The 62,268-nt window shown below is 38.9% G+C and overlaps 1 protein-coding gene across 3 annotated transcripts; it reads right to left on the bottom strand.

Moving 5' to 3' along the window:
- Positions 1-50,122: 50,122 nt before the first annotated feature.
- On the bottom strand, positions 50,123-61,602 carry dnajc24 (DnaJ (Hsp40) homolog, subfamily C, member 24). Of its 3 annotated transcripts, none has more exons than XM_040133339.1 (6): positions 61,500-61,595; positions 61,018-61,131; positions 60,169-60,272; positions 59,430-59,565; positions 54,684-54,752; positions 50,123-50,857 (listed from the first exon to the last, which is right to left on the bottom strand). In XM_040133339.1, exons 3-6 carry the CDS (start codon positions 60,268-60,270, stop codon positions 50,637-50,639), a joined length of 528 nt encoding a protein of 175 aa, XP_039989273.1. In that variant the 5' UTR covers positions 60,271-60,272; positions 61,018-61,131; positions 61,500-61,595; the 3' UTR covers positions 50,123-50,636. The 3 variants fall into 3 exon arrangements, 2 of the variants coding, with proteins under 2 accessions (XP_039989273.1, XP_039989272.1); XR_005707970.1 differs by lacking the exon at positions 61,018-61,131 and adding an exon at positions 54,204-54,519 and having other exon boundaries at positions 50,815-50,857; positions 61,500-61,602; XM_040133338.1 differs by lacking the exon at positions 61,018-61,131 and having other exon boundaries at positions 61,500-61,602.
- Positions 61,603-62,268: the final 666 nt, after the last annotated feature.

The following is a 62,268-nucleotide window of genomic DNA, read 5'->3' as shown; positions in this document are numbered from 1 at the left end:
TGATTTTAAACTGAAAAACTCTGTCTGTTTTTTTTTTTTGTTTTTTTGGGGGGAAGGGTGTCCAGAGATTCAACAGTAAACCAACTATTGAAAGACCGAAAACAGAACAAACACCTTGCTAGTTTATAAAATGTGAACATTAGCTTGTGTCTGGGATGTATATCTGTTTCTAATTTCAAAGTGTAAAGTATTTGTCTTCTCCAGTGGTCTGGGAGGGTTTCCATAATAAAGTTATTTCAATTATATTCCATGTTACATTCTATATTATTGTATGAATTTATTTATGGCAAGTTTTTTATTTGTTGGACCATCCCTGCTGCACTTGAATATATATATATATATATATATATATATATATATTGTAAAGTCACGTAAGAAAAGCCCTGATCTGAATTGACATCTAGTCTCCATCCCTCCAGTAGAGACTTGGGGAATCTATGACAAGAAGTCCACAGAACACACCAAAAACCTTAGCACAAGGTCGGTTGCAGCTTGACGTGTACACCAACATGAAAGCTGGAGGTGTTCAGTGGGTGCTACGTATCCAGTGCATTTCTGTGGTGGCACAACGACCAGCGCATGCAGCGTTCCCTCCATTCAGTATTTTCCTGACCTTAAAATTCGCTTTGCCCATCTATGTGGTACTTTGGTGATCAGTGCAGAGCGCATGGTGCAAAAGTGGAAAGAGAGGAATAAGGAGGTGGGAGTTTCAATAAATGAGGCACCGCAAAGTGAATTGTTGGTATTTTGCTTGGAATTGTTTCAAGAATGTGTGCTGGGAATATATCGCTAAGACTCACATCTGTTTCTGATTCAAAGTCAATTGGTGGTTCTTTCAACAAGAGCAAACCAAGTACTCAGAGCAAGTATGCATTTATAACAGAATAAGGCATAAGATTTAAATAATTTGTTTAAACTAAACACTCTCCGACCGGTAGATGTGTTTAAATCAGTACTTAAAATGAACATTTATAGTGGTTAAAGTGGAACTTCAGCAAATTGGTTTGCATTTATCTATAAAGGAATATGAATTATTCTTACAGTATCTGTTGCCCACAGCTGCTTTATAATGTATGAAAAGTTTCTCCTTCAGTTAATTAAATCCACGCAGCAGGACACATATGTTGGTAAATTTGAGCACAGTGCCATTATGCACAACATCCACTGTTCCCTTTTACCTTCATTAAATGACCTGAAAATAACACCAGGGTGCTACAGAACAATCACACGCACCTCTACACACATCTAAGGGGCTGTTATAACTTGGTGGTCTGCCTGTTTATGCAGAAGACATCATAACATTGGAACGGCCTTCATGATAGCGGACTGGAACAATTTCCCCAAGGATTGAGGAACGATCAAATAAGGGAAGTGGGATGTACCCCAAGAATATTTTAAAAAGTCTTACAAACAGGTGTTGCACAATGGTCAGTGCTGTTGTCTTACGGCACGAAGCTCCTGGGTTCTTACCTACTGGCCAACTGGGTGTTTATGTGCAAAGTTTGCATGTTTAAACCATCTCTCTCTTTTGCTCTTCAGGGATTTGGAAATTATTAAATTAATACTCTGCCAACATCAAAATTTGAAAGCATAATCAAGAGCTATAAACCAAATCACACATCCTTTTGTGCAAATGGCCTAAAGGTGTCACCATAACTACAAGTTACAGTCACCTTATGGATTCTAGATATGGCTAGGCTAAGCCTTTTGATAATTCATATTTAAAAAACAAAGTAAATCGTCTTTTTCTGCCACAAATAATTATCTAATCAGCCAATCATTTGGCAGCAGTGCAATGCATAAAATCCTGCAGATACAGCTCAGGAGCTTCAGTTAACATTCACATCAAACTTAGTATATTGTGCTTGGTGAGAGTATATCCTAGTAAAAAAAGGGGGAAAGCTATAAGTTTTAAAAACTATAACATGTTTTAATTGTAAACTGATGGTTTTACAACACCTGATTTTTGGGGGTGCAACAGCACCTGTGTCTTCCTGTGTCCATGGAACCAATGAAGTTAACTAATTAACCTTTACATACAAGAAATGGTAGTTACATGGAACTTCAGATGGATGACAAATTAAAGGAAAAGCCAGAATAAATGTAGAGAAACAAATGCGAATGCTTCAAAACATGGCTCACTTAAAATGATGTGAATCTTACGCTATGGCCTTTTGCAGACAACATATCTCAATCCCATTAAACACCTTTGGGAAATTTTGGAGCAACGTGTTAACCACAAAACACACAAGTCAAATCGTATCGTGTGGTGATATTTGACACCTGTCAAATACCAAACACACCATGCAGATGTACAGGAGTAGTCAAGGTGTGGTGGCTGGGATGTGCTAAGGAGTGAATTTGATAAAATTGCTGCTTTTCTGGAGAATCAGTGCACATCAACACCGGGAAGTTGTGTGTCGCCCTTAAGAGCCATCATGAAAAACACCCAACAAGGCAATAACTTTTGAAAGAATGCTGCTCATCACTCCAGTTCCAGTTCAAGTTCCACGAACTAGCAGAATCTGTGACAAGAGGCACCGAAGCAGTTCTGAAGCAATTACATTTCTATACAACTAATTTGCAACATGCCTGCTATGGCCATTGGGAGTGCTGGGAGAATTTCCAGCGGCCTGATTGTCTCGGAGTGTCAGGCCAATGTTAAAATGTAAAATGAAATGGGTGGATCAAAGTGGAAACAACACAGGGCAGCTACAGTCACTCAGAACTGTAGACTGTCTGACCCCAACGCCAGCTGTTAATCTGATGGTATGATCTCTGCCTGTCATCACACGTGATGGGCCGCACACATGTACACATCGACACATCATACATCCATACACATTAGTGAATGGAGTGTGTGTGGAGAAAAACATGGACAGCGCAGGGGAAAGATTTAATGACAGAATGAGAGTAAAGATGCTAGCATGCTAGCAGAACTGCCCCAGCATGGCACATTATCATAACTACCCCTCCCGAGTTTATTCTATGTTTTCAGAAACTAATAAGTGGCATAAACACTTACTCATGCCATGCAGGAACCAGGAAATATGTATGCATGGAAATAATGTAGAAAATACAGACCTCCGTCGTCTTTTCTTTCAGGTGGAAGCACCTCCCGAGCGACCAGAGCTTCATGATGATCAACACAAGTCCAGGCAGAGCTGTGAGGAAAAGCCAAGAGCAACACAAACAGAGAAGGAGTGCACAAAAATTGTATATATAAATATCTGTTCCTTTGGCTTTGATTATGGAAGCGCAATTGGTTAAATCTTAAAACTAAAGACACTTTGCTGCCTTTTAACAGGTTTTGTGTGTAGTAATAGAACTAAAAGATATGTTGGGAGTGTGTTAACATCTCTGGCAAGTTGCAAAATGCTGATACTGAAGGTATCATCAGCATGTTTACTGACAACTTATTTTCTTTGTTTTCAGCCATATATCCGATCTTGCAATTCAATATGTGCTGCTAGTGACAACATTATCATTATTCAACCTTTTTAGGGTTATGTTTAGGCACTGCCAGCCCTTGGGGTTAAGGAAAGATTTTGTCTGCAGTGACTTCCCCTTACCAAAGTGCTTCTCGTACCTAAACCTAAATACAGACAGGAGTCAGGATGCAAACCCTGGACTCCAGAGTCTGCGCTGTGCAGACGACGCCATCCACCCTGACCACCTCCCTGCAACCCCTGCAACATTTATCTGGTCGATAAATGTGGCGCTTCATTCACTCAAAAAAGTTCATGAGTCGATAAGAATATTGGGAAGCTAGGTTTGGTCTCTCTGAGGCTAGCGACAGACGCTGGCAATGAACTTGCAACTGCTGTTCAGAATACCGAGAATATTGCAATATTAGCATGCACAAACAACTACACACACACACACTACCCTCAAAGGTTCACACAAATTTCATACACTGCAAATTCAGAACTGAGGCATTGTTGAAAAGAAAAAAAAACTATTCATTGGCTCTCTCCCTCTGTTTCATTCATTCATTCAGCCCGTCATTTCTTTCTGTATCCCATCGGCCAGCGGGTGGCTGCAAAATGAGAATGGGGTCAATCTCTCCTCATTTACCTAACAAAAGACTGGAAAAAAGAGAGAGAGAAAGAAGAGCTGATGGCTGTCACAGAGAGAAAGAGAGAGGGGATCCAAGACAGATGACCTGCAGCTTCACTCTGAAAAGTTTCATTCCATTACATCTCACACAATCCACATCATGTCAGCACCTATCAATTACTGTCTGCATCAAACAGCATTATAGGAACTCTAATCATCATTTGGAGAGTGATCAATGATGGCTTCCTACCTCCATCACTGATGATGATGATGACAAGATCATTAGGTTATTCTGGTTATAACGAGACTATGATTGTACTAGTGTGGGTGTGTGTGTGTGTGTGTGTGTGTGTGTGTGTAAGGTGATGCACCACACCCTGCAGTTTTTATAAGGCTTTTTGGCACAGTAATCAGCTTCTCTCACTACATGCACACTTCTATACATTCAGCTCGAATTGGAGTTGTATTCAATATAATAAATGAGATGGAAATTCCAGTTAAATTTGGGCCAAACCCAAAGGATGTGGGTAGAAATTATATTCAAGGCAATTTAACTTTCATTGCAACCTCTTACCTGACAAATTATGTTCATATTAATTAACAAAACGTGTTTTGCTTCAATTAACATTTTTCATCATTAAGACCCCCACCCTCACTGCTCACAGTGGTTTTGCATTTTTTTTTACAGGTGAACAATAACTGTAAATCGCTGCTGTGAATTTAAAACTGCACTCCAACTTCAGTATTTTGTTCATATTTTGTTTGGGTATAAAGAGAGGCGGGCGAACTCCTTTTGAAAGCTTCCTGCCGCAACGGATCTTCACTCACACTACTCTTCACAGATATTATACAAAATACTATAGAGCACACTACAAAATATTGTAGGAAACCATCAAAGGTAGTATATGGTACAGGTAACCTGCGTATGCAATGTGCAGCTGTAGGCTATTATGTGGGGAAAAAAAAATATATAAATATAGTAAATGTAAATATCACTCAAAACCTCAAGTCAATATGCCGTGTCCATTGTCAATTTGCAAGCGCCCATTATTCCCGACACACGAAACTTGTCGCACATGCTCGTTCAATCTTTTCATGGGTGTTTCTGATTCCTGGAATGTAACGTAAACATCTCCATTTTTGCTTAAAATTCATTGATCACTGTCACTGTCACTGTCAAACTGTGAACTGGCAAGCAAAGTTAGCCAAATGGAAAACTGTTAGCATTTCTGCTAACGCTAACTGACTTGTGGCTTTGTTAAGGTAGGATGATGCATATCGCCAGTCATCTGTAACTATCTGTTCAACAGTTTTGAAACTAAAGCAACCTGCGATGTGATGCTGTGCTGGATTGAAGCTTCATCTCCGCTGTGCTTGTGATGTATGTAAATATATATTTTGTGCTTTATTTTCATTGATAAAATGGAAGTAAAAGGAGTATTAGCCTGTTCGCCTAACTGTTGACCACCCCTTGTGCATCTTGTGAGGAAAAGTATAGATGAAGGAAACGCGCTGGACCCTCCTGCTGAAGACTTTTTCTATGTCCATCTGTCCTGGTGTGGAGGATGATAACATTACAATTGTGCCCATCGACACACATGAAAAAATCTATTAGGAGAAATATGTTACTGGATCGGTCAAAGTAACTTTCAGTGTGACAAACAACAGTATATTGACCGTTTATTGTTTCTCTACAAGTGGCATTCATTTTTAAACTATTTATTATTTTTGCCAGTCGTTGGAGCATTTTGTAAATATGCAAATACTCAATATTTTTTATGAAAGCAGTTGGTGTTTTGTGTAAGTGCATTATCACACAGATCCATGGTTAAATCTTAAAGTTCAGTTAAAATTATATTCTGTTCATGTTAAAATTAAAATACTGGAGAGAGCTGCTGTCTCTGAGTTTACTTGGCAGTGCAGAGAGAGTAACTAATCATTATGTAATGAGTGATTAATAAGTCGTTACTAGTTTGTGCCGATCAGCGGCTGATTCAGAGTTAATCAGCAACGACTTATGAAGAAAGTGGTCATTACTCTGCTTCACAAATAAAATATGAACTACCCATTACCTAACGATTAATTTATATAGTGTATCCCAGTCTTTTCTTGGAGTTACTCATCATTATCTACTATGTGGTCTTCAGTGCAGAGTTACTCAGGAACTGCTCATTAATGATTCATTCATTTTCCGGTTGTTCCTGTTTCTTTCCTCACTTGTTCCTCAGTAACCAGTCACATTTGCGTGTATCTCATCGAAAAGTGTTACCCAACAAACCATTTGACTTTAAAATGGGAGACTGCTGTTTGTTTCCTGTTTCAAACCAGCAGAGGAAATTTTTTTAAAGCATGACCACAGTCAGGCCATAACCTTAACCAAGTGTTTATTACTTTAACCATGAAAATGAAGCTCCCCTAAACCACAATTTTCCCCTAACCTTAACAATGGCGTTATTTAAACCAAAACTGTGATTTCCTTCAACCTGACCAAGTCCTTTTTGTGCCTACATCCAACCAAAACTTGACCATAGTGTTGTCACATCATACTGTAAAACAGATTTATTTTTCAGCAGTAATATGTAATGATTTTGGAAGGCACAGACAATGATGTTGTCCTGCTGACAAGGGCATCAGGTCAAAAAACAAATCTGTGTCTCTTTAGAGGGCATAGGTGATGTATCTGGTCATGTAATTTAGAGGACTTGCTGGGAAAAATAATCCCATAATTAAAGAAAATTAGAAAGAAACCATCAAAATTAAAATTCACAACTGTCACTCAAGAACAGTTCAAGGACTCCAGTAATAATCATTATTATTATTATTATTATTAACATTAAATAATAATAATGTGTTATTATTATTATTATTATTATTATTATTATTATTATTATTATTAACAATAATAACAATAAGAAGAAGAAAAAGAAGAATGGATTAATGCCAGTAATATTCAAAGTTAGCAAGGAAAATGTAATGATTTAAAGCAGTTAAAACAATAACTTTTAAATGTATATTTATGTATGAAGACGATATTGAATTAATTTACACTCCCTGATAAGTTTATTAGGAACACCTGCACATTCATGCTGCCAATCTCCTGTTCTACTACATCCTAAAGGTGTTCTATTGGATTCAGATCCGGGAGGCCACTGAAGTTCACTGAAGTCATTGTCATGTTCATGAAACCAGCTTGAGACAACTTATGCTTTGTGATATGGAGCATTAAGTAGCCATTAGAAGAAGGTAAATTGTAGCCATAAAAGGGATGCACATGGTCAGCAACAATACTCAGACAGGCTTTAGCATTGAGACGTCGATTGATTGGTTTTTAAGGAGCCAAAATGTGCCAAAAAAACATTCCCCACCATTACACCACCACCACCAGCCTGGACTGTTGACACAAGGCAGGTTGGGTCCATGGATTCATGATGTTGATGCCATACCCTGACCCTAACATCTGCTGCCTCAGCAGAAATCTAGATTCATCAGACCAGGTTACATTTTTCCAGTCTTAAACTGTCCAGTTTTGGTGAGCCTGTGCCCACTGCAGCCTCAGATTTGTGTTCTTGGCTGACAGGAGTGGAACCTGATGTTGTTTTCTGCTGTTGTAGTCCATCCGCCTCAAGGTTTGACATGTTGTTCATCCTGAGATGCTTTTCTTCCCACCACAGTTGTGCACTGGTCTCTGTCTCTGTCTGGTGTTGTGTTTTTGTGGAGCTTAGTGGACAGCCCCTTTTTAGTGCACTTTACAACCATCTTTTCATTTGTTGCAAAATCCTTTGTAACTGTAAACTAAGTGGGTTTCATTGTCATAGACCCGTAGCTATCAATGAAATGTGCTCTTTTTCTCTTTCTCAGGTAGGTTTAGCTGTTGCTTCAGCCATTACCATTTGTTCAGACTGAAACAGCACTGGCAGGTCTGATCCATGAATTTGTTTCAGATGCTAAAACGCTAAAGGGTTTATAATGCTATGAGACACAATTTCGGAAAGTTATCATGGTGACTATTATTTCATCCTCCGTCACAATGATCATAAGATTAACAGTAGAATTATCCCATTCCCATTACAGGTCAGGTTTAACTTTTTTGCCGGAGCTCTCTGTGTCAGGAGTGTGCAAGCTGTTGCATGAATGAGAGGGCTGCATGCAGTGCTAATGTTGGTCTGGCATTGTCTTAGGCTATGCTTGTTCTACCTGATAAGAGAGAGTTAAAGAGCAGACCATTAGCTTCTTTGAAATTCTGACATGATACATGTTGGAAGATTCTATACCTCATGTTTTACGTTCAATGCCGATGCCCGGAAGCAGTGTGCTCTTTATGTAGCAAGGAAAAAAGTAAGTGTGTGGAGGTCAGAGTGGTGGAAGGGCAAGTACTGTAGCATGGACTTTAATGCAGGAGGCTGGAGTTTGCATCCTGTCGCAGCCCAAAATTATTGTTTGCTTTTTTGTCAACTGTAAACAGAATCTTTCCCTAATCTTCACCATCCTAAAGTTTTCCTAAGAAAACTTCTTAAGCAGTGACATGTCTGGCAATTAGTGTTAATCATGGTACTTAAATTTGATTAAGTTTGAGTCTTAGTCTTTTGATGAAAATGTGTAGGAGTTTTAGTCGAATTTTAGTCATCTGATTTTTGTTAGTTTTAGTCTAGTTTTAGTCACCAAAAACTTAAGACGTTTTAGTCAACTTTTTGTCAGTTATATTTTGGCTAATTTTTGTCTTCTAAGCATTTTGAGGTTAAAGCTGTTGCTCTCTTTATTGAATACAGTTACCATCAATCAGTGTCCGTATGTCAGAAATCTAATTCTAATTTCCAGACTCTGGCTGTTGAACGGAACCAGTCTCTCTCAGTCCTGTTCACCTAGCATTACTGCAGCTATGCTCTCTCTACTGCAGAGCAGCTGATCATTCAGTAGCTGATCCACTCACTTGGTCTCTAAAATACTGCTCATTATCTGAGTTTACTTTGACAGGAGAAGCTAAAGCGTCAGACAACGTTAGTGCTATTTCTTTAGCGAACATTTAGAGCAAGATTTAGAGGGTTGACCATCAACATTGAATTCTGGAACTAACTCATTCCCTTTTCATGGTAACATTAAAGATAGCTAACAGGAAGTAATGTTCATTTTACATCTACGTTCACAGAACCTGATAATGTTACCTTAGTTTATCTTTATATAAACTTTGGCATGCTTGTTTTCGTACTTTGTCTCAGCTGTTTTGTTACCACTTCTTGTCTAATTCTTAGTAAGTTGTAGATAAAATTAGTCCATAAATATATTTCTTCCAAGGCCAACTAATGTCAGATAATGTTGCTGACAGAGACAGAACGTTACAGAATGCAAGATGCTTCTTATTAATGGTAGCGCAACAGGTCAAGCAGCGAAGCCAACGTCTGGACAAGAGTAACTGTTTTACTAATCAGGGGCCACAGTGTGTGATTCTACAGGTCATTAAATAAGACTTTGCATTAAAAAAGCATTGGTTCATTTGTCCATTTGTTTGTCTTTCACATTCAAATTTAGTTTTTTTTCATTGACAAAAAAATACATGGACAGATTCAGGAGGGGAGAGAGAAAGACTATATGAAACTATCACTGCCTCTAATTCCAGATATTACAAGGCAAAAAAGCTCACTATACTTGGTCTGTGTCACAACTAATTTGTTTCATAATTCATTTGTGATTGCGTGGAAAAATTGCCAACGGAGGCTGTCTGATGAAAAGATTGAGGCATCTTAACTGAATGCACTGTCAGGAGTTTCTCTTCAGCAGCTGGTTGTTGGCAGTCGTTGATCTGACCCCAAATCCACGCACAGTAATCCCGCACAAAACAACACATGAAAGTGGCCTATGACCCATGATACAAAAATACTCGGTACATGCCCCAGTCAATCATGTTGCAGGCATTACTGACAGCAGATAAAGCCAGTCGTACTGACCAGGACAGAGCTGCACGCATACATTTAAAGTAACTGATGACGAGATATTAGATTTTAATTAGACTTTATTAATTTCTTTTGTTATTTATTGTAGCAATAGAAATTCTAATGGTTATTAATCCGTTTTTTGAGACCTCCCCCCATAGTTTGAATTCTTTTTGCCTCTAAGGGAGTTCAGGTCTCTTTTGGTGGAGCTAAGCCTGCCTCTGCCCTCCCCCCAGTAATTTGAATGCTGGTAAGGGCGTGGAAATTGTATGATCCACTTTAGGGGTCTGTGATATCATATTAAACGTCACTTTGGGCCATGAACACGAAAAAGTATTTTAATATTTATGACTGAAGTTACGAAGAATGTAAACGGTTTGAACACTTCAAACTGTCTTCCTAAACTCCCCCTTAATTTGTAGCACAGTTAGACCATTATCAATGTATATTCTGACCTTGACATTAGTTTAAGCAGCATTTACATGACAACTGAATTGAAAAAAAGTCAGTAAGACTTCCACTACTTCTCTAACACAGACATAAAATACCAAACCATTTATTCTTAACTATGAAAGACGATCTGTTTTGTTAAATCTCTATATAAGAACAGTTTTATCCTGTTAAGCCTCATTGGAACTTCAACCGCTGCAAACCGATGTCCAGTGAACGAAATAAATGTGTCTGTGTTGTTTCCAAGTCCTCAGGCAGGAAGAACAGAAAGAGAAACAGAGGGAGGAATGAAAGAAGAGGGAAGAACAGAACATTGTTAGTAGATGAATGAAAGAGCAGACATCCATCCATTCAGTCAGACAGTCAGTCAGAGAGACAACAGCTCGCTGTCACAGTCCTCTCCCACAGCTGCTGATATCTTCATACAAATAATCATCATTTACATTCTAATTAAAAATCATCATTATGTTGATCATTTACATCCTAATGAAATACATTTGCATGGTAATCACAGCAGGATGGTATTGTGACAGGGAAGCATTCTGCCTTTTTACAGACAAATAAAGAGACGGACGGACAGAGTAGACAGACTGATAGATAAAGGCAAACTGAAATGAAACCACTCAGAGCAGATGGGAATCACTTCAATGTCTGATTCACTTTGACATCTTTATTTCAACCGGTAGGGGATTTTTTTTTTTTTTTTTCCCCACAGAGACCCCTGTACACACAGGTCTTAATAAATAAACTCTTATTGTGATGAGCGCTGCTGTCCTGCAGCCTCTGAAAACAACTAAATAAAAAACCCAGAGCTTGTGTCCACAATGGAAGCTTGTCAACTGTCAATAGAGAATTATTTAATCAATGGAGGAATCCTATCAAAGCAATTATTCACTTATTCAATCCCCCTCCACTTAGTTCTTCACAGTGAAATAAATAAAACCATTTCACTCAGCTGATACTGTTCAAAGCTGAGTAGTCTCACAATTCCACAATAACATTTACTGAATACGGATAATGGATTGTTCATCACACAATCCATTATCCATTAAGTGGCTGATATCACATACATATTATGCACATGTAAAACATGTGGAATCTAATATTTTCAGATCAGTTTCAGGTGATATGCAGACATCAGTTAAACAGGAATCAGATATCTGGTGACGCCACTTGCCTCGCATATCAGAGGGAGGGGAAAGTGCTTGCAGGGCCCCATCCATAGGTTACTGGGACTCCTAGAGCTGTTTCCTGGCCCTGCAAGGCTTCTGCCTTAACCTCAACTCCCTTCTAGCTTTTTTATTATCTCTGTCCTATTTAAACTCACTGAAGATATGGATCTATATGACTTGTGCAAGGGCTTATTTCTGTAGGTCATCGCATACGGCAAATGTGAGTTATAAACAAAGTGTAAGCACAGGAATCAGCTCTGGTTCACTTTAAAGGTCCAAACTACACATTCACATATTCAACCACGTTTCATGCAAATTAGGTTAATATACCCTCATACCAATACTAACATAAATGCTCATGTCCACTGTGACTATCAACGCATGCATTCCGGTTTTTCCAGTCTCATTCACAGTTTAAATGCCTAAATGACGTATTTGAAAAGTGGAGCATCTTCAAGCCTTCAGTCCTTCAGCAGATACATTTTAATATTGTTCACTGCCGCTCATTTATGATCAATTTGGTAACAGATATACTCCATGGCTATACTTTTCATATTCACACTCTTTCTCATTTTAAACACTGTAAGCAGCATGCCGTCTCATCTTTATTTTGTAACTGTATTTCCTGAATAATGTATACTAGCAGAAAGAAAACCATAACATTCGTTCGGGCTGTGTTCAAATCACTCCAAATATTAGTATAGAGTGCACTATAATTACTGTTAGTGTGAATTTTACTATATATAGAGACCTTTAAAAAAATCAAAAAAGGCCACAAACATGTTGGCACTGAAGGTTTTGCAGATGCATTTAATATAAACATTTCAGTTACATTGATAAAGAAATGTAACCCGGGGGTGTATTGTTTCCTTGTTAGTGCAGTGTTGGGAAAGTTACAGTATTTTACTTATCAACATGATTCATAGGAGAGGGGGCGACGCTCATCAGGCGCCTACAGCACACACAAGTTGCCAACAATGTGTGGGTTTACATAGAAAATAATATGGACAGCTGTTTTGACATTCGTTTTTTGCCATCAGTTAAAATTTAAAATTTTTAACAACCATGTGTCTTCGCAGAAACTCTAGATTATCCACGGAACACACTGGACAGTATTTCAAATAAAACTGTTGACTGTGTTGAAAGTGTGACCAAAACAAAAATCCAAACTCAATGTCTACTTACTAGATTTTTTAACCAGAATTTTTGGTAAATTTACGAACTTAAACTCGCTGTACACTGGCTTTCTCAAATGAATCTGACATCATCGGCTGTATATATCAGAAATTAATTATGGCTGGAGGAAAATCAAATGTTCCTTCTAATAAATAGTCAGAAACACCTACTGAAATGTTGGACTGCCTGATGAAGTGATAACCAAATGGCCATTCAGTGTGAATATTGAGCAGAGTTTGGTGTTTCACACTAGCTCCTGAGCGGTGCCTTGTAAAAGTCTTTGCTCTCGGTATTAGAAGCTTTTCTTGAGGACAAAAAAGGGTCAGGCTGCTCTGCACATCAAATGTGGAGGTCAAACTGATCCACGTATCAAATAGAGAGGCTGTCCCAGGCCACACATCACACAGCGAGGCTGCACTGGGCCACACACTGGACACATTTAATCCGAGCCTGGCCCTCCTATTGGGAAAGAGAGCTCAGACAGACAACACACAGCCGAGCAGACTTACATCACCTCTGGCAGCTCGAGTGCTCCTTCTCTTCATGGCTTTTCTCCTTTTCTTACCTTCTACTGTGGACAATCTCCTTACGCCACAATAGCATGGAGGATCCCTTTAGACCACAATGCTGTGCTGCTGCAGCATTGACAATCCCGTCCAGCTACAAAGCATGACATTCTCTGCTGCTCAGCTTCAATTAGCTGTGCTCTGATACATCTCAATACAGCTTCAATACGGCTTCAGTACAATTTAAATATGGCTCAAAACATCTCAATTCAACCTCAGTGCTTCTCAATGCAGCTTCAATACTCCATGCCTACGTCTTAATACGGCTCAGTACATCTCAATACAGCTGCAGCAGATCTAAATACAGCAGGTCTATGAGACCATTCAGCAGCTCAGATTCACTACCTGAAGCCCTCAGCGTTCTGGGCTCAGTTTGTTGCTGCTGTGGATGAATGAGTGACAGAATTGAGAGAATTCCAGTTGGGATGCTCAGTCAAGAGTTCAGCTTGACTCATATCGACGGGAGCTTAACGCTGACTTAACAAACTGAATGGTTGTCAGCGCTGCTAACTGAAGTATGTTGGCCGGCTCTGGATGTTCCAAGAATGACTAACATTGCCTTGGATCAACATTTACCCCAAATAACGTGTGCCAGTGTTTACTGTCCTCTCCTGAGCTCTGAATAGAAGAATAAACACTTGGACAAAGATTGTAACAACTAGGTAACACTCATTTAAAGGAAGAGTGTTTATTTTAAACCTTGTTACTATGCATTTGATAGAATAGCTCTACATGCCACACTTGTCACAACTCTGGATTATGGAAAAGGCTCACCAAATCAGCAAAAATTAAACAACAGCTGAACACTGCCAGTAAAACAGCTCCACTTCAGCCCATTATTGTGTTACTTCAGAGTCTTTAAAAAACTAGGGGGAGAACCATGAGCATTCAGATGACTAGATTTTTATTTAAAACTCCAGCTTAACTTGAACTCTACAGTACAACCCTTTTTGAAAAACTAACATTAAATGTCCAGACTGTTGTGCGCAGTGGCATACACAGAAAGCCTAAGAGCCCAGTGACGCCAGCGTTAATAAAGGTGACATCTCAAACTGAAATTAATTCATGTTGATGGAATTGCTGGGATCAATGGATTTCTGGAGGCAAAGTAAATCTATTTTTACGTAGAGTTCAACTTTGGCAACGTTTTACACAACAACAAATTTTCTTGACAGAGCTGACCTTTGTGAGAACAAAGAACCAGAGAGTCCGAAATGAGGAAGCTATCATATTAGCTAGGCCGCACCCTCCAGTTTCCTATAGCCCTACTCTCTCAGACTACAGCACCATCTGATCTAACCATAGTGGCCCGTAGACTAACTACAGGCACATAGAGTATGGGCCCTGAACCCAGTTCCACCAGAAAGACACTTTGGTTCCTCAAGTGTGCAGTGGTCAGTGTGTCAGTGCCAGGGCATATTCACATAGTTTTGCGATTCCCATTAGCAAACCTGTTGTAAACAGGATAATATTGTTGGTGTGCATGCTGAGATATTAGTTGCTTTTGTGAAGGTTTAGTGTGTTGTGTTGTTGTGTAGTGTGTTTGAGTTTTTTTTAAAAGGTGCTCCATATACCTTTAAATCTTGTCCCAATAATGAGATTCAGAGTTTTTCTTGGATACCAGAGTAATCCAGAAGCAATAAAACAATAAGCTATAGGCTAAAAACAAGGAGTTTCAGATAGTTTTAAGTTCAATATGCAGACATTCAGTGAGGTTCATCCTCAATGACCATTCACAAGTATTCATCAAATTAGTTTTGCAGTGCAGGATAAAGCTTGACTTAAATTGTACAAATGTCAGTTTTACCTCTTTAATTTTTACCAGATCCTATACTTAAGCCTGGCACTTTGGTAACTTCACATTAGATGGGAACCTACAAATTTAAGTTAGGAACTGTATTAAAAGGGCATGCCAAATGGCTCCAGAGAGATTTTCAAAAATTCCAAATTAATGCACACCCTTCTTTTGAAAAATGATGCAACATGGCCCAATAGGCTTAATATAATCCTTATGTTATCAATAGCTCTTAAATATTTTTTACATAGACACTTCAGACCACCTTTACATTCATCTGAGCATCCAGCTATTATAGATGCAACCTATAGTTAACCCCAAATTTCCCCCGATGTATCATCAGTGTGTGAGTGTGCGTGTGTGTTTGCGAATGTGTGAATGTGGCATGTAGTGTAAAGCGCTTTGAGTGGTTGATAAGACTAGAAAAGCGCTGTATAAGTGCAGTCTGTTTACCATTTAATGATCCAACCCTCAATTGAATTTTCCCTCTTTTAAATACTGCTGTTATATTTCCATCATTCATTTCCAGCTGGGCCATTCACAGTTATACACCTTTTATTTAGACTCAGTTTGTGTTTTGGGGGGTTTGGGGTTCATTGATTAATTCAGTTATATTATATTATATTATATTATATTATATTATATTATATTATATTATATTATATTATATTATATTATATTATATTATATTATATTATATTATATTATATTATATTATATTATATTATATTATATTATATTATATTATATTATATTATATTATATTATATTATATTGTGAGCAGACACACTTATACAGGGAGTATAAACTGTAAATAACAAATAAACACAGAAAATAAAGCAACTACTTTACTTTGATTGATTGGAGGTTGCTGATTTCTAAAAATGTCCAGTGTGGGCCTCACTCTTTTTCAGAGTAAATATACAGTATTTGTGTGAAATTAGCAGATACACATAATAGTGCTGTATTGCATCCCAATAAGCATAATATCAACTGATATATTAAACTGATATATATTACTGATATTAAATTTATTTTTGAAACAAAATTCCTCTACAAGCAGAGGTCCATTAGGTAAAAATGTTTTACGGCATCATTGAACATAATCTTTGGATTTACCGAAAATTGTCCAACATCAACATTTTCTATGTGGCTAATGGTGATAGCTTAGGAGTTGTACTTGTGGCCTTTACCTGAAACACCGGCCAGTGCATTTGTTGCTGTAAAAGATAAATCCTCCCATTGTGTATTTGTCAAATGTTTAAATTTAAGAGTCGATGAATCAACCTCATGTATTTTTTTGACAGTTACGCCCAAATAAAAGTCTTGTGGCCTGTGTGTTGAAAATGCACCGTTGTATCTTACGACCAATATTCATAGCGCTGAAAGCATCTGAGATGCCAAAGCAGCTCCAAAAGCAGGCACGTACTGTATATGGGTAACTAATACATCTACAACCACTGAATCTGCAACTAGCATATAATTATAGAACTCAAACCTTCCAGGGGTAAACAAAATGCATAAATAGGTATTTATTTGCACAAATAAGCAAGCAGTGACTTATTCACTTTGTCACATTAATTCATTAATTCTCACCAGGATAGCCACACAAACCAGCATCCCATCAAAACACACACACACACACACACACACACACACACACACACACACACACACACACACACACACACACACACACACACACACACATACACACACACACACACACACACACAAAATCAGAGATGCCACAATTACACTTAAGGCTTCATTACTGTGATGGAGACTTCATTAACAAAATGGAGGGGATTTATCCAGGAGGAGAGGAGGTGCAACAAAGATTAAAAATCACCAAATCCTTGGAAATTTTGGGGACTGAACATGCAGCAAGAGAAAAAAAGACATGCAGAGAAAGATTAACTAAATACAGACTGATGCTACGCAAGAAACGTCTAGTGAGGTTGCTTTCAGCAGGGATGGATCAAAAAGTGGGCCAAGGTCAATCAACATATAAATCATCAATGTGTACAGATATACTGGTTTTTAAAATACTTTTTTTTAAAAGATATTCAAATACAGAATCTACATTAATGAACTCGATATTTGATATAATGGCATGTACGGTGGAAAGGACAGCATTTAGCTTTACGTGAGGTTTTTAAATACAGTACAAAAAATCTCTGCAATTTATTACACACCAAGCTAACTATTTTGTGTAAGTTCAGGGAATTTTTTTACATTTGGCTTAACTGTTCACAATAAGGACCTTAACTCAGGTAAGGGATGGACTTGAACACTGGACTGGGACAATCTTGTCATCTCTGAATTACTGTACTTCCATATGCAACTCAGCCAGTGCAGCAGTAGTATTAGGTCCATAAGGGCAGTGCACAGTTAAGAGGTTTAACTTCAGCAACAGCCTCCCATAGTCACTTCCCATCTTCCCAGCTTCAACTGCAATGACAACATGGAGGCAAAACAGGTAAGATGGTTTACATACACTTTAACGAAGATGATCCTTGGTGAAATTGAATGCATTTATGTAGTCTTTTTGTCTGGCAGCAAAGCCCACTAACACATCCTAGTGTGGACCTTGGATAATAATTAAGAGGCGCACCTCTAGAAAGATGACGAAATAGAATGATAATTACAACATCACGAAGTTTAGATTAGGACAATGTGTTATTTTAAAAATTATAATAGAATATTATTCATTCTTAATTTCTGATTCTTGTGTATCTAAAAGCATGACTATACACAACTTCACTGAAACTGCATTTCTTCCTCACTGCGTCTATATTTCACATTGACCTGTTCATAAAATCTCATGCGTAGACCCAAGCCAACACAGAATGTATCCTACTAACAAGCACTTTGTGTGTAGCACAGCCTGATATATTTTATTCCTCGGTGCCATAGAGCTCCACTGCTGCACAGAAACTATTAAACACATCAATGAGCCACTGGGTAACATCTTCCTTCTTTGCCATGAACACACACACACTGTGGTTTTAATTTTGTCCCACATAAACCTGCTGTCAGAAAGCTCACTAGAGCACCAATTGAGGATTAATAGGCCACTGAAAATAGTCCCCGACAAATGCACTTTTTTTTTCCTGTTTGACTAACGTTTGTTAATACATTGAGCAGCTGTTTTAGGAAATTACTGAGCTATTTTTTAAAAATGAAACTATATATTTGTGAGGTGTTTTAATAATGTATATCTTCAGTAGGAGCCAATAAACTTGGAGCTGAAAGCCACAGACAGGGTAGGCAGGTCAGAAAGTACTGAGCGATGAACTAACACCTTGTTTGTTAGGCTCTGCACATGGAATTTGTTGATAATAAGAAAAGTACAGGATAATATCTGCCTTTTTCTTGGAATGTTATTCTAAGTAATTTATGCTTTTTATAGTGCACTTTGAATTGCGTCCATGTTTGAAAGGTGCTGTACAAATAAGCTTGCCTTACCTAACTTTGCACCAGTTGGCGACCATAACAGCTTTATTACAAAATAAATGCAAATAATATGAGATAAAAATACAAAACAAAAAAGAGTAATAATTTTAACTTTTCCTAAAGAATACAGGAGGATACGCAATAAATGTATTGTTTTAATTCAGAAACATAATGACCTCCATATCCCTGTAACCATATTACAAAACAGTCATCAATACATTTTAACATGTATTGATGTCAAATGAGCAGCTTTTTGAAAGTTGAAGTATCAATTAATGTGCCCATTTTGAGTTGAAGCTGAAGAGGAACTCGAATAAGAGGCTTTACTGATGTGAGAGCCATGTGAAGAGAGGGCAGTCACCCATTAGGTACTTGTACTCCCAGGCTCCTTTGACAGCATAAGAGGCTTTGGCTGCTCGTTGGCTGTATAGAAGCCAAACAATAAACATTTGTAGAGAGCATGGAGCAGTCCAATACAACTGTTGTGCTGACTGTGGCTAACCTTAACTGGCTAAAGTGAGGGAGGGAGGTCCGGTAAGAGGCTTTCACTGAATACAAGACCTCAGTACAATAGACAGCTAGATGCAGAGAGGTGATGAAGACGTCCAGCCCACCCTGTATACTTAAAAGACTGACCCCCAACAAAGGGCTGTGGCAGGGCCTCAGCTGATCAACTGTCTCAATAAAGTCTCCACACACAGGACCACTATAACCTGAGGACCTTGTGTGATTGGTGATAATTACTGAGGTTGTGCCTGGTCTCAAAGCCCTGGGAATTTCACATGTCTGTGAAGGGAAAATTTGACCATAAATTGCTTTTTAGGTGGAGGATTAATTATAGAAAATGCAATTGAAAATGTTACAAGGTTGGTTCACCCAAACCACAAAAAACACACATTTTCTATCCATCCAGATTGTTTTGCTTTATTTATTTATTTATTTATTTATTTATGTATAAGGACAACACACATGAATCAACATTTCTGTAAATTTGCCAGTGTTAGCCAGCTGGCTAATTTTCAACTGCAGTCCTTTTAGCAAGTTGCTTCGAGAACCATCAACACAATAAAATTTAGAGAACAAGACCACAAAAACACAGCAACAGCAACAAAAAACAATTATCTAGACAGCAACATAATCCATGCAAAGCAGCAAAACAGAAGTACAACAATACAGCGACAACAAACACCCTTTTTGCACTTATAGACATGTAGCCATGCAACACTGACCACAACCATCTTTTGTTATATACTGACATGCAGAGCAGCAACAAACAGCAGATATAAAGAGGATAGAGTAATCAATATGATGATCTTGATAAAATGTTAAAAGATACAGTTACAAGTTAGTAATATGATAATATATGGATGACATATTCATCATGCAACACAGAGTTTTAAGACACAGTTATAAAAGAACATATCAGATTGTTAATAAAATATTAGTAAGTACTCCATGTATACCCAAGCCACGTAAAATTGACCCTCCCGGCAACAGGAGAAGGACATGGGGAAAGTTAGCAGCAGATAAACTAGTTATAACAATGGTAATGATAAAATGAGCGATGTACCGTGTAGATTAAAAATATTCATGTCTGACTATTCAAAAGCCTAGAGACATTGTGAGAAGGTGTGATAAGAGCTACAGTTTCTTATTTCAGTTGGTAGAGTGTTCCACAATTGAAAAGCTTTTACAGAAAAGCATGATTGGCTGAAGGAGCTGGACCTGAGGGGGCTTACATACTCCCCTCTCAGAGCAGATCTTGTTGATCTGTTTTTTAAAATTTTCAGCTTAATAAAAATACCAAGCGGTGGAGGAGCCTTGCCATTCAGGATCTTGCCGTTGATGTAGATCCGTATAAGTCAGCCATAAGGGGTGTTCCTAGCAGCTACATTCTTTTTACTTTGGGTCTGACTCAGACTCAAATGTTTGAAACGTTTATTTGGAAAAGTTGTAGGACGCTTGCGCTGGTTGCCCCAATATACATTGTATTGCGAAGGCCTTTTTTCCCCCGAATTTCAACAATGGAGGTGGCAAGTGCAAAGTAACCACAACCTATAGAACCACAATAGCCATATTTACAAGTTGAAATAAACCGGAATTGTCCTTTAAACATCAGGCAGTTGTCAGTCAATTTCATAAGATTTTCCCAGGTAAGGGTGTCAAATTTGCCAAGATTATTGCAGTGATGATAAGAATTGGGTTTTCTGCCTAACACTTTGAGAGGCTGATAATATATAGAGAGAATGGGCTTCAGTGTCGTACCTTTTGCTTGAGTCCAGCTTGCCATACTGTATTTTAAGTGGTGGATGAGCATGGCATTCATATATATTTTTGTGGCTGAGGTTGTTAGGCAGTTTCTTCTTAACATTGAGAAAAAGGTGTGAATCAGCAAGCCTTTTGTATACATTTATCATTGTTGCACTGATTTTGGCAACTGCTTGTTCTTTGCTTTTTGCATGGACAGAAATTATGGTGTCATCTGCATACAACACATGATATTCACACCCTGTGCAGACCGATGGTAAATAACTTATGTATAACCTCACAAAGAGAGGTCCCAGGATGGATTGATGCAAGATATGAATCTGCTAGAATCTAGAAGATGTTTGATTTGATCACTTTATGGAATACTGCAATTATTCACGTCCCCCAAGCAGACCATTTTTGATCCCAAAGTACTCTGGCATTATTAACAGTTTGAAAAAGGCTCGGTTTTCGTAGTTTCTTACTTGCTGGGTTTAAACTTGTGATTTTTTTCGTGGTAGGTTGAGCTATACTGCTGTTGTTCGAGACACTGGATTGAGTTGTGTTTGGATAGCCAGTTGAAACTCTGGAAAAGTTGTTGGTTGGCAAATGCTTACCTGGCCAGTCACAGAAATTGTTATTTTGTAGTTTGGGAGAAATGGAGTCTGTTGGTTTGAGATCAACTGTCCGTTCACTGCTCAAGGACCGAGAGACAACTGTCCTCATGGGGGGCATCCTTTTTTATCTTTCTGGAGAAGTTTTGGAGTTTGTTGCATGGTGGAATTGTCGCTGTTTTTCTTAGATTGTTGGCGCAGCTGCCCACTGTCCAAGTGTGAGCAGCTATACCCACCCTCTACTGGAGCAACTACCTCATCCAACAGGCCCCCCACGGTCTTGGCTAAGTGGCAATCCTGGCCGACATGGTCTTTAGAGCAAGGTGAATTTGAAGATCCTAGGAGATTCTGCTTTCAGTTTTGTGCTAAACAGTAGGCCCAGGCATTGATGAATGTTGCCCGTTACAAGCAGGCTAAACACAATGATAAGTCATTCCCCTCCTTGGCGATCTGCCCGGAGATGATGTTGTTTGTAGGTAGCCCTGTTTTCCATACCAGGCCAGATGAAATTGCTGAGCAAAATACTTCGACCAAGTCCAAGTGTATTTGCGGAGTGTAATGCTAAGTTGAGTAAAGAAGTTCCATCACATAAATCTCCAACACCATAAAAGTTTGTGATGAATGTGTAGATGAGAGACACTGCCAATACACAAGTCCTGCCTGCCACCATCTTGCCCCTTGAGACCATGGGCATACATAGGTTTATTTGTCAAGGTTGAAGATATCTACTGAATCTCTGAGATTTCTGCCTTCAACGCAATACTATGGGGACGAATGGAATTTAGGTTGTGGAGCTAACTTAATTGAAAAATTACATTTACAGCAATATGTCTTTCATGGGATGGGGGAAGCAAATATTTAGATCCTCTAATAATATTAAGCAATACTGTACTGTAAAAATACTCCAAGTAAAAGTCCTGCATTCAAAAAATATATTCATGTAAAAGGATGAAAGTATTAGCAGCAAAACGTACTTTAAAGTAAATCAAAGTCATGATTATGCAGACAGAAAGGCTCCTTTCAGAGTGTTATATCATATTTTAAATTATTGGTTTTTCGTTACTAAACCGTTGAAGTATTTCAATGTTATAGCTGATTAAGGTGTAGCTAATTTTAATTACTCTTTTAATCTATAACCATGTTTTTTTTTATTAAATGGTCATTTTTTTTGTAAAATATTATTCTGCAAAGTTTCCACCTCTGCTTACCAGAAACAATGCCCTGGTTACTCTCAAGGTCTCAAGGTCAGTCTCAAGGACTGCCCATTATCAAATTTTTGCTCTTTTGATGAATTGTACATTTTTTTTTAAAATACTGTATGACTAACTAAAGCACAATATGAACTGAAATGATGAGGGTAATAAAGCAACACCTGTATTACTACCTAATCCTGTGAGTCCTGATAGTCCTAAATTTTATTTTAAGACTGTTATTATTTCAGTTATATCATGTGTACATGGTGCATATGCTTGAAAACATGACCAAAAAACTTACTAAAACTTACTCATACATACACAATTTTTTGAGAGTGGAGGAAACAGCTTTTTTTTTTCTCCAGGGCTCAAAAGTGGGTTAAAGTGGCTACGATAACTCTGGATAATCCACAGATCTCACTGTTAACAGTTTTCATTGTTATTATCATGTTTCATTTTAACTATTTTCTACCTGCAGTATGTGTATATCAAAACCTTAGCAACACTGTCTGTATAATTATTTGCCACTCGAAATAAATGAGAAAACATATGTTTCTGTAAACTGAAGCGCACTGACCAATTTACACCTCTTTTGTGAAAAACTAGTATAAGTTTTATTTGTCCGAAATTTTTTCACCCTGGTTTGTGTCAGAGATTTATTACACATCAAGTGAATACTGGTTACCTGGTGGAGCCATGTCCACAAACAAATTGTATGAAGAGAACTGTTCTCTAAAGAGCTTCTTCTGCCTGGTATGCTCCCCACCAGCATAGATCAAAAGTAGGTTTTCATTCACAAAGTCACTAAAACAAAAATGGATGAATCTCACATAGATTCATCACGTAAGTAGTAATTATTACGGGTGCAAAGAATGAAGCCAGGTAACGTCATATAAAGAGCGACAAAGTCTGCATTTGAAGGAGGTTGGGGCGGATGGATGGGTTGATGAGACATAGGACTTTCACACAGGAGACACACAGGAGACCGATAATGAACATTGTTTATTTTATAACCACGTTTAATATTGTAACCATGATGAAAAAGGTCCTCTAACCTTAAGGAAGTACTTATTTTACCCAAACCATGATTGAACCCAACCAAGTAGTTTTTGTGCCTAACCCTAATAAAGTACTTTTCTACTGGTCATATTATTGTTACAGTGACAATAAAAGTCTGGTAGGCTCCTATGGGTTGTATCTGAGGGTAGGGACAAGCAATCTACGTGGTTGTTTAAGTTGGAGGACTTGTTGATATCTTCACCGAATTTTATGGTGAACATACAATAGTTGCTGAGATATTTTAGTAAAAGCCAAACGTGTCAACCTGTTGGTGGCACTAGAGGAAAAGTTATAGATATTTCAGTGTGGATCTAGCTGGTGGACCGACCCACCTACAGACCAACATTGCCATCCCTAGAGCCATGCCGCGTAGCAAAGTAGAAGAATTCAAACCGAATTGGTAAAATGCAGGAAAGAACATAGAGGTGTGTGTGAGTGTAATTAACAAAAATATTGTCTTTATGCTGACTTCTAATAATTTGAGAAATTGTAAAAATGCTCCAGATGGTCCAAGCTTGCCTGCAGGTTACATAAGACTTGTCTACTTCTCTACTGACTGATTTTACTACAACTACTCTGTGAGCTCATTTACATAGACACATCAATGTACTTTCATCTGATGAGCAGAGGACTGCTCTGTATTAAAGTGAAACTTTGCTTCAGTTACAAGTGTTATGCATGACCATGATTTAGCATATAACAGTAAATTGTGATGACTTCAGATCAGTTGTTCTGTTGTTTTGAACAGTAACTGATCAAAAAGTTTAGATTTTTCAGAACTTTTGAAAATTGGCTCCCTGGGGGAAACACTGATTACTACTACACTGAAATCTGTTTCTCACCTACACCCACAAGCACACACACACACACACACACACACACACACACACACACACACACACACACACACACACAGTCAGTAAGTCAGTCAGTCAGTCTCCCAGACAGTGTTTGTCATCATTTAGCTGGCGAGTACAGTTGTTTTCCTCTGGGCCTCTGGGGACCAAACTGACACACAACGAGAACCCAAGAGAATGTTTCACCCTCACACACACACACACACACACACTCACACACACACACACACACACACACACACACACACACACACACACACACACTGGAAAATAAATCTGTGTATATGTGTGTATATTCCCCTGAGGGAGTAGAAATGGTTCCTGACAGACACCCCCACCCTTGGGTTTCTATAGCAACAGGCATGTCATAACAGTTCCCTCCATTGGTGTCACCAAGGTACACACACATATACACACACACACGTACACACATGATCATCATTATCATTATCTTTTCATTTCTAATGGTTTGACTATATCTTATTGAAGAGGAGGAAAAAAATATTTAAGAGATCTTCAGTTGAGTTTCATCACAAGGATGTTCGCAACACCACACAGATGATTCACAATGCTGATATTCAGTTCTCTTCAGTTCTTCTACCCTTAAAGAAAATTTGACCTGCTGTTTGCTTTCCCTGGGATTTTCCTTAAAATATTTTTTAAAAAGCTCTAAGCAGGTTGGTTCAGATTCAGACATTTTTAAATTATATCTGTAAGAGAAGTTTAGGTAACACTGTATATTATGGTTCACAAAAATGTTATACGTTACTGAGTAACAAGTGAGGAACGGGTCAGGAGCGACCTGGTAATTTATGACTCATTAATAGGTAGATCCTGAATAACTCCTGAATTGAGGACTAGATAGTAGATAATGTTTGTTGCAATAGAACAGACTGGGAGATACAAGTGTATATTAAAGAATCATTAGGTAATAGTTAGTTCATAACTGTGAATCAACAAACTGACCTCTTTCTTCATGAGTAGTAACTCTGAACCAGCCAATGAGCAGCACAAACTAGTGATGACTAATTAATGACTAATTACTTAATTTCTACTTGTTCTTTTTGTGCAGCCCCAAGTAAAGAAAAGCATCGTCATACAAAACTACGACAAAAATGTAGCTACTGAGTTTTTACTGAGGAATTAGTTCCTTAATAACAAACCAGCAACAACAGGATTCTCCTATTCAGATTACACAAACTGTATATTAATCTTCACATCCACATGTCATATACTACACAGTTACACTAGATGATAAGCTAAGCTGTGAGAATATAATGGTCTATTTTGTATATATACATATTTTTCTCATTTATGATCATTGTAAGAACATTTAATAAAGCTTATTTTCCATCAGTGATACCATGGGGAGCCGCAGGTCCTTCAGTCAGTCCTCCTGTTTGACATATGTGTATAAATAAATATATATATATATATATATATATATATATATATATATATATATATATATATATAACCTCCCTATATACAAACACACACAAACACACACACACACACACACACACACACACACACACAGTCGCATGCATGAAAAAGTTTGGGTACCCCTGGTGAAATATTTCTGCAAGATTACTTTCTACTTTATTTTTTTTATTCCATCTTTAACAGTTACAAAATAACAAAAAAGGAAAAAGGCCCCGAACAAAAGCTTCGGCTCCCTGCATGGTCACATTGGCAAGTATCACTGTTTGTAAACACTTTTTGCTGAGAGTCTTTCAATTCTTGTTTGATGGATTTTAGCCCTTTCTTTCTTTGTCATTAAAAGCCTCAAAATATTTTGAGTAGTTATTGACTTCAAACTAATTCCTTTTTCATGTACTATTTATATTATTTTGTACTGCATTTTCTATTTGAATTCCAAATATAGACATTACACCAGGGGATTTCACATTTTCATTTTGTGTGGAGGCCCCTGATGAATGAGGGGCCCTAAGGAGCCACTCGTGCCTTTGGCCTTCACTGTTTTCACAATAGACTTCCTAGTCTGGTTCTTTTCATTATGTGTATAGTGGTTTAGACAGAAACAATGCAAACATGTGAAGAGCACAGTGTGCAGTCAGTGAAGCAGCAGTTATCTCTGACTTCAGTCTGTGTAGTGAATCAGTGTAGACAAACACACTCTAGAGTGAACCAGTGTAGACACACACACACACACACACACACACACACACATACACACACACACACACACACACACACACACACACACACACACACACACACACACACAGTCTATATGGCAGTGAAGTGTTAAGTGATTTCCACAACAAGTGATTATGCTGAGCCACTGAGCAGAGAGTTAGGAAATAAAGCTAGTGTAAACAGTGTCTTTGTGCTAACCACTCCTGCACATGTACACAGCCTGGTTGAGTCAGCACAATAGAGCCAGAACTCAGATTCTGGCTGTAATTATACTTTGTGTCATTTACCCAACAATGGATGAAAAGAGGCAGAGACATGTGTGGAGGGACTGAAGGAGCAGTGACACAAGTGTCATGTGTTTAGAGAATTCCCATATTTACACAAACTGTTATCAGCGTGAGGCAGAATTAGTTTAACCACTTTTCTCTGCTTCTGTCCCATCTGTCTGTCAGCCTCTGAAAAGAGACACACAATCACTACAACAATCCACCAGTGTTTGAAACTTGAACTTTTTTCCATTAGAGCCTGCTGCAGAGACCCACTGGATTATTAGATCTCCAGGTCTAACCAGAGTCTTAGGTCTCTGAGGCTCTGGTGAAAACTCTCGTCCATTGCAAGATACTGTATCTTGAATACTGGTGGTCAGATTTGTATGAAATGTGCAGATAAAGATGTCCCTAAATTGGAGCCAATGTAGCGGACCACTGGGATTTGTCCCGGTATCCCCAATGGCTAGTTGGATTCTGTCTTTAGTAGCCTCTGCTCCTCTGCTCTTTTCTAATCACAGGTAGAGCTGATCTTTACAGTAACCTCATAAATTTATGATTTAGTGCTATTTATGTGTTCCTGGATAAGTGGGGCGTCGCCTCTTCTGCAACAATGAAGTTAAAAGGACTGTGGGGAGGGGCTTCTCTCCTGCCTCTGTGTGTGCGTCTGCTCGTCTCTCTCGCTCAGAGAGATTTATTTACTTATTAATCAAAGGATGGCGTATATATATATATTGACATGAAAGTTTATCTGAATACTTAATAAAAGATGACCTGACTTCCAAAAGGCAGGAAGTTAAAGATGACACATTTCTTTAATATTTTTAGCAAGATTACTTTTTTATATCCATCGGTCAAAATAACAAAAATGGAAAACGGCACAAAACAAAAGGTTGGGCACCCCGCATGGTCAGTACTTTGTAACACCCCCTTTGACAAGTATCACAGCTTGTAAACACCTTTTGTGGCAGCTAAGAGTCTTGCAGTTCTTCTTTGAGAGATTTTCACCCATTGTTCTTGCAAAAGGCTTCTAGTTCTGTGAGATTCACTGGCCGTCTTGCATGTCCTGCTCTTTTGAGGTCTATCCACAGATTTTTGATGATGTTTAGGTTGGGGGACTGTGAGGACCATGGCAAAACCTTCAGCTTGTGCTTCTTGAGGTTGTCCACTGTAGATTTGGAAGTGTGTTTAGGATCGTTATCCTACTGTAGAAGACATCCTCTTTTCATCGTGATGTTTGCTTTCAGAATTTGCTGGTATTTAATTGAATCCATTCTTCCCTCTACCAATGAAATGTTCCCTGTGCCACTGGCTGCAACACAAGCCCAAAGTACGATTGAATCACCCCTGTCCTTAACAGCTGGAGAGGTGTTATTTTCATGAAATTCTGCGTTCCTTTTTCTCCAAACATACCTTTGGTCATTGTGGCCAAAAAGTTCTATTTTAACTTCATCAGTCCACAGGACTTGTTTCTAAAATGCATCAGGCTTGCTTAGATGTTCCTTTTACAAACTTCTGACGCTGAATTTTGTGGTGACAGTGCAGTTTTCTTCTGATGACTCTTCTATGAACGTCATTTTGTTGCAGGTGTTGCTGCACAGTAGAACAGTGCACCACCACACCAGGGTCTGTTGCAGTCAAACAGGGATTTTGATTTACATTTTTAGCAATCCTATGAGCAGTTCTCTTGGAAAGATTTCTTGGTCCTTAAGACCTCAACTTGACCTGCACCGTTACTGTTAACTGCCATTTCTTAATTACATTATGAACTGAGGAAAGAACTACCTGAAAATGCTTTGCTATCTTCCTATAGCCTTCTCCTGCTTTGTGGGCATTTATTTTAATTTTCAGAGTGCTAGGCAGCTGCTGAGAGGAGCCCAGAGCTGCTGATTGTTGGGACAAGGTTTGAGGAGTCAAAGTTATAAAGCTATGAAATTTGCATCACCTGGCGTTTAGTAATAATGATTGTGAACAAGCCATAGCCCTAACTATCTCATTAAGGTCTGAGACCTTGTTAGAAGTTGTCTGAGAGCTCAAATCTCTTGGGGTGCCCAAACTTTTGTATGCTGCTCCTTTCCCTTTTTTCACTGTAAAATTGCACAAAAACAAAAATAATACACTAATGTTGTGTATGAAAAGAATGTTTCACCTTTAACTTTTTGCCTTTTGGAGATCAGTTCACCATCTACTCACTCTACTATTCACAGAAATGGAAATTTTGACCAGAGGTGCTCAAACCTTTTCATGTCGCTGTATTTATACAGTACATACTATGTGACTGAACATTATGGAAGACGCAGATAAAGACATGACATCCCCGAAAGATCTTTTAATGCTTTTTTCATCTTGTCTCTGGTGCTGTAGAGATGGAGGAGCTGCAGCTTACAGGTCTACTGTCCTCTTGTGCTTCACTTCAATATGACAGCACATGTAGAAGAAGGGAATCTAATGACAGAATATTCGCTCTCTGTCATCAGGTCACATCTGAAAAGCTGCTCCTGTCAAAGCTTTTATACTGTTTGAATGTCAGAGGAGAATTCTCTTTGCTCTGACTGAAGTGAGGCCTCCAGCTGTCCACACAGCTGCTCAACATGCAATGATGGTTTTCTTCTTCCTCCCCTTTTAACACTGTACAATCCTCAGCATGGAAATGAAATATACATATGTAAGGACTATACTGATGTTTTGCATGTTTTAGTCAGTTTCAGATGAGAAATCTGCAACATGGCTGGATTCATCTATCAGTTAAAGGCTTTTGACCTTTTAACATCAGGCTTCTACTGAAGTCTGACAGAGAACACTATTGACCACACCCAACACTGATGTCATGGCGTAGTAACACACCTTGGTGTAGACTTCAACATCACTGCAACAAATCAAATGAAAAAAGAAAATAAAAATTCAAAAATCAAAAATAAGAATGTGTTAGTCCGTTTCCCAACGTTGTCTAACTTATATATATATATATATATATATATATATATATATATATATATATATATATATATATATATATATAATTTGGGGCTGCAGGATGGTGTATGCAGGACTGAGTCAAAATAAACTGCAGTGTGTGTGTGTCCATTGTAAAAGGTGAAAGAACATTGCACCCAATACAATATTGTGGCTCACTGATGTGAGGAATGAGGAATAAGATAAATCCAGTTTTAGATACACACACTACCAAACTTGTTAGATACATCCATTATTGTTTGGGTCAGCACATGGGATTTGTTGAGAAGAAGAAAAATACAAAATATAAAAATATCAACACGCTCATGTACCTTAAGTTGCTCTTTCAGGATAGAGCTGCAATGCTTGCAGATTATTTGGCACCTGGTCAACGGAGGTGTAATTTGCTATTGAAACTCTAATAAATAACCATTGTGATCACAAGGGTCAGTCTCCCCCAGTTCTCACTAGTGAATCCCCTAGTAAAATTTCATACCAATTTTATAATTGAAAGAGTACAGAATTGTAGAATATGACAGGAAGCAGTCACAGTAAACAAAACAATAAGAACTGTTTGTGCTCCTGGTCAACCTTTCTTGTAGGTTCACAAAGAGACATTTTGGTCAAAGTTGAAGCGTTTGTTGACAAGTTGGGCAATTAGAAGCATCTTCCTAAATGTTAGATGTGAAAGAAAGAGCCACTGTTTGTGTTCCAGTTGTGCAGGCTTTATAGAAGATTAAATGATTACTCTCAAATAAAAGACTGGGGGTAAAAATTATATGATTATTGTGATTTAAAAATGGTGATGATCTGACACTAGTATAAGCACCTCAACAAGTTGTACATACGAAATAATAATTTCAGTTGCGTTTTACAGTGCTCTCAAGAAAATGGAGCAAGTGGTTATACATACAGATGGGTCCAAAAGTCTGAGACAAGTTGACTCAGACTTTTGGACACTGTACATAATTGTATTTTGAGAATTATCGATTAATTTGTCGTAAACACATTCTATAATTGAGAATGAAATTGTTCTCTGAGCCTGTTGGGCTTATCTGTGCAGCTTCTGTGGCTCTCTCAGATAATACAGAGACAATAGTGTGATGGGAGGCGAGGGTAGAGTGCCAGGCAGGGCAGGGGGGCAGGTAGTGAGGGGCAGATTAAGCAGACAGGACAGGGCAGGGAGTGGGGGTCCAGGGCCCATTGGGGACCTGTGAGCCAACACAGATTACTCACGCTTAACCTGGACTGAAGCAGCTTAGCACTGGCCAGGACACACTGCTCTCTATTCTATTCTGCTCTATTCAGTGGGCAGCCCTCCCTCTGGACACCCGCAATCCCAAACCTCAGGATTTTTGCTTTTTTTGGTTTTGTTTTGTTCTGTTTTTTGTTTGTTTGTTTTTTTAATAGTGCAGCAGAGCCTAAGGACGACTATGTCAACTTTCCCTTTAGTGCTACCAATAGGCTAAAATTTCAACTTTTACTCACAAACTAATGACTTCAAAATGACTTCTAGATTTTAATGGCCCTATGACTACTCCTCTAGCACCCCTCTAAGGACAAACTTTACAATTTTAACCTCACTAAGACTCAAAGCAAATTTTATTTGAGACATTTTGATCCCAAACATTCGGAACGGGGCACCGACAGCCAGTGGAGGGAGAGAGGTTCCAGGACGGCAGATGGTCCAGCATGGACAGCATGAGTGAAAAGAAAGGAGAGGGACGACAAAATATGGCAAGAGAGGGAGAATGAGAGCAAGAGAGATGTTCACACAGATTGGACGCTCATGTGCTTGAGGGAAAAAACAAACCAAGGGTTAGAGGACACGCTATGGTTTTACAGAAAGTCGAAAGTAATCTCGTCAGCAGGACATAGACCCTACCGTACGTACCAGGTTTAATAGATTCAAAGAAACTGAGACCGATCTACAGGAGAATGGGAACTGGTACCAGGCCAGAAGTGATCAAAGAATAAGCCACTAACTGAAAGTTGAGGCCTAAAGATGAGTTTTAAGTGTGGATTGTGAGAGGCGTCATGTATGGGGAGGCAACAAAATGAGGCTGCATGCTTCTTCTTTTCTCTGGCCTCAAACATATGTTACTGTCCGGTAAACTTAAATTAATGTAGGGTTGGATAAAGCCAGGAAGTACAATACTGGTGAAGCACGAATATCAACTAAAATATCAAAGGGACATTATAAATGACATTTCAGAATGTAATATATGTTAAACTCACTGTAAAGTCACTAAATCTACAAGGTCATTTTGTATGTCGTTACAGGAATATAAAGTACATTACCTCACACTCAGATATTTGTTTATGTTTCAGTACTCGTTGATAGTGTTTCCCAAGTTCATGCTGCTTTTCGGTTTCCATGCAAGGCTGCTGAATAGTATTACACATGCTCTACTGTCTTCATGACAGTGAAATAATGACAGGCACTTTAATGCATAACATATTGTATAATTATGCTAGTTGTTATTTTGTATGCAAACAGAAATTAAATTAGTTGAATAAGTCCCTTAAAAAAAGCAAAAGAACAACTTGATTTGATTGCTACAGATGTGAAATTTAATTCAATTCATTCTAGTTTCATTTTGATTTGATTTGAGCGGCTTGAGGTAAACATTAGTTCGTCTGTAGGCTGATGGCTCTCGGTGGTGAACTCAAATCTGACACATAAACTTCTGTTCAACTGTGATGAAGTTCATGATATTAGTGACTGAGATGGCTGGCTTTAATGATTAGCCTAACTTTCTCCAGTCTTGTTACCACCGTCTACAACACCGCTGTGAAACTAAGGGCTTATTCTGTTTGTCTCTCTTGCTCTGGCTTCCAGCTGTCTTGCTTGCTCACTGCCTCCCTTTGTAAATATAAAAAATAACCTACATTTTATGTTAGCTACTGCATGAAAAAAATATCAGTCAGTAAGCCAAGTCATTTATAAAAAGGAATACATCCCCTATATGGTCATGGTCATTACAAGTTGTTAATTGCATCAGAGACATTTTCATACGCTGTGCCCAGAAACATCAGTATCACTTCATTTATGGGTCCCATAACCTCCTGAAAAAAATATTTAATGTGGTAGTAATTATAGTCAAAACAGAAAATTCTGAGAAATTAATTTAAGTTAACTGAGAGATCCATTTAAAGGAAGGCAAATATACATTTTCTGTCGGAACTATTTTTATGCTTTATGTTGAATTATATGCCTACCTGTGGACATATTTCACTTTGTTGCATGTTCAGCTGACCAGCTGTGTGCTGACTTAAAGACTGTAAGGTTACTTGAGCAATTAACTAGAACTGAACACTATCTCTGTTCTCCCTGTAATTAGTGCCAGATTATATTGTCTTTTTTATAAACCTTCCTATGAATTTAAAATCACATATCAGTGCCTTTATAGAAAATTATAGGAAACCAGAAGGGAAAGAGTAGTCAGATAATTTACTAGACTCGAGCTCCAGTTTTCAAATTTTATTTATTTATTTTATTTTTATTTAGTTTTAAAATTCTACTATTAAAGTAATTCAGAGATTTCCACTTTCTCTCAGTAGTCCTTTATTTTTGTTTAACGGAGAATATCAACAGCGCACTCTGCGAAGCTGAATGTCAAATAATTTGATTGGCTGATCAAACTCATGTCTGGAGAAACAGAGTAGAAAACAAGATTGAGAGTCTACAGCCATGCTAGCCGCTCTGTGGGACTGTACTTAAGAACAGACGAATTAAATGCTAACATTAGCATGCTAACATTCTCACAGTGATAATGTTAATATTCTGATGCTAAGCAGGTATAATGTTCAGTATGTTCACTTACCTAGTTTGGCACATTAGCCTGCTAACATTTGCTAATTACCATTAAACACAAAGTACAACTGAGACTGATGGTTAGTTTTTCAGGTATTTGGTCATTAATAAAGTATTGAATGAATTAAATTTTGACCCAATGATAGCCTTCGATTTAAACTTAAAGCTACCATATGTAATTTATTTCTAATATTTTTTAGTCAAAATATGTTCCAAAACATATGTTATTGTGGAGAGATGCTGTCAAAGGCTTCTGTGACCCTGACTCATTGAACAGCTGCAGCCCTACAGAGATATTCCCTTCTAAAGTTTCTGAGCGAGCTTCACCATTCTAACCAATCACAGAAGGTCACAGTCAGGGGTGGGAGCTCACAGCTGTCAATCAGTAAGTGAAATCCTTTCTGGTCTGCTGCTCCTCTCACACTAAGGATTCGAGCTAGTATTTGCTGCTGGAAGACATCACTATGGCTGACTCACAGGCTAGCGAGCTCCTGATTCCTGCATTAGTTGAAACAGCGAACACAATGAGGATGTAGGTGAAGGGCAGAGCGTAACACAGCAGGAAGAGGGAGGAGTGGTTGTAACAGAGTGGTTTCCTTTCAAGTCTCATGCTAGTGCAAGCGTGATTTCCAGACCTTGCATATTGTAGCTTAAAGGAATTTAAATCAAATTTCATGGCAATTGATCCAGTAGTTGTCAAGATGTTTACTATGCTAGATGAGGATCACCAAAGTTTATACAATTCAGCCCGAGACGAACATGAATGTCTCAACCAAATTTCATGGCAATCCATCTGACAGTTGTAGATTTATTTCAGTCTGGACGTAAGTGGTGGACGAACAGACCAACATTGCCATCCCCAGAACCATGCTGATAACCGTCTAGAAAACTTGTCTTTCCACCATAACTTCCTAATAAAAACACATGTATGTAGAACACAATACAATTCATCAGCACCACATACTGCATCCTCTTATTGACCGATGAATCATTGAATCAACACTTCTTACCACAGCTTCAACAAAAACTGTTGAAACTTAATGTTATAACCTTCATAAAGGTAGGGTTTATTGCACAACTTCTATATTAAACTGAATTGGTTTATCTAGGTGAACCTAATAAACTGATAACTGAGTGTCTCCTGATAGACTGCCAAAGCTATTGTGGATTGACTGGATAGAGTGTGGCGGGCTGAATAAAACAATCTCAGATTTTTTCTCATTAAACTGGAGGAAATTGTTGGACATCCATCACCTAATCTCACTGAGGCAGTTTATAACGTTACTTAAACTGCTGGCACCAAAAGGAAGGTTCTGTTCTATGATGCAATCTAAACCCAGACTGCAATTTCTCAAATTGTCTTTGTTATTCATGAATCATATTAACTGAGATGACACTGCTTTTTTAAGACTTCAGAGAGGAATGGTAATTTTGAAATTGGTCTGTAAATACTGAGCTCCAGGGGACCCAGACTGGGTTTCTTTAAAAGTGGTTGGACAGTAGCTTGTTTGAAATAGAAAAGAACACAACCAGCATCCAGTGAGTATGTGCCAAGAAAGTAAAAAGACCTGTAACAGAAACTTAGTCGGTATGTCTGTGAAGATTCTGAGTCATCCACGTCATTGTATTTCTATGTGCTATACGAAGGCAACTGGTTTGGCTTGAGGTTCTGCTCGACAACGTTTCCCCCCTCATCCAAAAGGCTTCTTCAGTTCTAACTGAAGGTTTTTAAGCACTTGTTGACTCAATGACACCTTGATAATAATTGAAGTCATATGTGATTCGTTGCCCCACCTGGCCATCATATGAGTCACACATGATTGTATGAATAGGTGTTCAGCTGCCCAGGGAGGGATGTCAAGACTGCATTGTAACTGGCTGATAAGTGGTGTCATAGACCACCTCCACTGTTAAGTGATGTTCGTTCCAGTTTGATGTAGATGGCTTCATTCACTCCTCTTTCAAACCATCTGTCTTCACTGGCCAAAATGTTTACATTGTTGTCCTTTAAATGAGTGTTCCTTGCCCTGCAGGTGTAGGTGGACTACTGCGTACTGACCTGAGTAGTTGGCCCTCCTATGTTGTGCCATGTGCTTGAGAACCGATTGTTTTGTTTCCCCAATGTGAAGGTCTTTGCAATCTTCGCTTCATTGACCTGCACACACTACATTGCCCTGCTTATGTCTGGGTGTTTTGTCCTTAGGAAGGATAAGCTGGTGTTTGTTGAAAACCCTCCTGAGTCTTTCCAATGTAAGGAATGACAATGTTGTTGCGTTTATTGTTCTTTTCCTCTCTATCTGTTCTGTATCTTTTTGTGGTTTTGACGAATGCCCAGTTTGGGTAACCGCAGGTTTTAAGTGTTTCCCTGATGTGTTTTTGCCCCTGTCCTGCCTTTCTCTCCTTGTAGGCACATTCAGAGCTCAATGGTTTAGGGTTCTGATAACTTCAAACTTGTGTTCCAGTGGGCGATTTGAATCAAAGAGTAAATATTGATCCGTGAAACAAAGGCCAGACTATTATCTCCTAGTGGGTATGATATCTAGAGGACATTATGTGGGTTTCAAGTGTGTTACTCTCTTCTAAAGATGAAATAAATACGGGTTAAAGTGCGTCAGATGAGTAGAATTCTGCTGGATCAATTACAGGAACATTGAAGGGTCAATGTGAATACCTGGTGATGATAGCTGGCAACCGAATCAGAGACCTTTGTACCTGGGAGACAGTGAGTTGCAGCTGTTTTTGAGCACATGTTTTTCACAATGGAGTCACAGAAGATCAGCAATGAGGAGAAGATGGGGAATATTATATTTGTTGCACAGCTGGACATCCCGCAGAGGAGAGGGTGGGTGCTTCTAAGTGTGTTTTCCCATCTGGACGATGGACCATGGTTCTGCATGATGAGGAATGCAGATCATTGGTGGACTTTATGGTGTCGCACCCAGCTAAAACCATGGAGCCTAATCCTGAGCTGGTTCCATGATGGGAACATTGGAATCCAGTTTGACTGTATTTGGTTGAGGTGGTTGGAGCCGTGGTAAAAGGGAACTGAGGAGTTGGTCTTTTTCCTTGTTGCTTACCTTCTTTGATCTGATGAAGAATGGAGATCCATCCTTCCAGCTCAGCGATTTTTTGGCTCCATCTGCAACAGTGCTCACAGCCAGATAGGTTGGACAGAGGAGGCATACTGGAGAGAAGTGAGTGCAACAGTGTCTCACAACTGACTCTGCATGTATAGATAGGGACCCATAAACAGACTGTGGATAGTTACTGTCTTTTGTAGCTGTCCTTATGTATTTGTGTGGCCAAAGATGTGACGTGGACAGCTTGACAGCAGGGAGAGGCTATAAAAATTTAAGGATCTAGTGCCAATCTAAAGGCAGAAACTGTCATAGCTAAGACACATTATGTAAAAGGCACTATCCAAACTCCAGGCAACTTTAGACAGATAAAATAAAAAGCAACTCAACTTTTGATGATAAGGGAATATACCAGACACATAACAGTGCACATACACATACCAAACTGATAGCAACCGCAACCAGAAACGTGACATTGAATTTGATTTCTTGACCCATCCCGCTGGCTACTAAAGCTCATTGTAAGCCAGAAAGTCACAATTCAATCACCAAAGTTTGTGGTTACAACCATTCCCCTATAATGAACATGTTTTGGATATATTTACAGAGAGAAATGATAGGACAAATATAATAGGTAAGATAATATGTTCATTGAGAGAGCTCAGATTCCTCCACATTCCCTGATAGACAGCTTTACGGCTCTCCTCTTGTCTCTGAACCACACACAACAGCTGATAACAAAGACAAAGAGCTGCTGAGAGAAAAACGAAGATGGTCTGGAGAAAGTTTGACACTACTGATTCTGCTTCGTACTTGATGCAACAGTCAGGCCTTGCATGTGATTAAACCATATAGTATGTAGCCTTGAGGTGGGGGTGGGGACATCTAGCGTTTTATGTCGTAACATACTGAAACTGGTGAACCTTTCCACTACTTTTGTAGAGTTTTTTCACAGTAATATTGTCATATTGTGATATAGATGCACCTTTCTATAAAATGTTTCTTTTAAATTTGCTTATAATTTAGAACTGATACCCTGCAGTACTATGAAAGAGGGAGATGGAAATAAGAAATTATCTTACCCTAAAGTATGACACACACGTGAGAGTAATAGCAGGAAATGCATTACATTTTTAGCATTTTTACATGCAGCTCTGAAGGGTTGGTTAAGTCAGATTACAAAAACGGTGTCTATCTCTACAGGTAGTTATGGTTTTATTTTTGAGATATTTGTCTGAGGTGAGTGGAATTTCAGTTGTGGTGCTAACAGCAGAACAGCAACCTCTCTTTTCAATTTAAAGCTAGTTTCTACTGACTACATAGTCCCTATGAAAACAGTCTCCAGTGTGTCCTGTTGAGTGCTGTCAAATGTCATTTTCAAAGCTGTGAGCAGCAAAATACAAATTTCATTCACCTCTGTCATATTAGGTTGGAGGCAAAACTCTAAAACCTGGATAAATAAACAGTAACATTCTGACTGGACAGATACCACTTGACGGATGGGAGAATTTTTTTTCTGTTTTTGTCATTTTGATGAACCACCCCTTTGTAATAAAAGGTTATTACAAAATCTTCAGAAGGGTTGACTATCTACAGCATGGTCAGAAAGTCTACTGCTGTATGCAGATACTCATGGATAGTGCAGCTGTACTCTAATCAGAGACCTGTGAGAGTTGGTAGGAGAACAGAAATCTGGGAGGCGGTGGCAGCTTTTCATTTTAGCCTTCAATTGATTGCCTTCCGCAGCATGAAAACATGTACGTAAAAGAAAAAACAAATAAATAGATCATGTTTTACCTCATAGAATAATTAATAAGTTCTGCTGGCCAGGATGTCACTATCAAACATAATCTCCCTTTTCAGTAGGTTTAAAGAGTTAGTTTTGCATATTCATAAAGTCGGTGGACTCACAAGATTAAAAAGTGAATTGTCAAAAGCGAAGCAGCAGAGGCTAAGATATCCTGACGTTGGGCACTGGAATGGATCAAGCTCCAATAACACTGGATCCTACGTTTCCCATAATCCAAATTGATAATGTCCTTTCCTTTGATCCTCCCTGTTTGATCAGCACCCATATCTTTCAAAATCCATACACAGGACATCATTATGATGAGTGATGTTCTCACACTTGAGAAAGCTCCTCCAAAGCCACACAAGACGTTATACATCTGTTTTCACATTCCGAGTAGGACTAACCATGACAAGTCAAGTGATTTCAAGTGAGTAAATTATATACTTTCCCCAAGTCTTGCAGCATTGAAACCCTATAAGGAGCATTTACAATAGCTCAGACACATGCTAACAAACTGGAAAAAAAACAGACTCTCTCTGTCATACACAGAGTAACAGTGGTTGAGCGGTCCACTGATTGTTCGCAGGTCATTCATCAAGCTAAGGAGCCAAAAGAAAAAAGAAAAAACCCTTTAACCTAATAACAAGTTAACAACACGCTAATGAGTTGATAAGGTCTGAGTGTCTCTGAGGCCCTGTCTGCCAAAGCCAATTAGTTTGCGCCCAATGGGACATTACTTCTTATTAACAAGGTGGCTGCTGGGTGGCACAGTGTCAGAACCCCCACTTCACCCCTCAGATGGTCACACTAACTGAACTGGAGGGTGGTCATTTTACCAGCGTCACTTGAAATGAATTATGTTACAAGGAGCCCTCGCAGCTCTGCAGCTCGGCTGCAGTGTGCCACCAAAATTATTACAGACATTTTCACAGTTTTTTTGTCATTAAATCATTGATTAACATATTTTAATAACAGCAATTTAGTATTATAGGTGTTGCACCGATGACAAAAGTGAGAGATTAAAATAATTTAGTTCCTTATGAAAAGAGAAAAAAATACATATGAGAACAACTGGAACTAAAAATATGTTTGTTTTAATAACATTCTATAAAAAGACAAGAAGTGGTTAAGATTAAGAGATTGATATATTTTATTTATAAATAAAGTAGAAATAGACCATCAAAATGTGATAACAATATTAAAACAAAATGACCTTTTCACAAAAGGGCTAACAAATTACCTAAAAACTACCTACCTTAATTGTCTTTTCTTTCCTGATATCTTTGACAGAATACAAGAAAACAAGCCAACAATCTTATTTATGTAGCGCAAACAATATTTAACACACTTCTACCACTAACACCCAATAGCAGACTCAGATATACAGTTAGGTCCATAAGTATTTCGACAGTGACACAATTTTCATAAATTTGCCTCTGTACACCACCACAATGGATTTGAAACAAAACAATCAAGATGTGATTGTAGTGTAGACTTTCAAGTTGAATTCAACTGGTTTAACAAAAATATCACATTAACTGTTTAGGAGTTACTGCCATTTTTATACATAGTCCTTCATTTTCATAGGCTTAAAAGTAATTGGACAATTGATTGAGTTTCACGGCCAGGTGTGGCTTGTTACCTCATTATTTCATGACCCATTAAGTGGATTAAAGGTCTGAAGTTGATTCCAAGGGTTGAATTTGCATTTGGCAGCTGTTCATGGGAACTCTCAATATGCGGTGTAAAGAGGTATTGATACATTAGGTCGAAAAAACAAAACAAAACACACCTATCCGACAGATGGCAGAAACTTTAAGAGTGGCCAAATCAACAACTTGATAATTATTAAAAAGAATGAATGCACTGCCGAGCTCAGCAACAACAAAGTCCTGGAAGACCACGGAAGACAACTGAAGTGGATGATGGCAGAATTCTTTCCTTGGAGAGGAAAAACCTCTTAACAACACCCAGCCAGGTCAAGAACACTCTGGAGGAGGTAGGTGTATCATTGTCAAAGTCTACAATCAAGAGACTCCTGAATGTAAATACAGGGGGTTTACCACAAGCTGCAAACCACTGGTAAGACTCAAGAACAGAAAGGCCAGATTAGACTTTGCCAGAAGACATCTAAAAAAGTCTGCTCAGTTCAGGAACAAAATTCTTTTGACAGTTGAAACCAAGATTTACTTGTCCCATAATGGTGGGAAGAGAAGAGTAAGGAGAAGGAAAAAACAGCTCATTATCCAAAGCCACCACATCATCTGTCAAACATGGTGGAGGCAGTGTTATGGCATGGGCATGTTTGGCTGCCAGTGGAACTGGGTCACTGGTGTTTAATGATGATGTGACTGCTGATAGAAGTAGCAGGATTCATTCTGAACTTTATGGTTCTATACTATCTGCTCAGATTCAGCCAAATGCTGCAACGTTGATAGCACAGTACAGATGGATAATGACCCAAATCATACTGAGAAAAGCAACCCAAGAGCTTCTCAAGGCAAAGAAATTGAATATTTTCCCATGGCCAAGTCAGTCACTTGACCTCAACCCAGATGAACATGCTTTTCACTTACTGAAGACAAAACTGAGGGCAGAAAGACCCACAGGCAAGCAGCAACTGAAGGCAGCTGCATTAAAGGCCTGGCAAAAAATCTCAAGGGAGGAAACTCAGCATTTGGGGATGACCGTGGGTCCGAGACTTCAGGCAGTCATTGACTGCAAAGGATTTTCATCCAAGTATGAAAAACAATCTTCATATTTATAATTACATCGGTTTGACCAATTACTTCTGAGCCTCCTCTCTCCTCTCTCCTCCACTCCCTCTCTATCCATATGTATTCATATCCCATTAATGCTTGACACTAACTTGGCTTCTTCTCTCTTGTGTAGCTTTATTATTTCTAATCTCTCTCCTCTTTCTTCCTGTTGCTGTCTGCAGGTATTTCTGCCTCCAGACCTCCAGAGTCTCGATCTGTAACTGCAAACCAGCTACTGTCCCCGTGGTGTCTCTCTCAACCCAGCCGGTCGGGGCAGACGGCCGCCCACCATGAGCCAGGTTCTGTTCAAGGTTTCTACCTGTTAAAAGGGAGTTTTTCCTTAAGCTGTCGCCAAGTGCTTGCCCATGTGGGAATGTTGGGTCTCTGTAAATAATATTATAAAGAGAGATTTAGTAACTTCTAATATGATTTGGCGATACATAAATAAAATCGACTTGACTTGACTGGTAAAGTTGGCATGCTAGCAATGTTATTTAAAAAGTTGAGGGGCAAAGACAATTAAACATGGCAAACTATTAAATTGTACTTATTATTCTGTATTTAGATCAAAATGATTCTTTCTTAATTACATTTGCTAAATTATTTCTAAAAGGCTTTCAAACTTCACTTTTTATCCCATTCATTCCTTTCAGCTTAGGGGGAAAATGGAATTCATTTTCATTCGTTTACTGTTGCCTTTCTGTTTTATCCACACATTAAAATTTAAAAACATTTGTTTTTAATTATGAGACAGAATTTAAAGACACCTCTATTTAATCTAATTTGGGCCTTTAATTTAGGTTTAATTTTAAAACAGAGTTTACAGCTAATGTGCCCAAAAATTAAACAAAGCCCAATAAAAAGGAGTTCTCATTGGCCAGCTGCTGCTGTTGGTCCCTGTCTGTGCTACCATCTTTCAGATTTTGGAAAAGAAAGGAACTTTTTGCCTCAGAACACCAAAAATAATAGCTTTTATTTGCTGTGTGCTTATGTAACACAAAAACTGTGGCATGCATGGATCATCTCTTTTATGCAGAGTCATCCTCTCAAGATCCTGTCAATGTGTCCATGTTTGTCAGGTTTTTCTTTAATTTATCACATTTTTCCCTAAATGTAAATATACATTGGCATTTTCTATACAGTATATATATAGTCTTATTTTGGCTTGTCACTTGTGTCACTGCAGTCCACTTATTTGGTAAAATGGGTAGTAAAACTGGTAAAATTTCTAAGACAAAATATTAACAAGACAAGGATTCAAGGATTGGAGCAACCTGAAAAAAACATTGTAAACTTCCTAGACAGTTTAGCAACTTGTTGCTGTTTAGAGTGTTAAGATAAAATAAGTAATTATTCAGATAAGTGAGTAAAAATTAATTTGTGTATTTACATTGAAGTCAATGCAGTTTTATTAAAAAGAAAGCACAAACGAAATTTTCTTTGGAGCCACAAACACTAATAATATTTAATTCTGAAATGACTTAAAAACACATCAATAATTGCAAATATTTTTTTTTTTTTTGAGATAGGAGGTTATAAGATGACGGCGTATCATCACAGGATATAATTCACGTTCACCGCAGCCTTCCAGGGACAGTTATTAAAAGACAATGCCACAATTGGCATTGGCAATTGGCCACTTCACAGTTATTATCCTGACAGTTATTCAGCAAATCCATCAACAACTCCATCCCCCTCTATCAACCTTACACCACTGTCAGCCACCCAAACAGAAACACAGACTGAGGTAGAGACACATAGACTGAAATGGGTATTAGCAGAGAGAGAGAGGGGTCTAAATAGGTCTATTTGCAGGCGGTCAGAGAGTGAGAAAGAATAAGAGGGAGAGAGAAGGAGAGGGGAGGTAGGGGGTTAGACACAGAAAGTGATCTAAGGTCTCTAATTGCAGGATAGAGAGGGATGGGGCTTTCAAAGACAGGGACAAGATACACTGTAAAAAAAAAAAAAAAAAAAAAAAACATGAAGGGGTGACCACGCTGCCTGAAGTATTTCTGAATAGTTTGTTTGAATGGTTGATTACTTTTTAATTCAATTTAAAACTCCCTGAGTCAAGCTATCCTAACATAAAATAAGTTAGACTTATTTTGGGTGTTGGATAAAGTGTGTTTGTGTACCGTGAAAGATAATCAAAATTTATTTGGGGGTAAAAGTAAGCACATCAGAAGTAGTGGAAATAATGCCTCATTGTGCTGGAAAAGTGTAGGCAACCTAAAGTAAATCCTATGAATGTTTCTGTTATATCTCTACACACAGATGCTTGGTTCTTTCATAAGCTCACATTGCTTCTGCTACCACTGCTATGCTGATGACCACGACTATTTTTGTCATTTCCCCATGCTTCCAACAAAGTGCTTGTCGGATCCTCTACCCTGATCCACTGTTGGAAAGGGAGAGCTGCATCTGACTACATTCTTTTAAGTTTCTGAAACAGACACACCCACTTCACACAGTGATTGACCAGGAGCGGGTTTAGCCCCGACAAAACTTAGCAAAACATTTATTTAAACGGAAACACTGATGCACTGAACACCCTGTTGTGTTACGCATGCACAGTGCCTATTATAAATGTTGGTGTATATATATTTCGCTGCTGATTGGGTAACACCTCGGACATACCCACCAAACAACTGAAAAACTGTTTCACGGTGGACTGTGTCTTTCTCAAGCTCTCCTTTTCATTCTTCACACAACTACTTTTGTCACTTTTTGCATATACTGTATACCTGTTTGCATGATTGCAAAGTTGGTGTTAATGAATTACATTTACCATCATTACTGTAACAAAGATTTTTTTTTCACTTTTTTTTTGGTTGTCTTTTGTTTTGGGTTTTTTTTTTGGTATTTGTACTTTTTTGAGTATTTTGATAAACAAATACTGCAATAAAATAAAGCAACGAAATTTAGGATGAGGTAGGTTATGGTTAGCATTACTGTACCACATCATAGGTAAACAATCACTTAATGCACCACCAATCAAACGTGATTAGTGACCAAACATGTGCACAATAATGCATTACCAACAGGTGCATGTTGTGTGAGTCTAGCTAAAATGCTCATCGTGGCTCTTCCAGCAGTGACTTCTACATCCACTTATTTTAGCTTGAATGAGATGTTTACCTTTCTGCTGTTTCTGACCAGTAATCGTTGTCACAGCTGTGACTGCCGAGCAGTCATTTAGCTCAGATCACTTTGAATTTAAGGAGTGCAGTGGGAGAAAGAGACTGAGTGTACTAGGTTATATTATGCAATGAGAAGGAACCAGCCAAGATGCTGAACCTAGAGCAGAATGAGGGGGGCTTCTGGTGCACAAGGCTTACAGAATGTCATTCAGACAGATTCCATCTATAGATAAGGAATTTATTGGTGGTTTGAACATAAGGGCTTATCACATGTTATTCTGCTTGTGTATATGGGGATATGCTCATCTTTATTGTTTAACCCCTTTTCACTTTTCACCCTGCCTTCCAAAGCAGACATTCAGAAAAGGTTGAAACAGTTTGACTTTAGACACAGTCAGATGACACTGTGCAAACCAGTTTGTTTGAAGTGTATTGAGGCTTTGATAATCAAATTGTGGAGGCACAAACCACTGCAGGCCTGTTAGACATTTCAGAGTGGATGTTGAGGCACCAGCTAAAGTTCAACCTGGATGAGGTTGAGCTTGTGTTCTTTCAGGGGGAAAGGATGCCCACGGCAAGACCTGTATGTCACCATTGAAACAGTTGGTGGTGCCAACTTAAATAGTGAGGAACTTTAATGTGACCATGGATGGTGAACTGTTCACATCTGTATGACATCAAGAGGATTCTCTCCTTCAGGTGCTCATCCAGGCACTTGTCATCTCCTGTCTGGACTACCGCAACTCTCTCCTGGCCAGAGCCCCTGCGTCTGCCACTAGACCTCTGCGTTTAGTCCAGAATGCTTCTGCTCCTCTGGTGTTCAACCTCCCAAAGTTTTTCCACAGCGCTTCTCCATTCATACCAATTTTGTGGTTGACAAAATAATCTTACCGCAAGGTCCATTAGCAGCTGTCATAGATCTTTTGGCAGTATCGCACAATCTTCCTCAGCAGATGTAATTTGGCACTTTGTCAGTGTCAAATGTCAGTGGTACAATGTCCATCTTTTCTGATCACTTTAAGGACTTCTCAACCATGCGGGTTTAAAATTTGAAGTTTATTCATGACAAAACAACCTCACTTCAAGGTCTTTTTAGTAGCTGTTCTGGAGATTTTGATCACATTTAACAACACTCTTTTTGGAAGGGGTGGACTTAAAACTTTTGAAAACTTTTTAAAACATATAGTACTTGTTCTTATGGTGGTTGCACTTATTGTAAGTTGCTTCAGTTAAAAGTATGTGTCAAAAAAGTAATAAAAATTACAGTAGGTCAAAGTTCATTGTTGACAACAGTTGAGAAACAATCACACCACAACAATCGATTTACACCGATGAGCTAAAACATTATGACCACTGATGAAGCGAATAACACTGATTATCTTGTAACAATGGTGGATTTTGAAGCCTGGAATATATTAGAGGGTGAGTGAACACTCGTTTCTTGTAGTCTATGTGTTGGATGTGGGAGAGATGGTAAGGTGACCTGAGCAACTTTGACAAGGGCCAAAGTGAGTGAGTGAGCTCCTACAGACAGCGGTCTGTGGAAGGCGACTGACCCAAGGAGGGACAAGCCACAAACCAGCATATAATCGACTCTTGAGGGCAACGAAGGCTATCCCATCTGGTCCCAACCAAGAGAAGGGCTACTGATGGTTATGGGAGAGATGTGTGCAACAAGCAACACACTCCGCTGCATATCAGAGTATCAGAATGCCCAGGCTGATCATAATGTTTTGGCTCATCAGTTGAAGTAGCTGTTCTGGATCTTTCTATCTTCATTAGCAGATTCCATTTTTCAGAATATTCCAAGGACCTGTACACATTGCCACAAAAAGTCCAGTCTGGAGTTTTAAATTTGAACAGCAGCCATTAAAACAATCACACCACGAGGCCCCACATCATGATAGCTCATTTGACGAAGATCATGTGATATGATTGAAAGCTCCCGCCACCTTTGAGGCCAAGAATGAACCCCGAAACCCAGCTTCCAAGCCAACTAAGACAAGAAGTCTCCATTGTCCCCAAAATGGAAGGTTTCGGTAATGATTTTACTATCCACCTTAGTTTTTCTTTTTTTGAAAATAAGTTTGGTTAAGCTGAAGAGTTTCCAACCTGTCTGATTTTCTAACTGCTTTTTCTTCTTGACCCGTCACACTTCTTTTGAACATGTTCCCAAATCTCAGCAATTAGCTTATATTATTGTTATTACTGACAGAAATAATGGCCAAACCTACAAAACTAACACCCAAGGTGTAATAGACTAGAATCATCCTCTAACTAATTACAATTGGTTACCGATAAAAGAGAAGTTGATTTAATTAAATAGATTAAAATATTTTACAGTGTGTGTACAGGGTAGGGGTGGAGTTCTGAGGGTTGGGGTGGGCTATTGAGGGGTGTTTGGTAGAAAGTGATCTAAAGCGCTCTAATTGTAGGTGGTGTGTTGGGGAAAGTGATTTTGTATCCCAGCACATCCCAGCATGCCTCTGTGGCTGTCACATCAATATTCTACCAACCCCTCATTTAAACATCAGCTGTCACCCCACCCCACTCCTCCACCCCCATTCTGCTCTCAGTGTGTCAGTAGAAACTCTCCTGCACTGCTGGCCACTATTGCTGATTTTGATGATGCTGCAGAGAAAATAATTAGAGGACAATTCAGACATCAACTGAACCTCCTCTCTGTGAGGAGGGCAGATATGGATGTATGGATGGATGTATGGATGGATGGAGGGATAGGGGGGGATAATAGATGAGACACGATCATCTCTCTGAGCTTCTGTCAGCTGTGACCTTTGCAGGCTGAGTGACCAGAGAGAGAGCAGAGTCATTATCAGCCTTTATCCCTTTGTGTGTCTGTCGCCCCGCTGAGAGGAGAATAGTGCTGTCATTTAGGGAACCAGTTCTAAACCTGGGGGTCAGGACCCTAGGAGGTCACAGGATAATTTTTCAGGGTCATAGGATATAGTTTTACTATACAAATGATTTGCTTTTTTCCTGTTTTTTCTTTTTTCATTTCTTGCTGGTTTCACTCCACCATCTGTGATAATTAAAGACATGGAACAGCATGAAAAAGTGAAACTCATTCTTGAGTTTAACTGTTCACCACTGTAAATATTACTTGGAATCACTGTTTTGACCATGAGGAAAATGTTCAAGATTTCATGATTATTGTTAATTCTGTTGTATTTGCACTTTGGGAGGATTCTTTAATGATCTACCTTGACACAAATTACAGTTTTGATGGGGGGGGGGGGGGACTTTTTTTGTAACTGAAAAAGGACCAATCTACTTTTAAACATCTTACATTCTGATTCCAATGTGCACATTATTTCTGATAAAAAACCCGTTTCCCAAATTGCACACAGTACAGCTGATGCTGAGATACAAGGGGATACTCTACTTGGGGTGACTGAGGGTGACCCATCAGTTCATCTACTCACAACACTGTGTATGAATCATGGGGATATGAATATACCTATATACGGTTAGTTAATTTTGCCTCTGTATACCACCACAATGGATTTGAACCAAAAATATCAAGATTTGTTTGAGGTGTAGACTTCCAGCTTTAATTCAAGGGGTTTAACAAAAATATTGCATTAACCATTTAGGAATGACAACCATTTTTATACATAGTCCTTAATTTTCAGAGGCTCAAAAGTCATTCGATAAACTAACATAACTATAAATATGAGGATTATTTTTAATACTTGGATGAAAATCCGTTGCAGTCAATGACTGCCTGAACTCTGGACATCACCAAATGCTGAGTTTCCTCTCTTGAGACGCTTTGCCAGGGCTTTACTGCCGCCACCTCTAGTTGCTACTTGCCTGTGGGTCTTCCTGCCCTCAGTTTTGTCTTCAGTGAGTGAAAAGCATGCTCACTTGGGTTGAGGTCAGATGACTGACTTGGCCATTGAATATTCCATTTCTTTGCCTTGAGAAGCTCTTGGGTTGCTTTTCTCAGTATGATTTGGGTCATTATCCATCTGTACTGTGAAGGACCGTCCTATCAACGTTGCAGCATTTGGCTGAATCTGAGCAGATAGTATAGAACCATAAAGTTCAGAATGAATCCTGCTACTTCTAACAGCAGTCATACCATCAATAAATACAACTGGCCCAGTTCCATTGGCAACCATACATGCCCACGCCATAACACTCCCCCGACCAGATTTGACAGATGATTTGGTGGCTTTGGATCATGAGCCGTTCCTTTCCTTCTCCATACTCTTCTCTTCCCACCATTATGGGACAAGTAAATCTTGGTTTCAACTGTCAAAAGAATTTTGTTCCTGAACTGAGGAGACTTTTTTAGATGTCTTCTGGCAAAGTCTAATCTGGCCTTTCTGTTCTTGAGTCTTACCAGTGGTTTGCAGCATGTGGCAAACCCCCTGTATTTACATTCAGGTGCCTCTTGACTTTGACAATGATACACCTACCTCCTCCAGACTGTTCTTTACCCGACTAGATGTTGTGAAGGGTTTTTCTTCACCAAGGAAAGAATTCTGCGATCATCCACTTTAGTCCGTTAGGTTTGTTTTGTTTTTTAAACCTAATGATGGCTTCCTTCATTTGTATCAACACTTCTTTGGGTCTGTATTGAGAGTTCCCATGAACAGCTACTAAATGAAAATTCAACACTTCGAATCAACTCCAGACCTTTTATCTGCTTAAGGAGTCATGAAATAACAAGGGAACAGGCCACACCTGGCCATGAAACTCAATCAACTGTCCAGTGACTTTTGAGCCTCTGAAAATGAGGTACTATGTATAAAAATGGCAGTAACTCCTAAACAGTTAATGATATTTTTGTTAAACCCCTTGAATTAAAATTAAAAGTCTACACTTCAATCATATGTTGATAGCTCCGTTTTAAATCCAGCATGGTGGTGTACAGAGACAAAATTATGAAAACTGTGTCAAAATACTTATGGACCTAATATGTATTGCTTTTAATCAAGAAATGTGGGAATACATGAGCACAGTATGAACACATATTATCCATGTACCCACATCTGCTTTAACTGTTAACATTATTCCAGGTTTTCAACAGGCAGCTAGCTGCTGGTTATCTGTGTGTGCCTGTGTGTGATGTGGCTGATGGGCATCAAGTATGCTAAGCAGCATCATACCAGCTAGTAGGCAGGTTTATACATGTAGTGAGGACCCCAGGGTCTACAGACGCCCCTCACTCTGCCTGAGTAAAACCTCATGGGACATGACAGACCATCACCCTCTACTGCTTTAGTATCACATTACCTTAGAACAATCCCCATTATGGTAACTCTCTTCAACATCCATCCACAATTTAATAAAATAATATAAATACACTTCAAAGAAAGACCTGTTCAAATTCACAATGGTATACTATGAGCAAAATATATAAATCAAAGTGTCTGACCAGTGAAAAGACTGTTCATTTAATCATGACATTTTGATGAGATTTTGTCATTTAAAAACTAAACAGAATGAACTGCCCTTGTATCATAGGTATGCGCAGTATGCACTTGGATTGAAAAAAACGTTTCATAAATTATTTGTAATTTAACAAGTAAAAAAAAATATCGTACAATTTCAACTCTGGTTTTGTAATGCCTCTGATTTTATTTTAATTTTAGCATACATAGAATGTGTATAAAAATCATAAGGTTTAAATTGACTGGACAGCTGCAGTAAAACCATGCTGTCTGTTGCCATAGTGCCAATCTTATGACCAGTTTTCAGCCACCACTAATGATAACCTATTGTTTACAAAGGGAAAGAGGGCCAACCAACGCTCATCCTCACACACTTCTATTCAGCATAAGAACTACCCCATACATGTTCTCAGTGAGTGAGTGAGTCAGCCAGTGGGCCGGTGCTTTGGTGTCTTGTTTTGTGGGCTCTTAAACAAAAGTGATGGACATGTTGAACATAAAATCTGAGATGTTAAAAGCTATCTAAGCGATAGAGCAAAACTCTTTCCACTTCCACCAACCCAAAATACACTTGTCATTTGTCACTTGTCACTTGGTGCCCTCATCCAAGAAGGGAAATGTTGAACAAACATTTGCTCAACAGTATCAAAGGTAAAAGGTTTCCAAGCAAGTATTATTATTGGCATTTTAATGTTGGAGTCTTTCCATGTAATGGCCATGTGACATACACACTGAGGGAACATGTATCACAGCAGACAACCACTCCTCTGTGCTGTCCCTCCACTGCTTCCTCCTCTTCATCATCCTCCTGCCTCCTCTGTGTCTCCACCTCCACCTCCTCCTCTGAGACACTGAATCCTCCTCCACAGCGACAACAGTATGTGTACACACACTCATCTGAAAAACACAATCCCATTTTAGATGGAAAACTATAGATTTACCTGCTTTAATCAGACATTGAGCATGAAACATACAGGTATTATGATCATGACACTCAAGGCTAATTGAAAACTGAAATACAGTAACTGTGACTACATTAATTTGCTATTTAAAACTAATAGATGAAAACATTTGTAGATAGATATGTAGACAAACACACACACACACACACACACACGACAACAATATAAAAACATAAATAAAACTTTTTGATGTGATTGTGGTGCTAGAGGAAAGGATTTATCCTCTGAGATCAATAAATATCCATAAAACAAACAGTAGTTAACCCTAGGTATACTAACAGCCTGTTGCACCAGCCTCATGTAAGTTCAAACATATTTTAGTTTAAATGTAGTAGCAGAGTTACACTCTCACTTAGCAAATGCAGATTGCACCACACAAGGTAGTGGCAATGTAGAGTAAAGCTACAACTTTAAATTGATACATGAATAGACTGTTGTCATGGAAACGGTTAGAAAGACGGGAGATAACTTTTTTACTACTTACACCAGAAGCAAATTTCCTGTGGAAGACTACATCACATTACATTGACAGAGTCATGCTTAGTGTTGTAATGTACAGTTAACTTTACTTGTAATACACAAGGGCAGAGGTGGGATTTTATGCAGGGGGTAAACAATATGACAGTATGTACTCTGAAATTATATAGATTTTTCTACCATCTCAGGTTTTTCGTTAGAGTTTACACATGTATTCCTTTAATATTTCTTATGGCAGTTTTAGACCATTGTCTGCCATGTCTGTGAAGATTCTCAGTCATCTAAGTCATTGTATTCTTTAAGTGCTATGCAAAGGCAACTGGACTTGCTTGAAGTTCTTGAAGACGTTTCACGTCTCATCCAGAAGACTTCTTCAGTTCTAACTGATGAGTGGGGAGTTCCAGGTATTTACCCTCTGGTGAGATCAGCAACACTTGTGAGTGGTTGAGGTCACGAGTCATTTACCCTCCTGGTCAACATGTGAGTCGTTAGGATCACATCTGTCAAGGTGTGGATGGGTGCTAACACCTTGAGGGTCGTTAGGATGACAAGTGCGTCGTTGACTCACCCTGCCATCATTTGTATCGTTGAGGTCACATGAGTCCCGGTGTGGATAGGTGTTCAGCTGTCTGGGGAGTGAATTTAGAACTTCATTGTAGGTGGCTGACAGGTGGTGTCTCAGACCACCTCCTCTGTTTAGTGACGGTTGCTCCAGATTGACAAAGATGGCTTCTTTCACTCCTCTTTCAAACCATCAGTCTTTTCTTGCCAAAATGCGTACATCACTGTCCTGAAAAGAGTGTCCTTTGTCCTTAAGATGCAGGTGGACTGCTAAGTCCTGACCTAAGGAACTGGCTCTCCTGTGTTGTGCCATGCGCTTATGTAACAGTTGCTTAGTTTCCCCAATGTACAGGTCTGTGTAAACTACATTGTTCTGCTTGCGCCTGGGTATTTTTGCCTCAGAGTGTTACTGGACTTTAAATGCACAGGGATGTTATGTTCGTAGAAAATCCTTCAGAGTTTTTCAGATAATCCAGCAACATAAGGAATGAAAATTTTGTTTTGTTAATTGCAGTTTTCCTCTCTGTCTGTTCTGCCACTTTTTGTGGTTTTGACAAAGACCCAGCTGGCATAACCACAAGTTCCAAGTGCTTCCTTCATGTGTTTATGTTCCTTCTTTTTCCCCTCTGACCCTGTTGGAACATTCTGAGCCCGATAGTGTAGGGTTCTGATGAACCCCAATTTGTGCTCCAGTGGGTGGTGAGAGTCAAATAGTAGGCATGATCTGTGTGTGTGGGTTTCCGGTATACTTCAATATCGAGGCTTCTCTTGTTCTTGATGTGCACCACACAATCCAAGAACGCTAGGCTATTTCCACTGACATCCTTGGGAGTGAACTTGATGTTGCTGTCCACTGCATTGATGTGTACAGTGAAGGATTCAACTTCATAGGTTTTGATTTTGATCCAGGTGTCATCCACATACCTAAATCTGTTGCTGGGGCAGCTCCTGGAAAAGAGGTCAGGGCTCTGACTTCTACCTTTTGAATGTAGAGATTAGCCACTACTGGTGACACCGGTGAGCCCATGGCATGGCCGTGTCCGCAGAAACCTTAATTGAATTGGAAATAGGTGGTAGTGAGGCAGAGGTCAAGCAAGGCGCATGTGTGTTCAGGGGTGAGGTTGGTTCTGTTGGGTAAAGTGATGTCCTGTAGCACTGTCTGCAATGTTGCAAATCACTGTGCAGGGCTACCCAGCATGGCATTATTGGATTTTCATGTGATTTAATTTGCATCAATATCATGAAGTACCTTTACTCGTCAGGTATTTATGTAATTGGCATACCTGAAAACAGACGTTCATGTCTAGTTATATACACTATCGACAGTTTCTCAATTGATTTTCCAGAAAATTTACTGTATCATGACTACTGATACTGCAATATAAAATTACATACAATGTGATAATGTGACTGATTTTATTTTTATCACCCAATCCTTATTTCATTGGATATCGGAATTGCCACTGGTGCCAAGTTGTAACTTACAACACAATTTGGAACTGTTGAGATGTTGACCTCACCAGAAACTTTAACACCAAGATGCAAGAAAACAGTTTATTGTAGGTCTCTTACTTTGCACAGTTAGCTGTGTCTTTCTCTCCAATTACCTGAATAATGCACTAGGTCAAATGTCACTAATTGAAACAACTCTTCGTTAATAGACATGGACATTTTGCATGTCTATAAGCAACTGGACATTGTTGGGCTGTCTTGGCTGAAACACCTCTTCATTGTCACATGGAGGTCAGGGCCGGTACCTATGGAGTGGCAGACCTGGGTGGGTGATCCCATTTTTAAAAAGGGGACCGGAGGGTGTTGCTCCAATTACAGGGGATATGACATTGTTTAGCTCCCTCTAAAGTATATTCTAGGGTGCTGGAAAGGAGGCTACGGCTGACTGTTGAAACTCAGATTCAGGAGGAGCAATGCAGATTCCATGTCCCCATGGTAGTATGCCTTATACTGCGGGTGTATATACTGTGGGTGAATAGGGTACCAGGCCCGTTGCTACGTTGTAGGACTCCGCCATGGTTGCCCCTTGTCTCCGATCCTGTTTGTGATATTCAGGGACGGGATCTTGAGGTGTAGCCTGGGTGAGGAGAGTGTTTGGTTTAAGAACATCAGAATTGTGTCTCTGCTTTTTGTAAATGATGTAGTTCTGTTGGCTTCATCAGACCGTGACCTCCAGTGCGCACTGGGGTGGTTTGCAGCCAAGTGTGAAGCAGTCGGGATGAGCTTATCACCTCCAAGTCTGAGGCCATAGTTTCTGGAAAATGGTGGAGCTCCTTCTGGATGGTGGAAATCCAGAAGGAGCTTGGAGTAGAGTTGCTGCTCCTTTATGCCGTAAGGGGCCGGTTGAGGCAGTTCGGACATCTGATTAGGGTGCCTCCTGGGCACCTTCCTTTGGAGGTTTTCCAGGCTCGTATAACTGGGAGGAGACCCCGGAGTAGACCCAGAACTTGCTCGAGGGATTACATATCTCATCTGGCCTGGGAACGCCTCTGGATCCCACGGCAGGTGCTGGAAAATGTTGCTTGGGAGAGGGACGTCTGGAATACCCTGCTTACCATGCAACAGTGACCCGACCCAGGATAAGCAGAAGAAAATGAATGAATGAATGAATAAGTGACTATGAGATGAGAAATATCTCAGCATCCCTACTACTGTTATGAATGCGTGTGTGTTTGTGTCTGTGTGTTTTAGTCTACATGGTGTGTAGTTACCCTGGTCCAAGGTCATGTCCTCCAGATAGACTGTAGAATCTACTGGCCAATCCTGTTTCAGTTCCTGTGCTGGAGATCCATTAATGGATCATTATATAGTAGGAGTAGAGGGAAGACAAGCACAATTATGTAACATTTGCTGTGAACACTATAACGTCTTCACATTTTTATGTCTGTATTCAGAGTCTGGATGAGGTTGGACCAGAACAGACTGTTACAGTTAGAAAAAAAAACTATAAGTGTGTCAGCCCTTTCCCCTTTCACAAACTTCCAATGATTTTTCCCCAAAAATTATTTTCTGATCCATGCAGATAATAAAATCTGCTGTTATATATAAGCCAGTTTCAAATTTGGCTCTATGATCTTAAAAGTAGCCTGTTTGAGACAGGGCTGCATGCGTGGGGGTTGACAGACGTTGAGGAAAATCCGAGTCCTATAACCTCAACAACCATATAGGTTGTTTGCTCCTACTCTCCGTGACGGCCCATAGGAGCGTCTCCTGAAATAGCGCCCCTATGGCGACAGGCGTGCCAGACCTTTGTCATCATGGTTATAATAATGAACACGTGGAATGTACTGGCGGCAGGCATACTGGACCTTCATTGTCATGGTTACAACAATAAACATGCGATTAAACTTATAGAACGGTCAAGGTTTGGTTAGGTTTAGGCACAAAAATTACTTGGTTAGGTTAAGGGGAAAAGTCATGGTTTGAGTCAAATTAAGTACCTCCTTATAGTTAAAGGACCTTCGTCATCATGGTTACAATAGTAAACATTCAATTAAGGTTGTGAAACAGTCATGGTAAAAAAAAAAAAAAAAAAAAAAAACAATGACTATTGTTTCAAAGGGGAAATGAACGTCAGTCTCCTGTGTCAAAATTCCTGTGTTTTGTCGACTCATCCATCCAGCCCAATGTCTTATTTACTATGTCACCTTACTTCCTCCTTTGCAGTCGCCCAACAATCAAACATAACTGTAGGTTGTAATAAGGTCGTTATACCGACGACCTATGAGCCCATTTTTTACCGGAGGAGAGTCTCAGAAAACCAGTGCATTTACATTCACACAAATAACCAGGTTACTCAGAAAAACCAAGTTACGTGGGTAATAAGGGAATGCGTTTACATGCACTGTAGTAAACCAGTTACGGTCAATCCGCATATACATGCAGCGGGCCATTTTTGAGACTCAGACATTATTTCAATTCCAGCTTCTATTGTATTTGATACTTTATGGTATGCATTGAGTTTCACCAATTTAAACAATTAAGAAAGTTATCTAAGTCATGTTTGGCACATGCACTGATCTTGAATTTTATGCAAATTTATTTAAAAAATAAAATAAAATAAAAATAAAAAAATAAAAAAATGAAATCTGTCATTTACCAAAGTATTGAGACTGTGCCCAAACTGTGGTCAAGTGTATCCTGTTTGCTTTAATTATCCTTGACCTGTGACTAGACCTTGATTGGAGTCTGCCTATGGTAAACTGAAATAACTGGATATAGTTTAGAAAGAAACACACCCATGAATATAAGGTTATTTCCAATCTCCTGACCATTTGAGATTTTGAAGACACATAATAGCCATAAGTAGTTTGTTTGTAAAATCTAAACTACAACTGATCAACTGACCTGGGCCCTGTTTCCAAATGTAGACCAATCATAGAAGTGCATAAGCATGCTATTAAGAGCTTCTTAACATTGGCTATCTTTGGTGCTAAAGATGATGCTGATTGCGCTTTTGAGTACCTTCGCAGATTTAACAGTCTATAAGCCGAGATTTACATTGAAAATACATACACCAGAAAGTATAAGTACTGTAAATGACACAGAGTTTTATATAATTGTTCAGTATGAAAATCAAACTTAATGTGATTCAATCAGTGAACTGGTTTCAATTTGATGCCCCTTATACGTAATTTTCCTAGATGGAAGTCAGTTTAAGAAAGTAAACTGTGATTGATTTAGCTGCTGCTCAAGACAGACGTTATTCTTAATCTAATATTAAATGTAAAATGAAGCAGTGGCAGTTAAGTTTCATGACTATGCACCTCACCTATCGGGACTATCATTCTGTCATCGTTTCTGTATTAGACCTTCTGTATATGTGTGTGTGGCAAACAATAAACGGAAATATATGGAATTGGAATATATACTATCAGTAAAGTGGCTATTCAGCCAGAAGACATTAATATATGAGGCAAGAAGTGAACGAGTAGTACAATGGCAACAGAAATTGTTCAAACCATTTGTTTTTAATTAATTAAGTAATTAACTAAATTAATGTAATTTTCATTCTAATTTTATTTTGTAATTTTACATTATCACTCATTTTACATTAAATATCACATAGCAAAGATCATCAGTGTTCATGATAAAAGTATAGAATTAAAAAACCTAAATAAACCCTGTAGTTTTTGGTTCTTCCTTTGGTTCTTCCTCCTCCTACGAGTGGTTATCAGACACTCGTTAATCTACGATCATTTCTAAAATCGTCTTCAGTACAATGCTTTCGGGAAACACCTCTTAAACTTCAGAAGAGTCATAAAACAGATTTTATGATTATCCTCACCTTCAGATACTTTTAGGAAACAAAGCCATGGTCGCTACAATGCCCACATTCTCAAAAAGAATAAAATGGACAGAACCTCAGTCATCAATGGATGGATGGATGAAAAAAGTGATAAATGGATGGACTGATGGATGGAGTGATGATGAAAGGATGGATAGACAGGTGAACATATGGATATTCACACACTCTTATTTTTTACAGTTCACTCTTGAGGAAACAGTCATTATCAAGTTATACGGTTTGACAGTGATAATGACTTTGAACCATGAATAATTAGTGCTCAACTTTGCTTGGGTTTTAATTAGTGTGAGGAATAATTGCTGTAAACTAGTGATAATTTAGAATAGGATAAATGATGAGGGAGCGGCTGGAGCTTTCCTGAAGCATTTACTCACATATACCACCAGAAAACAAACATCTCTTATTTCCTACAGTTTTATATCTGACAGTACGATTGTTTGAGAAGTTTCTATGAATTTTTTTACCACTGTGACTCTGGGTTTACATTTGGAACCATTGTAAAGGTTGTGAATCCAAGCTGCCACAATTTTATGTAATTCTGCCTCTGTACACCACCACAGTGGATTTGAAGCAGTCATCAGATGTGATTGAACTGTAGACTTTCAGCTTTAATTCGAGGAGGTTTACCAAAAATATCACATTAACGTTTAGGAATTAGAGCTATTTTTCAAATCTACTTTGGTGGTGCACAAAGGCAAATTGATGAAAATCTTGTCACTGTCCAAATACTTATGTATCTAACTGTATGAAACACTGTGAAAAAGACAATTTGAAGTTGCTGAGGAGATGCTTCTCAGATCACATCATCTATAAACACAATTTTCCCCTCTCACTACCACTGGGCCATAGAGGTTAAAAACAGTAGTACAACCACAGTAATAATCTCTTTCTGTGTATTTTTAATTTTCATTTATGCCAATTAAGCAGTCTAACTTCAGGTCCTGTCATTCAGTGCTTGTGCACTGCAGGATATTATAAAACAGGCAGCACAGTTAACTCTCTAATAACAATAAATGCTGAAACTGATGTGAAAATGTGTGGTATTAAACACATTCTAAGACAGATGTTAAGATCAACACGTAAAATGAGTGATCAGAAAGAAAGCTACAGACAATAGGAAGTTGTTTTCTTTAACTTAGCTGCCACACAGCTCTCCCATGTCACTGGACAGCTACAGAAACAGTTAGTTACCTTGCCAAGTGACAACATGTTACACCGCCATTCAGTCTCTTCCTGCTCTCTGTGATCGCTGTGTTTTAATACAACCCATACAACCAGCAGTAATTCCCAAGGTGCTGTGCTGGGTGGCTAAAATCCTTATTATATAATCTTAACGTCGTCTGACAAAATCAACCTAAATCCAGGTTAATGAAAACAGTTGCATTGTGTGTTCAGCTATATTGACATTTAAAAGTTTAAGGCAAGAGAAAGTCCTTCTTATCTTTAGTACCACACAGCCCTGTTCTCTCAATGGGCAGCTTTAAATTGTTATTTCACAAAAGTTCTGTTTTCACCCTACACCCTGAATCACCAAGCCGGTGTTTAAAGATTTCTACATTCTGGAAGCAGTTTTGGAAAACTTCTATTTTTGGGTGGTAAAAACTTAAACGGAAAGAACAAGATGCATTCAAAAATTTACAAAGCTTAATGTGGATGTACTCCAAGTCTAACGGCAAGTGTAACGGCAAGTAACGGCAAGTGTCGGTGGTACTTCACCTGAAGAGTGGGTGTGTTATACTAGTGGCAGCTAATGTATCCTGGAGCCTGTAGCCTGTAGCCTGTAGCCTGCAGCAGAGATGAGGAACAGGCTGAACAGGTCTGATAAGCTCACTTCTCTCTAACTCCACACCTCAAACTTGTAGTCTTCAGACCCAAGCGATGCTGACTTAAGTTACAATGCTTGAGGTAATTTGTCAGATTTTGTGGCTCCCTCTGGAACCACAAAAGGTTCTATACAACTTTTTTCACACATGCAGTAGTACTTCCCAACACCTGTAAACAAGCTGTGATGGGTAAAATCAGTCAGCTTCCCTCTGCATTAGCTCCAAAGGTTGTGTGATATGCCATAAAATCAATATCACGATTGTGATATTTACCTCTGTAACAATTAATAAAACAATATCTTACTACATAAACTGACATGTCCTACCTCTCCTCTGCAGGTCATACTGTCTCCTGGTGCTCTGGTCACTAAGGGTCCTCCAGGCTGCATCAACTTCTAGAAACTTCTTCACCCCAGACTCTGCTTCTGAAGAACACTCACCTCTAAGACGGTCTGGGTGGTACTGTGCATGTGCATGCACACGTCCACACGTCCACACAGACACACGCACGCACGCACGCACGCACACACAGGGAAATTCATACTAAAAAGCCTGGAAGATGCCAATTTGAATTGCCAAACTCAGAGTACTGAAGACGCATACTATCTTCAGCTGAACTTCACAATGTGTTTTGACTCAGAACAAGGACAGTGGATTTTTTTCCCTAATCTTCTACCATGTAGTTCTGCCAAGAAATTATGACTTTACAGCCAGTGCGAATAGGAGGAATGATTGCAGTGAGCCATAACCTCCTTCACATACATGTGGACACGTGTGTGTGCTGTATGAAGATAGCCTTGAAAAACATATTAGTATTGAGCTAAAGGTTTAGTATTAATAATTCAAGTTTTAACAAGAGCTATTGCTCCTTGAATTAACCAAGACACTGAAAAAATGTTTTCATCAGTCAGATGTACCCTGTGTTTAGTCTTAGTTTGGACTCTCCGTTTTGTCTAATGAAGCCAAGCACTGTGGAGGCAGATAGACAGAGGGGCATCCTCATGCACTATGTATTAGCAATAGTTGTTTGTTACCTCAGGCTGTCACAGACAGCTGTGTGTTTACCTGTAAGGCCAGCTGCTGGTATCTGTGTCTGAGCTGCTGGACTGAGTCTGAGGGGCTGGCTCCCAGGACAGCATAGAGGTCCTTCCTTTCTGCTTCACACATCCCTGCTCCAACAAAACACTGACGTCAGACTGACGCATCAGTAACACAAACCTATACTGGTAGAGCTAGTGCTCTCCCCACTGACCTTTCCGCAGAATCACCACTGAGTTCATGACTGTGTGCAATGCATATATAAAACTATAAAAATGTATTTGAAACCTGCCAGATCAGTTGCTGTTTTGCATGACCAGTATCAGGTACAAAGCTGAAAGGCCACTAAAAAAGCACTCCATTTAAAACACTGAAGTGTACAGTATTTGTAATGGTCAGAACTGCAAATGAATGAACAATGGAGAGGAAGAAGCAGTTTTGGTTGGGGAAAAAAAAAAACTGAGTGGGACATATCTTGAAGACGCTCACTAACACAGTATTCACATAATCATTCTGAATGCTCATCACTGTTATATAGCATAACCACAAAATATCCTCTGGTTCCAGCTTTTATTTCGGGAATATTTTATTTTACCTGGAGAAATGCCCTTCTGCTTTAGCATATTGTGCTTGGTATTTCATTTTATAGACAGAACAATTAATTGATTATCAAGAAAATATTCAACAGATTAATCAATTATTAAAATAATTGTTAGTTTCAGCCCTTAATTTCAGTAGTATATCTATTTAAAAAATTAAAAAGTTTAAAATGTTGTTATCCAAAATTCTTTTCAAGTGTAGGCCAATGAACTCATGCCTTTAATACAAAGTGACTAATTTCTAAAAAAAAATATATATAAAGATAGTTATCCTGACCTGGAAGTTTTCTGCAAAGTTAGGCTGGTTTCTGAGCCTTACTTATGTTAGTGATTCTTTTCCATCAGAAATGGATGATCCTGGAGTTTTCAGGTGTTTAGGGAAGCAGCAGCTCTGAAACAGACGCTAATTTAATGAGCGCCGCTGACAGCGACGCTGGAGACAACCTAGTGTTTCATTACACACGTTACAGACTGAACTGACGCCGGGGCAGCGAGCAGCTTACCGGGGTACCGAGCCACGACTCGGTCTGTGTCTCAGACAGAAATTACCCAACATTACCTACACTTGGATGTGAAGCACAAATACTACTACTTGCTATTTCCGCCTGGCTTTAACTCACACCCAAGAGATGAACAATGTGGAAGTATGAACCAACGTTTATCGTTAACGGACCCGGAAATGTGGTCCTTTGACGTTAGCTAGCAACGTAGCTTTTTTTTGTCTTTGCTTGTACTCTGCGTGTAATTCACCGAACATACCTCAAAAATAAAGCTGCCCCCTGAGAGACGACATAGTGTACAGCGATGTCACGAGTCCCCCTGAAAACAAGCTGTGTTTCTGTCCGCCTGAGTTCCGCTGACGACAACGAAGACTTCCTGTCGGTTTTATGGAGTAAAAAGCGTCATCGCTACAACTCGGGGAGAGACGGGGGAAAAAAGCAACAAAACGCAAATATACATTCTTTACAATGTATATTCTCAACAGCTGAATATTTGGGACATACTGTAAAACCAAAGTCATGTCAGTGATAGGTTACTGTACAACTGCCAATTTGAGAATTAAGCCCTTTTAGTATTACGTTTCGCTTTTAGTAATACACGCAGCCTCTATGTAAGTGCTATGTGAGGGCAACTGGACTCGCCTGAGGTTCTTGAAGACGTTTCACCTCTCATCAAGGTCAAGAATCTCAAGCAAGTCCAGCTGCCTTCGCGTAGCACTTAGAAATATTATTTCCTGGATGACTGAGAATCTTCACACAACCTATTTGTAATAGTGAAAATATTTTTCGGCATAGGCTGAATGCCACTCACCCTGAAATCTTGAATGTTGTCAAAACCATTACCTGTATGTTACACTCCCCCTATAACATGCATCAACAGTAAACCATCATTGCTTAAAGACAGGAAATAAATGTTAAGATGATCCTTTTCTACCACATAAAAAATCTTGAAACATGTTATTCATGCTATTTTATGCCATGTCTGTATTTCAGCTGTTACTGTTTCATTTAATCGCCCTACAGTTTCA

Source organism: Xiphias gladius, chromosome 8 (genome assembly GCF_016859285.1).
Source record: "Xiphias gladius isolate SHS-SW01 ecotype Sanya breed wild chromosome 8, ASM1685928v1, whole genome shotgun sequence".
NCBI classification, from domain to species: Eukaryota; Metazoa; Chordata; class Actinopteri; order Istiophoriformes; family Xiphiidae; genus Xiphias; species Xiphias gladius.
The sequence above is the reverse complement of the archived record's forward strand: the minus strand, read 5'-3'. Positions and strand labels throughout refer to the sequence as shown.

Bases quoted from the DNA above. Each gene is read 5' to 3' on its own strand.
- dnajc24 (XM_040133338.1), bottom strand. From the start codon at position 60,270: ATGTGTGAAGCAGAAAGGAAGGACCTCTATGCTGTCCTGGGAGCCAGC. The intron at 54,753-59,429 runs GTAGGACATGTC...ATGGATCTCCAG, and splicing joins GTATGACCTGCAGAGGAGAG to CACAGGAACTGAAACAGGAT. The intron at 50,858-54,683 runs GTAACTACACAC...TGTGTTTTTCAG, and splicing joins GGACATGACCTTGGACCAGG to ATGAGTGTGTGTACACATAC.